Source organism: Carcharodon carcharias, chromosome 15, assembly GCF_017639515.1.
Source record: "Carcharodon carcharias isolate sCarCar2 chromosome 15, sCarCar2.pri, whole genome shotgun sequence".
Lineage (NCBI taxonomy): Eukaryota > Metazoa > Chordata > Chondrichthyes > Lamniformes > Lamnidae > Carcharodon > Carcharodon carcharias.
The window spans coordinates 132,031,232-132,103,320 of NC_054481.1; the positions used below are offsets into that span (position 1 = coordinate 132,031,232).

Genomic DNA, 72,089 nt, shown 5'->3' on the forward strand with positions numbered 1-72,089 from the left:
GCTGGTCTAAATGTTTCTATCTCATCTGCTCAAAATGTGCCTTATTAAATAAGTCAAAAACAAAAGCAGAATTACCTGGAAAAACTCAGCAGGTCTGGCAGCATCGGTGGAGAAGAAAAGAGTTGACGTTGCGAGTCCTCATGACCCTTCGACAGAACTTGAGTTCGAGTCCAAGAAAGAATTGAAATATAAGCTGGTTTAAGGTGTGTGGGGGGGGGGGCGGAGAGAGAGAGAGACAGAAGTGGAGGGTGGGGTATGGTTGTAGGGACTTAATAAATAAGTCTCCTGATCAGAAACCTAGATTCTGGTATGTGACCAGAGCATCTTTTTCTAATGTCCTCATAAATAGTTTCTGATGGTTGGGCCATTGTCCCCGACAATGGAGTTTGAGAATCACTGATCCACATACCATCCTGGTAAGACAGAGCTTTCTACAACTGCTTTTTGGACTTCAACATTGGGGAGTCAGAGGCCAGAATTTTCCAGCCCCTCGCTCTGACAGGATCTTCCAGTCCCGCCAACGTGGATGGGGATTTCAGTGGCTCACCAGCCCCGCCAAGGGGGAACCCACTGCTGGGAGGCCAGAAAATTCCAGCCAAGGAGTCTGAAAACAGGGAAACCAGCCTTTCCAATTAGTTGGAGAAGTGCAGCCATTAACCACAGGAAGGGTGGTTTGCATTTTAATGACTTCTCAAAAATAGGTCCAGAAAGGTCATATGTTTTTCAATGACTTTGTCAAGACACGGAGGTTAACTCAGGGCCCCTTGCAGTTCCATGTGTATTGGCAGAAAAGAAAAGGCCACCTACCCTCTCAACTCCATTTTATTTCACAGCAAAGTGCCACTTCAGGTTTAAACTTAATAAGTTTATATTTTGTGAGCATGCCAATAACTATACAGAAAGGTAACTTTCTGAAATCTTCAGTGAGCCCAAGATAATGAAACAAAACTATAACTCACCCTTAACAACGCCAGTCAATAGTATTCCATAGACGGATCCCAGTAGAGAAAGAACCATTATATTTTGCAAAGGATTTCATCACTTATGCCTGTCTGCATCATTCTAATATTTGGGCCAATAGCTAAACAAATGCCCACTAAAGTCTTAAATAGGAAAGGCAATTCCAACTCTGAAGAAGAGTCACACGGACTCGAAACATTAAAATTCTCTTTCTCTCTCCACAGATGTTGCCAGAGCTGCTGAGTTTCTCTTGCATTTTCTGTTTTTATTTCATGCTTTGGCTAGGCTTATGTATTCACTAATTCACATGGACAAAAGATACATCTCTGCCTTCTGTTTTCTCTTGGGGGGTTCCTCAAATTCATTTTCACATCATCTGGTTCTGCAATCCAACGGTCATTTAAATAGTTTGCATTTAGATAATCCAGGGCTCGAATCAATTTAATGATTAACTCAAGTCCCTTCTTAATCTTCTTTTCTCCAATGAATACAAATTCAGTTCTGTTTACCTTCCTTCCTAACCAAGAGCTAATTTGGTTATTCTTCTTTAAAATCTCTGTCATCTATCGCTGTCCCGTTAAAAATAGGGAAATCTTCAAATCCTACAGACTTCAGAACAGGAGCAGAAATGTGGGCTGTGACTGCTCTTCCCCTGGTATACTGTGAGTTGTTAGGGAATGTTGTACCTGTAGTCACCAGGATTTGGTGCCAGTTTATGTTCGAGTATATTTTTGTATAGAATGAAATTCAGGTTGTGGTAAAGTGAACTATATATAAAAATAAAAGTACTTAAAAGATGTTCATGCCTTTCATCAAACACCACACAATCTGGAAATGGTGAGGCATGAGATAGTCAGGAATATATATGCTTAAACATCCCACCTGAAAACAGGAGCCTTTGCTGCACCACAGGGGGGCCCTATCATTTTTATTTCCCTTCAACCTTTCAAATTTCTATTCCCCTCTCCTCCCATCAAGAGCATTTTCCCCCAAATGACTATTCTCCATCCCTCAGTCAAGATATGAATGTTACCAAGTTTCTTCACCACAAAGAGAATTGTAACCGAAGTTGTTCCCGTCGTTTGTGGAAGCCATTTTTCAGCACAAGACACAGGTAGCAGTCAGGAGCAGGAACCTGGCTAATTTTCCCCTCCCCTGCCCAGAGGCACTACCATGTTGTCGTTCACCTCCCACCATTCCTGAGGTCACCTACTCCACTGGAAATTGAATGTGGTCCTGGGTGGACCATCCCCTTTCTGTAAGCATCCATAATTTATTTTAGATAGTGCCTTTGGCTAAACTTTTGGTCACATGTCTTAATATCTTCTTTTTGTCCGATAATCATTTCTATGAAGTGTTTGAAAATGTTTTACCACATTAAAGCTGCCATATCAATGCTAGTTGTTTTTGTCCATTGCTACATACCAAAAATGTATACACTGGTGAAGGCCTCACTGCTCCATTTTTAATTAAATCGCAGAATCACAGAATTTTAACTGCACAGAAGGAACCTACCTCCACCACACTCCCAGGCAGTGCATTCCAGACCCGAACCACTTGAGTGTGAAAGAGCTTTTTCTCACATCACATTTGCTTCTTTTGCAAATCACTTTAAATCTGTGCCCTCTCATTCTCAATCCTTTTACAAGTGGGAACAACTTCTCCCTATCTACTCTGTCCAGCCCCCTCATGATTTTGAATATCTCTGTCAAATCTCCTCTTGGCCTTCTCCTCTCCAAGGAGAACAGTCCCAACCTCTCCAATCTATCCTCATAACTGAAGTTTCTCATCCCTGGAACCATTCTTGTAAACCTCTTCTGCGCTCTCTCCAATGTGTTCATCCCCTTCCTATAATGTGGTGCCCAGAACTGTACACAATATTCCAGCTGAGGTCTAATGAGGATCTTATATACATTCAGCATAACCTCCCTGCTCTTATACTCTATGCCCCTCTTAATAAAGCCCAGGATACTATATGCTTTATTAAGAGCTTTCTCCACCTGTCCTGCCACCTTCAATGATCTATGCACATATACATCCAGGTCTTTCTGCTCCTGCACCCCCTTCAAAATTTCACTTATTTTATATTGTCTGTCCATGTTCTTCCTACAAAAATGCATCACCTCACACATCTCCACATTGAACTTCATCTGCCACCTATCTGCCCACTCCACCAACTTGTCTATGTCCTGTTGAAGTTCTACACTATCGAATTTACAACACTCCCAAGCTTCGTATCATCCGCAAACTTTGAAATTGTCCACTGCACACCAAGATCTAGATCATTCATATATGTCAGGAAAAGCAAGGGTCACAATACCAACCCCTGGGGAACTCCACTACAAACCTTCCTCCAGCCTGAAAAATACCCATTGAGCAATACTCTCTGCTTCCTATTTTTCAGCCAATTTTGTATCCATGTTTTTACTGTCCCTTTTATTCCACGAGCAATAACTTTTCTCACAAGTCTGTTGTGTGGCACTGTGTCAAATGCCTTTTGAAAGTCCATGTACACCACATCAACAGCATTACCCTCATTGACCTTTTCTGTTACCTCTTCAAAAACTCCAGCAAGTTAGTTAAACACAATTTCATCTTTAGAAACCTATGCTGGCTCTTCCTTACCAATCCATATTTTTCCATGTGTCTACTAATTCTATCCCGAATAATTGTTTCTAGAATCTTGCCCACCACTGAAGTTAAACTGACTGGCCTGATCCTTACAACCTTTTTTGAACAAGGGTGCAATGTTTGCAATTTTCCATTCCATTGACTCCACTTCTGAGTTGCGGGAAGACTGAAAGATTATGGCCAGTGCCCCTGTAACTTCAACTCACTTCCTTCAATAGCCTTGGGTGCATCTTATCCGGTTCCGGTGCCTTGTCAACTTTAAGTACCGACAGTCAATTCAACACTTCCTCCTTGTCAATTCTGAACCCTCCTAGTAACAGAGTTTCGCCCTCTGTCACCATGGCCAGGGTAACATCTCCTCCTTGGTAAAGACGGATGCAAGGTGTTCATTTAGTACCTCAGCCATGGCCTTTTCATCCAGGTATGAATTCCCTTGGTCCCTAATCAGCCCTACTCCTCCTTCTTCCACCCTTCTATTATTTATATGCCGATAGAAGACTTTGGGATTCTCCTTTATGTTGGCTGCCAGTTTTTTCTCATAACCCCTCTTTGCTTCTTTAATATGCTTTTTCACCTCCCCATTCTTGTTTTTTTTAATTCTTTCATGGGGTGTGGGTGAATCCAACCATTTGCTGCCCATCCCTAATTGCCCTTGAACTGAGTGGCATGCTAGGTGATTTCAGAGGGCAGTTAAGAGTCAATCACATTGCTGTGCGTCTGGAATCGTATGTAAGCCAGACCAGGTAAAGACAGCACATTTCTTTCCAGATAGGTTTTTATGTGAATCAATGATAGTTTCATGGCCACCATTAACTGAGACTAGCTTTTAATTCCAGATTTACTAATCAAATTTAAATTCCACCAGCTGCCATAGTGGGATTTGAACCCATGTCCCCCAGGAGATAAGCTTGGGCCTATAGATCACCAGTGCAGTGGCATTACTATAATGCCACCATCTCCCCCAGCTCTCAAGGCAGAATATTGGCAGAATTATGATATTTCACCACGAACACTCCAAATTGAGGCATACAGTTCCTTCAGGGAAGTCTATCAGCTCTGCTCATTTCCAGGCTCTTGTGTAAGGCAGCCAAGTGTTACAAAGGTTCCAGTTTTACTGTTACATAGCAGGATGAGGCATTACTGTTAGCTCACATTTTACTTAGAAAAACTCTTGGCAGAATTCTCATTGTCAATTTGTGTTTTTTTTGGGGGGAAGTTCAGGGGTGAACTATTGCTGCCTGTAAATTTGTTCAGAAACGCTCTGTGTTCTCATTATTTACAAAATACTTTGGAATGAGAATACAAATCATTGAACACACAGCCCAATGCCTGCTGCTACTTCATGACGAAGGGAAAGATTAGGATTGATCCTGAGTTCTCCTGGAGGCTTCTCACGGGGAATTGTGGGCATGTAGCCCATGATTCCCAGAAACACTTCCCAGCAGATGTCACATTCTGAAAACATCACTCCTTTCCCAATCTCCCAGCAAACTTTCCTCCCTTACTCCAGCTTGTCTGACGTCAGTGATTGGGGTTGGGATATCCCGGCAATCCTCTAAAGCCACACCTCTTCCTGTGCACGGACAGATACACCAAGCTGCCTCGAGGAGGTGAAGATATTTAAAATAAAAAATAATGAGAATGTGTCCCTCGTGTGACTCTGTCATGTGAGCAGGGGCATGTTAAATATGAGCGTTAAAAGATTTTGTTTTTTTTAAATCACTGGTTGAAACCTCATCCCGCCCGTGGATGAGGTTTCACCAAAAATGCAAAGGCCGCTTGGCCTTTTCTCCCGCCCGCCAACCGAATAGTTGGATGGGCAGCGAAAAAACCTGTCAACTAATTGATTAAGGACCTTAATCGGCCGCTTCATTGTCAGCGGGCGCGTTGCCGACTCCTGCATGCGCACGCCGACCGGAATATCGCCTGTCATTTTAGGGTTGTTCAGGTCAGGCGCACACCCGCCCGGCAAGAGAAAAATTCTGCCCCATATTTAGTTGGCACCTTTAACATAATGAAATGTCCCAAGGGAGCTTCACGGGAGCGTTAGAGCGTTGTAACACAAAGTATGACAAGGAGCCACAGAAGGAGATAATGGGCAGAATTTCCTGCCTGTCGGGTGGGTCTGACCCAATCTCCGGTGGGCGGAGAGCCGACCACCGCCATTTTATGTGGGCGGGCCGATTAAGGCCCACCCAGCGTGACATCCAGCGGGAAGCGCTATGCGCTCCCTGTGCAGACAGTGGTGGGGGGGGGGGATTCCCCAAAAATGAGAATGCACTCTTTCATGCATGCGCACGATAGAGTGCACATCCCCCTGAGGCTAAGTGCAGCCTCAGGGAGATCGCTTCCACTTTTAAAAAGATTAAAAATAGAAAATAAAATCCCTAACATGACCCCCCATGTGACAATGTCACATGAGATGGGACATGTTCATAAATTACAGTATAACTTTATTAAACTTTTTAGAACCCTACAGGAAATCTCATCCCGCCGCTGGATGAGGTTTCATGTTTTCTCTATTTGCCCCCTGGGGCTCTTGGTCAACCCGCTAACCTTAAGGTTGGACGGGCGGGTCCTTTAATTGTTTAAATGATCCTGTCAATGGCCTCAATTGGCCATTGACAGGTCGGCGGGCCCACAGCTGATTTGGCTGCGCCCCCGCCTTCCTGAAAATTTAAATGGGGCAGGATGACATCGGGGGTTCCGTCACTTTACGCGTCGGTGAGCTGGCTCCGCCCCCTGCTCACCAACGGCAAATTTCTGCCCATTAGGTCAGAGGATCACAGGCTTGGTCAAAGAGGTGGGTTTTAAGAAGTGTCTTAAAGAAGGAAAGCGAGGTAGAGCGATGGAGAGATGTAGGGAGGGAAATCCAGAAGTGACAGGTATATGGAAGGAATTAATGGAGTGCAAATATCTTGGGGGGTTTTAGGGCTGGAGGAGATAACAGAGATAGGGAGGGGTGAGGCCATGGAGGGATTTGAAAACAAGGGTGAGAGTTTTAAAATCAAGATGCTGCTTGACCAGGATCCAATGTAGGTCAGTGAGAACAGGGGTGATGGGGGAATAGGACTCACTGCAAATTAAGACAAGGACAGCAGGGGTTTGGATGACCTCGAGTTTACTGAGCATAGAATGTGGAAGACCGGCCAGGAGTGCAAATGACAAACTTTCCGTAATACTGGGTTGTGAGGTGGGTGTTGGTGGTGGGAATAGATGGCAGAATATATGAATTCTACTTCTCATTGGCATTGCTTGGGACTTGGTTGAGGATTGCCATGGATTCGCATGACCATAAACAGAAGCAACAATTGGCCACTTTTATTGTCACTGGGAATTGAAGTGGATCAAAACTGAAAATGGTGCTATTTTGAGCATTAAGTTTCAGATAAACCACAAGTTAAACCAACCCTACTGGAATTCTTTAGCTTAAACTAGCCTGTATCTGGAGAGCCTATAACGACAGTCTACCTATTGTTCTGTGAAGTATCCCTTTAACAATGACTTCATCCACTCAGTAATATTTGTGTATGGATTAAATATGCCACACATGTTGTTGTTATATTTGCTCTATAGCATCTAATCTTCAATATTTTGTTGAATATATGTAAATGATGAACACCATGGGAGAAACCTGAATTACCAATGTGCGGGAGTAGGCAGGGCATGGACAAGGATTACACCATCAGTGATGTTAAAGTTTCTCAATGCTGCAGTAAGACCAAGGATTCCCCTCATTGGAAATAAAGCTTTACTGATCAGAATGGAAAGAATAACGTCAATGAAAAGGTGATTTGGAGTTTAAAAAAAAGACTTGCATTTCTACAGCACCTTTCACGACCACATGACATCTCAAGCTACTTTACAGCCTATGAAGTACTTTTGAAGTGTAGTCACCATTGAAATGTAGGATACACAGCAGCTAATTTGCACAGCAAGATCCCACATACAATAATATGACATAGTGAGCAGATAATCTGTTTTTGTGATGTTGGGTGAGGGATAAATACTGACCAGGATACCAGGGAATACTCTCCTGCTCTTCTTTGAAATAGTTCCATGGAATCTTTTATGCCCAACTGAGAGGGCAGATAGGGCCTCAGTTTAATGTCTCATCTGAAAGACAGCTCCTCCAAAAGTGCAGCACCCTCTGCAGTGGAGTGGGTACTTGAACCTAGAACCTTCAGGCTCAGAAATTCAAGTGCTACCAACTGCACCATACTTGACATCTAAGGAAGTGGTAAGTTCATTTTTATACATTATGTAACAGCTATATTGTGGTTAATAATACTTCAGTTTATTGCATGGTTTCCAATATAGAATCATTGAAAGTTTACAGCAACAGAAAGTGGTCACTTGGCACCTCGAGTCTGTGCTAACAATTTGGAGCATTTCCAACCTTGCACTGGTGAAAATGTATGATACACACAAGTGGGAAATTGCTGTACTGCTGGGACTTTATGGGGACACAAGATTACGCTTGTCTCAAACTGCTTTGGGTTTGTACAGCTTTTTAACTCTGAATGTTAGGAGCAAGCTGATTGTTTTACAGAATTGTACATCAACATTAAAATGTAATTGGCACTGGAAGGTGGTGTGTGTTGAGTGGAGAGCTTTGTACAGAGCACCTGCTTTCCCCAACAGGATAGAAATGCAGCACTGCTAGTATAACTTAAACCTGCCACCCTTGCATGGCTGTAAGCTGGTGCCAATTCAAATGGTACAGACTGTTTCCACTGGGCATTTGTGGTGGAGGAAATTAATGTGCAAAGTGGTGGATGGGATGCCAATCAAGAGGGCTGCTTTATCCTAGATGGTGTCAAGCTTCTTGAGTGTTGTTAGAGCTGCACATGTCTAGGCAAGTGGAGAGTATTCAACTGGTGCCTTGTAGATGGTGGACAGGCTTTGGGGAGTCAGAAGGTGAGTTGCTCACTGCAGGATTCCTAGTCTCTGACCTGCTGTTGTAGCCACAGTATTTATATGGCTAGTCCAGTTCAGTTTTTGGTCAATGGTAACCCCCAGGATGGTGATAGTGGGGGATTCAGTGATGGTAATACTATTGAATATCAAGGGGAGATAGTTAGATTCTCTCTTGTTGGAGATGGTCATTGCCTGGCACTTGTGTGGCATGAATGTTACTTGCCACTTGTCAGCCCAAGTCTGGGTATTGTCCAGGCCTTGCTGCGTTTGGACACGGACTGCTTCAGTATCTGAGGAGTTGCGAATAGTGCCGAACATTGTGCAATCATCAGCAAACATCCCCAATTCTGATGTAATAATGGAGGGAAGATCATTGATGGTTGGGCCAAGGACACTACCCTGAGGAACTCCTATAGCAATGTCCTGGAGCTGAGATGACTGACCTCCAACAACCACAACCATCTTCCTTTGTGCTAGGTGTGACTCCAACCAATGGAGAGCTTCCCCCCGATTCCCATTGACTCCAGTTTTGCTAGGGCTTCTTGATACCTCACTCGGTCAAATGCTTCCTTGGTGTCAAGAGAAATCACTCTCACCTCACTCCTTGAGTTCAGGTCTTCTGTCCATGTTTCGACCAAGGCTGTAATCAAGTCAGGAGCTGTGTGGCCCTGGTAGAATGCAAAGTGAGCATCAGTGAGCAGGTTATTCCTAAGCAAGTGCCACTTGATAGCACTGCTGATGACCCCTTCCATCACTTTACTGATGGTCAAGAGTAGACTGATGGAGTGCTAATTGGCCAAGTTGGATCAATGCACTTTTTGTAGACAGGACATACCTGGGCAATTTTTCACATTGTCAGGTAATTGTCAGTGTTGTAGCTGTATTGGAACAGCATGGCAAATAGTGAAGCTAGTTCTGGAGCACAAGTCTTCAGTACTATTGCTGGAATACTGTCAGGGCCCAGAGCCTTTGTGCTATCCACTGCCTTCAGATGTTTTTTTATGTCACGTAGAGTGAGTCAAATTGGCTTAAGACTGGCATCTGTGATACTGGGGACCCCAGGAGGGGATTGAGATGGATCAGCCACTTTGCAATTCTGGCTGAAGATTGTAGCAAATTCTTCAGCCTTGTCTTTTGCACTGATGTGCTGGGCTCCTCCATCATTGAGGATGGGGATATTTGTGGAACCTCCTACTCCATTTAGTTGTTTAATTGTCCACCACCATTCACGATGGGATATGACAGGACTGCAGAGCTTAGATCTGATCTGTTGGGTACGGGATCGCTTAGCCCTGTCTATCACTTGCTGCTTATGTTGTTTGGCATGCAGGTAGTCCTGTGTGATAGCTTCACCAGGTTGACACTCATTTTTAGGTATGCCTGGTGCTGCTCCTGGCATGCCCTCCTGCACTCTTCATTGAACCAGGGTTGATCCCTGGCTTGGTGCTAATTGAAGGATGGTGGATATGCTGGGCCATGAGGTTACAGATTGTGGTTGTATATAATTCTGCTGCTGCTTATGGCCCACAGCACCTCATGGATGCCCAGTCTTGAGTTGCTAGATCTGTTTAAAATCTGTCCCATTTGTCATGGTTGTAGTGCCACACAACATGATGGAGGGTTTCCTCAGCGTAAAGACAGGCTTCGTCCCCACAACAACGGTGGTAACTCCAACTAATTATGCCATGGACAGATTCAAGTAGGTTTTTTTTCCCTCTTGTTGGTTCCCTCACCACCTGCTGCAGACCCAGTCTAGTAGCTATGTCCTTTAGGACTTGGCCAGCTCAGTCAGTAGTGGTGCTACCGAGACACTCTTGGTGATGGACATTGAAGTCCCCAGCGAGACTACATTCTGTGTCCTTGCCACCCTCAATGCTTCTTCCAAGTGGTGTTCAACAGCTGAGGGAGGGGTTGTGGTTAGGGGCACTAGCTAGTAATCAGCCGGTGGTTTCCTTGCCTAGTACTAGACCCTTTTTCTAGTCATGGCATTAATGCTCCACACCCCTCCCCCCCACCCAGCATCAATCTCTTAATAGGATTTACCAAAATATGCTTGGAATGTGTACTTAATAATCTTTAACGAAAACCTTTGTTGCAAAAAATGAAACATTTTGGAGATTACAGCTTCACTAACCCTCAGACAGTAAGGTGAACAGTGCCTTTAAAATTAGTTTTCATTTTTTTCTTCTGATAGTCACTGGGAAGGGTTTGTAATTCTGTGTTTCAGACATTTCTCTTTCTGCCTTTTAAATGCATTAAGTGACCTGTAGAAAAATAATTGTGTAACCCACATAAAGTAATGAGCTGAACTCTGTTTCATCTCTAGCTATTGGGGCCCAGTTAATGTTCAAATTAGTTATGCTTTTTAAACAAATTAATCTTACTTGTCAAATTCTCTGACAGTCATGAAATGAAATGTCGAGATTAAGTCTAAGATGTTCATCAGTGTTTCCATGGCGATGGCTTCACGTGAATAAAAACAATCTTTGAAGCTCGAGCCATAACATGCAAAAGACACTTAACAGCTTGCCAATTGCATGGCTCTATTGCCACCTTGATAGGTTGGTGCTTACATTTCCAGTTTAAATGGATGCAGGTTTGGTCATCGAGTTAGCAAATGCTAGTGCAATTGTACAGAAATGGTGTAAGTGAAACAAGAGGCACATCTTCAACTTGATGCCACAAATAATCATATAACTTTTCAGCAGCAAAAAAGCCAATCCTGATTGGTATGAATGCATTTTTCAAGAGGTTAAGGATTGAAATAATGCTGAAATTTACATCCAACATATTGTTGCTTGTAGCCTCAATGACCCAGTGGCTAATTCGACTCATGTTTAAATTCCATTAAGATCGGGGTGACCCAAGACAATCCCTGGTCCGTGTTGCATCATGGGAGCTTATCTGGGACAATGCGAAGGTACAATTAGCCTTGGGGCTTCTGGGTTCAGGAAAGGGGAAGCAAAGACTCCCTGTTTCTCATTATTATCCTGTTAGAAAATGGTTCAAGAGATGATGTAAGGACAGGAATGGGGTTGTGCTAGGAGGCCTTGCTATAGGTGAAAAGCATATAGCCTTGGCTGATAGGTGAAGACTGGTTTAACAAAATTTGAATTATTTTACTGCTGGATGAGTGAGCCTTGCCTTACCAGTGGCTAGAAAAGCCCTTAAACTCTTTGCCTCAGAGGCCTTCGGGCTGCCAATGGGACATCTCCCGATCTCCCAGTCCGCTTGTGCATCAGGGAGCCAGGTCACCAGTGCACTTCTTGTCAGGTTAAAGCAGTATATCACTTTACCCATGGGTTAGAACAGTCAAAACAAGAGGAATTTGCAGTAATGTCTGACTTTGTCTGGATGGACTATTGGTTGCATTCATGTTGCCATCAGGACACCAAAAGACCACCTGGGAGCTTTATCAAACAGGGAGAGATTTCACACCATTAATATGCATCTTAAATGTGATTACCACAGAAGAATTAAGTGTGTGCTCAGTACTCAGGCAGCCACCCCGATACACTCCATTCTGCAGCAGCCAAATAGTCACCTCCTATTCCATTGTCCTAGAATGGCTGAGGATGGCTGCTTGGGGGCAAGACTTAACCCCACCTTCTAACATGGCTGATGATACCTCATCATAATGTAAATGCCTGCATTGGAGGCAGTCCAGAGAAGGTTCACTAGGTTGATCCCAGGTATGGGGGGATTTTCTTATGAGGAGAGGTTGAGTAGGTTGGGCCTGTGCTCATTGGAGTTTGGAAGATTGAGAGGTGACCTTATTGAAACATGTAAGATTCTTAGAGGGCTTGACAGGGTAGATGCTGAGAGGTTGTTTCCCCTGTGGGAGAGTCTAGGATCAGAGGGCATAATCTCAGAGTAAGGGGTCACCCATTTAAAACAGAGATGAGGAGGAACTTCTTCTCTCAGAGGGTAATGAATCTGTGGAATTCTTTACCACAGAGGGCTGTAGAAGCTGGGTTATTAAGTATATTCAAGGCTGAGATAGACAGATTTTTAATCTGTAAGGGAATCAAGGGTTATGGGGAAAAGGCAGGAAAGTGGACTTGAGAGTTATCAGATCAGCTATGGGCCGAATGGCCTACTTCTGCTCTTACATCTTATGGTCTTATGCCTGAAAAGCTCAGGAGTAACTGGAGCCACAGCACTACAATGAACCTTTGTGAGGTCAAGATGGGACTCTTGAAGCTAAACTTCAATAGATTGGATTGGTCCAGGGACTCCCTGCAACATGCTTCAGAGGCACAATCCTGCAGCATTGTGGCTGCAACATCTGCCACAATATGGAGAGAATTGCTGCTGGAGGAGCAACTCACTGGAGGAGGAGACTCCATAAATATCCTCATCCCAAATGATGGAGGAGGCCAGAACATTGGCGCAACAGATAAGGCTGAAGCATTTGCTACAATCTTCAGCCAGAAGTGCCGAGTGGATGATCCATCTTGGCCTCCTCTGGAGGTCCCCAGCATCATAGATGCCAGTTTTCAGCCAATTTGATTCACTCCACGTGATATCAAGTGACTGATGGCACTGGATACTGCAAAGGCTGTGGGCCCTGACAATATTCCAGCAATAGTACTGAAGATTATGTCCCAGAATATGCCGTGCCCCTAGCCAAACTGTTCCAGTACAGCTACAACATTGACATCTACCCGGCTATGTGGAAAATTGCCCAGGTTTGTCCTGTCCACACAAAGCAGGACAAATCCAATGCAGCCAATTACCTCCCAATCAGTCTACTCTCGATCATCAGTAATGAAAGGGGTCAACAGTGCTATTCAGCACTTACACAGTAATAACCTGCTCACTGACGCTCAGTTTTGGTTCCGCCAGGGCCACTCAGCTCCTGACCTCATTACAGCCTTGGTTCAAATATGGGCAAAAGAGCTGAACAATGCAGACTCGATGGGTCGAAGCACCTCTTCTGCACTGTGTGATTCTGTGAAATCCCAAGGCGAGTTGAGAGTGACTGCCCTTGACATCAAGGCCGCATTTGACCGAGTGTGGTATCAAGGTACCCTAGCAAAACTGGAGTCAATGGGAATCAGGGAAAAGCTCTCCATTGGCTGGAGTCATACCTAGCACAAAGGAAGATGGTTGTGGTTGTTGGAGGTGAATCATCCCAGTCCCTGGACATCACTGCAGGAGTTCCTCAGGGTAGTGTCCTCGGCCCAACCATCTTCAGCTGCTTCATCAATGACCTTCCTTCCATCATAAGGTCAGAAGTGGGGATGGTTGCTGATGATTGCACAATGTTCAGCATCATTCGTGACACCTCAGATACTGAAGCAGTCCATGTCCAAATGCAGCAAGACCTGGACAATATCCAGGCTTGGGCTGACAAGTGGCAAGTAACATTCACACCACACAAGTGTCAGGTAATGACCATCTCCAACAAGAGAGAATCCAACATCACCCCTTGACATTCATTGGCATTACTATCACTGAATCCCCCACTATCAACATCCTGGGGGTTACCATTGACCAGAAACTGAACTGGGCTAGCCATATAAATACTGTGGCTACAAGAGCAGGTCAGAGACTATAAATTGTGCGACGAGTAACTCACCTCCTGACTCCCCAAAGCCTGTCCACCATCTACAAGGCACAAGTCAGGAGTGTGATGGAATACTCCCCACTTGCCTGGATGAGTGCAGCTCCCACAATACAAGAAGCTTGACACCGTCCAGGACAAAGCAGCCCAATTGATTGGCACCACGTCCACAAACATTCACTCCCTCCACCACGGACACACAGTGTGTCCTATCTAGTAGCTTTTACAAACAATAATTTGAGACAAAATTGACAGTCACGAGCAAATGTGGGTTTTTAAGGAAAGAGAGCACAAGTTTGTTCAGGGAATGTCATGTTTCACTAATGTGCTGGAGATTTTTTTGAAGAGGTTACAGGAAGGGTTGTTGAGGGTAATGCTGTTGATGTGGTATACATTCAATTCCAAGAGGTGTTTGACACAGTGCCACACAAAACTGAGATGTTTCAGATAGAAGCAAAATACTGCAGATGCTGGAAATCTGAAATAAAAGCAGAAAATGCTGGAAAAGCTCAGCAGGTCTGACAGCATTTGTGGAGAGAGAAACAGTTAACGTTTCGAGTCTGTATGACTCTTCAGCTCTCTGCACAGACGCTGCCAGGGCCTGATGTGCTTTTCCAGCATTTTCTGTTTTTATATGTGTATATATATATATATATATTATTGAGATGTCTCATCCCAGTCCTGGTGCACGATTCATAAAAAAACCCCCCAGAAAGTTAAAACACATCAATAAACAGGAAAAAAAGTTATAAAAAAAAAGTTCTGGCGCCTGGTTTACACTCGGGAAGTTTCCAGATTGTCCAGTTACAAAAGGACTTTTTCAATCTGAATCCAGCCTGAGGGAATCTGAGAGGCCAAAGCTGGTGGGGGGGGGGTGGGGGGTGGTGGTGTTGGTGGGTCGGGGGTGGGTCTCCCTCTCCCTCCAATAGTCAAAAATCACACATTCCAGTCGATCCGGTTCCTGGTGAGGGTTTTGACTGTCGGGGAAATGGGTTGCGCAGTGACTTTTTAACAACTGAGACTGACTTGAGAAACGTTCCTGGTAACTTTAGAAGTGTAAGCGGACTCCAGTGGAGGCTTGATTTGAATGCAGCGTTAATGCTGCTCTCTCTACACCACCCCACCCCACCTCCCCCCTGCTCGCCAGGTCCCCGGGGGGGGGGGGGGTGGTGGTGTGGGTGGGGTGTGGGGGGAGGGAGAACAGAGCCAGCGAATCGAAATGTGGCAAGCCCATCACACACCTCTCCCAACGTCATTCATTGATATCCAATCCCATTCAAATCACTGACACACAAAGAGCAAGTTCCTTCCCTACCCAGGTTGTATGAGCCATTGCAGAACAGACGGAGCAACACCGGGGAGTGTTTTCTACCTTTAGTGCAAGAGATTGTACGAAGAGCAATTATTATTATTTTTTTTTGTTGTTGTTGTTGCGAGGACTTTTTTTTTTGTTTTTAAATCGCAGAAAGGATTTGAACCACCTTCCAGACACGTTTAGATCATCCAAAGTCGGCGCGTTGAAGATACGCCGCAATCATAGGGAGGGGGTGGGGGGGGGAAGAAGTCGCTAATTGTGTGATAACAGGAACAGGAATGGCCACAGAAAAGGTAAGGTTTATTCTGTGAAACCCCCACTCCCCACCTCCCCCACCCACCCACCCACACCTCCAGCCTGACCCAGTGGAGGCTGGAAAGATCGGGGAGCGTCTTTGCTGTTGAGACCCCCGCCCGGAAACTTAAAAGTGGCCGATTGTGGTAATGCGGAAGAACATGGAACCTATTTTAAAAAAGGCGGCGATCAGTGGGTTTCCCTCTTGGAAGTTTCTTTGTGCGTTGGAGTAGCTGCTGTTTTGTAGTTAGAGCGAAGGGACAAGGGGAAAGGTAGAGGCTTCACTTGTCCCAACCACCCCCTTAAACCAGCTTAAATTTCACCCTCCCTTCTAATTTCCCTTAGTTCTGTTGAGGGGGTCGCACAGACCCGAAACGTTAACTGTGTCCCTCTCCGCAGATGCTGCCAGTCCTGCTGAGTTTTTCCAGCTATTTTTATTTTTGATTCGGATTTCCAGCATCCGCAGTTTTTTTTTATTTTATTTTGCTTTTATGAAGGTAGAGGCTGCCCTGGATTGGAACGGAATAGCGGTGGAGGGCCGCCGGACGATTGTACTTTACATTGAGTGGGAGAGAGCGGGACATGTAAATATTACACAGAGGCTGTGGGAGAGGGAAACGCACAAAGAGCAGTTGTCCCGGCTCAAAGACCATGTTACCAAAACAATGAGTAAAACAGAGCCCGTGTATTGATGCAAAAACCAATGAACATTTTAAGAATGAATTCCCAGCATGAGGAAGACGAATAATATCCAGATCAGTGAAAGTGTTTATTTCTAAGAGAAGTTTTGAACCCTTAATGTCTTCTGGAGTTCCCAAGAATGTCTGGCAGTGCTGGGGGGCAGTGGGGTGGGGGGGGGCAGTGAGGTTCTCTCCCCAGATGTAAAAACTGGTTATAAAAACAGAAAATGCTGCAAAAACTCAGCAGGCCAGGCAGCATCTGTGGAGAGAGAAACAAGAGTTAATGTTTCCAGTCCGTATGACTTCTTCCTTAGAGCAATAACCTGTTCTTTTTATTTTAAATAGGTTATTCTCACACGAATTGAAAAGCAACAGAAAGGTGGTAGATATTTGTGTGTGAAATTCGATCGGGATTTAAATTCTAGCACATCAAAATTTAACAAGAACGGAACTGGTAAACTGTACGCAAATATATGTATATATATAAACCTCTATAAGCAGAGATCAGTCTGATTGGGGAAAATGACTCCAGTTAATCGACAATGCGATCAGATGTCAAGTCAGTTCAAAAGCTAGCTGTATTAATGAAAAAAAAACATTTATATATTTAAAAATAATTTGCTGAATCATGGTAATTATTAAGTCAGTTCCTTATCCACTGTATTTATCACCGCCACTCCCCAGGAAAGATCCACTCCAGGCGGGGTCATCACCAACTAGAAAAGCTGCTCAGTGACTCCCAGCAAACTCCCAAAAGAATATAGTTCCTGGGCAAAAAAAAACTGTTTAACATCGTGGACGACTTATGTCTGGCTTCATTTCAGAGGATGTGTTGTAATGGGTGTTCGCTTTTAACACAAAAGTTTATTGGTTTTGTTACACGAAGAAACTGAGAAGTGAGGGTGAATCTGCACCATTGGGTTGAGGTTAAAGTCCAGGGAGTCACTGCTCCCCTAATAGCGTCTCACACATTTCGATGCTAATCGATAACATTTTAAAACTCCACGCAAAGGTGTGTCGTTTTGAATTTTGGTGGACCATCAGGATGTAGCTGTTTTAATTCATTTTGGTCTGTGAAATGGGATAGTTCTGTAGTTACTAGTTGGTTACCAGGTAAAACTGCGAGAAGAGTGCAGACTGTGTACGTGAGCGTGTGAGCGTAGAGTTCCCAACTCTGCTGTCAGCTCTCAAATAGCTTGCCGCTAAAATCTGCAGTTTTATGTTAGATTTCATGAATCTGTAACTTTTCGGTTCCCTCTGTAATAGTTAACACTTTATAACCTCACCACTCTAAAATCTGTTTGCCATTTATACCTCAAACTCCAGTGTGTGTACATGCCCAGTTGTACATTAAGCAAATATGCCGAACTATTCAAAAATTATTCCGGTTATTGATTTTCAAGACATCCATTTTGTTTATCACAAGAAATATTGACAGATTAAGCTTTAATTTAAAATGATTTTAATCATTCCCAATATTTATTTTTCTTATCTTGAGTAAGCAGAGCTGAGACAGCAATTACTGGGTTAGATGAACGAGAAGTGTGGTCGTTAAATCATGTGAAAGGAATAAAACAGCTTTAAGTGCTTTCAGGGATCTGTTGCTGTAGCAACAATGAATATCATAAATTCTTAATCAGCAAAATCTACATCCAGTGAATCAACTAGAGCAGCAAAAACTTGCTTTCCTTCACTCAACCGAAATAACACAGCTAGACCTTGTTATAAAGGCATTAAACCAATAAAAATTATGAGATCTATTTCCTGATGAGTATCAGCATTTGAATGTAATACCAATTACGTATATTTGGATTCAACGTTTCATGTACAAGGTCTGGGCTCAGCCCTACCCTTTTGTATGACCAGTCAGTGCTGCGTGTAATGTTAACAGTCAGATTCAGATCCAGGCTACTCAGCTAATATTCACAATGAATTTTTAAAATATATCCTTTGGCATTTCTTAAATATTGCAATAAAATGGCTACATTTTTAAACAGATCTATTTTGAAGACTTTTCTAGATGCACCAAGGCCGAACAATTCATAGAACTATAATCAAAATAGCACAGCGCGAAAAATCAATAATTATGTACCCCAAATTTAGCCTGTCCAGCTTTAAAGGATTTGTACTGCTTAAGGTAAAGACACACAGCGGACCTGTGCACACACTGGGATTTTAAATCATGAGTTGCAAAAGGATTTGAAAATAGGAAAGTGCCAACAAAGACAGAGAGGACTGAAAAGTTACATGTTCCTGAAAGGTAACATGAAAATGCGTGTTAGTTTGCCAGAATGGTACTTGGGCTGACAACAGAAGATATAGAAAAATCTATACTGACTCGCTCATGTACACCGGGCTGTTGCTGATACTTGCTGCGTCACGAGATGCAGCCATCATCCAGTCACATGGAACTAAAAGTTGGAGGTTCTTTTGCTAGGGCTGCATTTGCCATTAGAGGTAATAGAGTTGGTGCTTGAGTGGATAGAATATAGTATACAAAAACAAAAATTGCTGGACAAACTCAGCAGGTCTGGCAGCATCTGTGGAAAGAAAGAGTTAACTTTTTGAGTCCAGATGACTCTTCAATTCGAAGAAGAGTCATACGGACTCGAAACGTTAACTCTGTTTCTCTCTCCACAGATGCTGTCAGACCTGCTGAGTTTTTCCAGCATTTTTTGTTTTTGTTTCAGATTTCCAGCATCCGCAATATTTTGCTTTTAGAATATAATATAGTTCTGATTCTCCAGCCCACGTTTGTGTGGTTCAGTGGGTCGTACTTTCGTCCCCTGGGGTAAAAAGTTGTGAGTTCCTGACCCACTCTAAAGATGTGAGCCCATATTTCAGACCAACATTCCAGTGCACTACCAAAGGAATGCCATCTTTCAGACGAGTTGTTAAACTAGGCTCTTGCTGAGCTCTGTGGTGGATATAAAAGATCCCATGGCACTATTCTGAAGAAAAGCAGGGGACTTATCCCCAGTGTCCTGGCCAATATTTATAAGACCATAAAAATAGGAGCTGAAATTAGGCCATTCAGCCCATCAAGTCTGCTCCACCATTCAGTCATGGCTGATAAGTTTCTCAACCCCATTCTCTCGCCTTCTCCCTGTAACCTTTGGTAAGGGGATCAGCCAAGAACCTATCTACCTGGCCTCCACAGCCTTCTGTGGCAATTATCCCTCAATTAACATCAAAGAAACAGATCGCCTGATCATTATCACGTAGCTGTTTTTGGGATCTTGCTGTGTGCAAATTGGCTGCTGTGTTTCCTACATGACAGCAGTGAGCACACTTCAAGCACTACATTGTTGGCTGTAAAGTGCTTTGGGATGTCCCAAGTTAGGAAAATTTGTTAAACAAATCCAAGTTTTCTTTTACTGAGTCACAAAGTAATCCGTCTGGATCATCAGAAAAGTGGTCACATAGGAGAAGAGACAAACTTAAGCATTTGTCACAGGACACCCCCTGCAAAGATCTCACAGCTTTCTACAATTACAGCTGTGAAGCAGTTTGCTGCCTGTATAACGCAATTTGTCATAAAAGGTGTTGGAGGTCTAGTGACTCCGAGCAATATCAGATTACTTGCTGCAAGGCAGTCACTTGACTTACTCACATGCAGGACACTGTCAAGGTTAAAAGGACAAGATAAATCAGCAGGCAGTGATTATGATACATTTGGGGACTGTGGTGGTGATCTTTATTTGGAATGGTGACTTAATGCGGTATTAAATGATTCTGGAGAGGGAAATTATATACTCACTGCTCCTAGTCAATGATGCAGCAATAAACAACCTGCACTGGGCGAGGGTGGATCTTAATTGCCAGAGGGTTTCCAATAGGAAATTGCTGGTTTCGGTTATGCCATGGAGATTTTAACTGCTGGGTCTATTAACATGGGGTGAGGTGGAAACAACAGTTGGCCTCTGCAATAACTGGTGGACAGTGGCAGTTTGCTGGTGCTAGGGGAAGAGGGTTCCAGTGAGGGTCCTTCAGTAGGAGGTGGGGGGTGGGGAAGCTGTGTGTCTGTAATAGGGGAAACATAAACCTTCCTTGTGGGGCCCACCTGAATACACCCGCTCCTCTTGGCCCCTTAAAAAGTGGGAGAAACTTACCTGGATAAGGCCAGTCCAGCTCTCCCATTCCCACTCCGCTGGTCTTCACCTGGAGGGAGAGTCAGGCCAAATTCCTTACTTGGGCTGAAGTTAAAATTACTTTTGGGGTACAATGATGTCATCAGATCCTGATTAGCATTAAGTGAATTAGTGAACCCATCAGTTTTGATTGGCTGGCTTAGTTTAAAAAGGTCAGTTAAAGCTGTAAATGTCACAGTCCAGACAGCTTCTCAGTGAGCGAGTGAACCTGGTTATTTTAGGTGCCCATGGGCATAGTTGCTGTCAGGCAGGTGGGGTCAAAATCCAACCTCTTCAACCCCACCCCTTCAAATTCTTCAAAATATATATTTTAAAAAATTGGAATCCAGAAGCCCTCATCATTTCTACCAACATCCATAGTTTGTACTGTTTGATACATTAGGCAACAGACCCAATTAAAACTTAAGTCTGCAAGTTTGTTACTCAGGATTGTACATGTGTTTAACACAAGCAGAAGGGCAGTGTCAGTACCCCAGTGCTGGGCTCCAGAACTCGAATTCAAGGAATAGAAGTGGAGTTTAAGCTTAGCTATTTGTATGTGGAACTCTGACTGCGTTTAAGACAGTAATACTGTACAGTGGGATTGACAAATGGAACATTATTTACATTGTGAACATAGTTCAGCAAAAGCTGAATGCAAGTGGAGACTGCTGACCTTTTGTGTTTATTTTTCTTCCTGCTCCTGACCATAATTAAGACTATAATCACGCAATTCCATTGGCTAAACCGAGGGAATCTGGCTCCACGACTTAAGGTTTAACTGAAAACATGACAGCAGCTAAGGGACGGAGATTCTTTTTCATTTGTTCATGGGATGTGGACTCCGTAGGCTGGGCCAGCATTTATATTGCCCATCCCTAGTTGCCCTTGAGAAGGTGGTGGTGAGCTGCCTTCTTGAACCGCTGCAGTCCATGTGGTGTAGGTACACCCACAGTGCTGTTAGGGAGGGAGTTCCAGGATTTTGACCCAGTGACAGTGAAGGAACGGTGATATATTTCCAAGTCAGGATGGTGAGTGGCTTGGAGGGGAACTTCCCAGGCGGTGGTGTTCCCATCTATCTGCTGCCCTTGTCCTTCTAGATGGTAGTGGTCATGGGTTTAGAAGGTGCTGTTGAAGGAAAGTTTCTTCAGATGGTACACACTGCTGCCACTGTGTGACAATGGTGGAGGATATGAATGTTTAAGGTGGTGGATGGGGTGCTGATCAAGCGGCTGCTTTGTTCTGGATAATGTTGAGCTTCTTGAGTGTTGTGAGTTTCCAGTGTAGGCCTTGTGAGGTCAGGCCAAACATCAGCCATAGCGCAAACAATGTTAAATCACTTTTGGAATGTCCAATAGAGAGGACAGTACGACAATTCAGGTCGATTATTGATGTTCCGCTGGGATTCCATTCACAACCATGGCTGGGTATCCACCTGGAGATAATTAACACCTCCTGCCAGTTCCCATGGGTGCACATATACAACAACAACTTATATTCATATAGCACCTTTAACATAATAAAATGTGCCAAGGCACTTCACAGGAGCGTTAAAAGGCCACATTAAAAGGAGGCACCAGACCTCCTAAGGACATATTAGTCCAAGTGACCAAAGCGTAGTCAAGGAGGAAAGTTTCAAGGAACATCTTAATGGAGGAGAGTGAGGTAGAGATGGGAAGGTTTAGGGAGGGAATTCCAGAGCTTATGACCTGGGAAACTGAAGGCACTGCCACCAATGTTGGTCCAATCAAAATATATAATACATAAATATATATAAGATGAAATGGAGACCGTACAGTAATGTGACCAATCCTGGGGGATGTATTTAAGAACAGCTTTTAGGCTGCAGGATGTAGTATTTATATTTACTTTTAAAGATCTTTTTCAGCTCCAGCTCTGTTTATGCACGTGGAAATACATTCAGAAAAAGTGTAATGATTTTTAAAAAGCACAGTCATTGAGATGTTGGGTGGGGGGTGGGATGAGACTGCACATCTACATGTCATTTTTATCATATTGCCATCATAAACAAGCTATAATGATGTAAAATATTTAAAAGCAAATAATGTCATTGGATTGGATATTGTGACTAAATGAAAGGTATTCCCCTATAATGTCAGTGCTTGTTTCATGGTCAGCTATAGTTGGAGGTCTTCTGAATCATTTGGAATTATAACTTCATACTGATACAGAGGGAACAAATATCCCTTTGAACAGAATGTCTTTGTCTAAGCTTTAGAATTCCCTCCCTAAATCTCTCTGTTTCTCTCTCCATCTTTATATACACTCCTTAAAACCTACCTCCTTCATCAAGCTTTTGGTTGCCTGTCATAATATCACCTTATGTGGATCGCTGTTAATTTACTGAGGCCGCCAATGTAAAATTGCAGTCGGATCCCAAAGCTGTTATCAGGACCGGTCATGTGTATCTGTAAAAATCTTCGCTGGATCTGTAACTAAATCCTAACACTAACCCCTGTATCTGCTCCCAGCACAGTTAAATGTAGTACCCCACAACAACAATCATTTGCATTTATATAGTGCCTTTAACATGGTTAAGATTTTCCAATGTGCTTCATAGGAAGGGTAGACAAAATTTGACACCAAGCCACATAAAGAGTTGTCAGGACCAGTGGCCAAAAGCTTGGTCAAAGAGATAAGTTTTGAGGAACCTTTTAAAAAGAGAGGGATGCACAGATTTTTGGGAGGAAATTCCAGAGCTTATGACTCAGACATCATGCAATAAAATTCTTACTTTCTCTTCCCCTTGAATAGAGTTCTCTATTTTGTGCCTTCCTCAATTTTGTCTCTGAATGGGTTTTCTCTTGCACCCTTGAACAAATCATCTGTCCACCACAACCCCCCCCAAACCCTGGCTCCTTCAGAATCTCTGCCTCTTTCTCTCCTTCAAGAAGATTTATTCGCTATCCCCTCACCCACGTCAAAGGGACTAACCCCACTCCTGCTGCTTCAGCTGGGACCTCTCCTTGTCCCTCCTAACTAAGCCTGAGTGTTTACCTGTTGACCTGCCCCCAGACAAACAAAATCAGGAGTTCACTCATGAGAGATGGACTCAGGGCCACTGTTAGTTATGTAAATAAAGAACCATGTTACTTTTTAATGAAACAAAAACAGAAATACCTGGAAAGACTCAGCAGGTCTGGCAGCATCGGCGGAGAAGAGCAAAGTTGACGTTTTGAGTCTTCATGACCCTTCAACAGAACTGTTGAAGGGTCATGAGGAGTCGAAATGTCAACTCTTTTCTTCTCCGCCGATGCTGCCAGACCTGCTGAGTTTTTCCAGGTAATTCTGTTTTTGTTTTGGATTTCCAGCATCCGCAGTTTTTTTGTTTTTATCTCAATGTTACTTTTTAACCCTGTGTTAGGGCCACAGCTGCATGATGGTTACTGGAAACTGTAATCCAGATTAGAGATGGACGGCTTTGTACTTGTTTATTTACATGGGGGCTGGTTTATTGGCCTCCCTCTCATAGTGGGTATTAAACTGGTTGTGGGAGAGGAAGGGTTGTGAAAACTGGGGGAAAGGGTATACACAATCGTCTGTGGCCAGTAGTTGGGGGTGGGGGGAGGTGGGATTTGATTGTGAGATTGCTGAGCCAACTTTACAGATAAGTTTGTTTGATAGTTGTGGAATTTTTGAAGTGAGAGGTACGTTGTGACGTGGGTGAGGATTGTTTGTATTCTCAAATGGTTTTTTTTGTGGAATGTTGCTTTGGTGAATTGTGACTGAGAAGAAGATTGAAACTAGGGATAATTGGTGGGTAACAGGAGAAAGTAATCAATCAGAAAAAAAAAAGTACAGAGCCGGTGAAAATTATTAGAAACCTCTCTTGTGCCCCCAATTCCTCTTCCATGAGGAGAGGGCAGGAAATTGGAGTTGAGGCTGAAATGAGATCAGCCATGATCGTAATGAATGGTGGGGCAGGCTCAAGGGGCTGAATAGCCTACTCCTGCTCCTAGTTCTTATGTTCTTATGTTCCAAGTGAAACAATATCTGTACCCTTTCCAATTTAGTATACTGCACTCTGAAAATCTCTGTTCAGTCTGCAGTAGTGACCCTGAGCTACTGGCCACTTGCCACTTTAATTCTCCACCCCACTCTTACTCTGACCTTTCTGTCCTTGGCCTGCTACATTGTTCTTTGAGCTTGTGTTGAGTTTCCTTGGTACAGCATCTCGTCTTTTACTCAGCACTTTACAGACTTCAGGTCTTAATATTGAGCTTAACAACTTTAAACCTCAAGCACTATTCTATTTTCCTTCAAAAGGCCGGTGCTAGTGATGGACGACAGCTGTACAAGCACAATTGCAGTTCAGAGAGTGTGAGCTGGTGTTTGGGGTGGGGATATAGTCACTAGGATGGTACACACACCAGGGGAGGGGGCCTAATTGCCTTGCCTCTCACACAGTCCCAAGCCTTCTCTTTGCCAGGTTTTCCATACTTCCTGTCCTTTGTTGTAGCCATTTTCACCTCTTTTGTTTTTCTACTCACCACATTATCACCCTATTTTGTCTAGCATCATCACTTCTTTGGTTATTCCTTCCCTCCTCCCATTACAGATCTCTCTCACCCCAGCGACTCCCTATTTGCTTAAAAACTGTTCAGTTCTAGTTCTGATGAAAGGTCATTGACCTGAAATGTTAACTCAGGTTTCCCTCTTCTCTCCGCATCGTCTGGTGAATGCTTTCCTGCATTTTCAACTTTTTTTTCAGCTTTTGTTTTGAAACTATTAGAGTGTTTTCTTTTGTACAAAATAGGGAGCTCCTTAATTTGATTTAAAGTTTCTGATCCCAGTTAAGCTTAAAAAAGGTTGGAATAAAATAAAGCCTTTATTAAAGTAAGGAAAGGCTTTAGTTAAAAGGAAGGGGTTTTACTTTTTGACTTTGCTTATTTGACGTTTTTGGGATGGGGGAGGGTGCACTTTAATTAGTTGCGCAACTGTGCAAGTTTGTTGAGTAGGGTTTACTCTTAATGTGTTTTTCAGTCAATTCAGTGCTTTGTGTTCTTCCGGAAGTAAATAAAGCTGCTTAATGTACACGCTAAAACAAGGATCTTCAATTTTGAGAAATGCAGTGTTTACTGTACCCATTCTGAGATTTTTGCTGAGCTATTGTAAAGGGATTAAACATTGTGACCTGAGTCTGCAAAGCTAACATTTAATGGTAACAAAATGAATAATTGTTCTGCTAATGAACCAGAATAAAGATAAAAACAGACTTTGGCCAATAAAGCAGGAATGTGGGCAGTCGATTCAAAGTTGGTGTTTTACTCAGAATTAGTCGGCTCTGGACTTTCTCCTTTAAGAATAACCACACTTTTAGAGGTATACTGAAAATGGGAGACATTTTTGTAAAATATAAAATGATTAATTGCTATAATGGCAATACATTTTCACTGAAACACATGGAAGACCATACCAGAAAAAAAGAAAATAAAGATTGGAGGAATAGAACTCACAAATCAAACATCTGCATTTAATGAACAAATTAAAATTTGGCTGCTGAGACTCAGCATGTTCCCAACTTTTTCCAAGTGGAGTATCTCTTTCGTTCCAGGTCAGTGTTACATTGGTACACAAAGTACAGAATGTGATCTTCTCTTTTTATTTTCTTTCAGAAAATTACTGCAAGGCTAATAATTGCAGTAAGTACAGCAGTGCTTGGGTCAGTACAGTTCGGGTACAACACAGGTGTCATCAATGCTCCCCAGAAGGTAAGATGCTCAGAACTGCTTCAAGTAAAGAAAAAATAATGTTAAGATCCAATTCGTTTTATAACAGAATTATGCGCTTTGTGGGAAAGATTGATTCACTTGGCATATATTATGATAATAAATGTTAACCACATTATATTAATAGCATTTGAATGGGAATTCTTCAGTCTTAGTGTAGAGTAAAACAAAATTTTGGAGAATGCAGCTTCTATTTATCCTTATAAAAAGGTTTTATCCTGTAAATAATGTTGTATTAAATGTACCTGAACTTAATTATAGCATTTTATATTCCTTCCCCAAACTAAAAGCTGACAACTCTTGCAAGGTTACAGTTCACAGCCCTCAATGACTGCTCAAGTTGCCATTCTTAAAGTGCGAGTCCAGGCAGTGACTGCCTTGGATTGACATTGTCCTGCCCCTTACTCAACATCCATTCACTTCTGTGCAGGGGTCAGTGAATAGTTATCTAGAACAGGAACATTGTCCCTTTTCTCCACCCCCCCCCCCAACTTAAAACTGCACAAGCCATTCTCGGAGCTCTGATAAATATGTTCTCTGGGGTTAGGCTTTTCATTGCAGCTGAGATTGATATCTGCAGTGATGAGCAGTGTATTAGTGGTAATGAAAGACCTGGAAGGTAATGAATGGAAAGTACATTCTTCTTAGTAGAATTTCTCGCCTTGGAGCTTCCAAGAAATTCCTCATGAAACCAGTTGTAACATTTTTAAAAATGTACTCAGAGTAGTCTGTGTTTAATTGTTTCTGTTAAGACCTAGCTTCAGCTTGAAGCCATTGGAAATATAATATTTGGGAACTCAATAACTATTGGTTATATATAAATTCACCTGGTTTGTAAATGTAACACTTATTTCTTCCCTAAATAATTTTTCTGCTTAGTTGTTCCTTCCATCAGCAGAGCAGTAGATTGATAATTGAATCAAACAGGTGTCAGGATGCACAGAGAACAGGGCCCCTAGAATGGAATATTGAATAAGTCAATGGGACATCATGTCATTAGCTGTGTATAGAGAAAAGCTGCTAAATCTAATCACTAATTAGTTTTTAACTTGGTTTCCAGCCTGTTTATATGCCACCAATTCTTATTATCTCTCTTATTTAAAGGGAAGGAAAATACTGATGCTTTGAAAGGTAAATTCATATTAGATACATTTCAGACTTTTCATAACCTGCTGAATTTGATCCCAGCATCTTTCATCTAACACAGCTACTGTTCAACTGTGTTTCCATGATTTGAATATATTATTAGAATGCTGTCTCTGAAAATCAAGATTATTGGGTAAAACAGAGCCTTGCACTGAAACTTCCAAGTCTTCTAATTCTGACTGTAAGGCAGGAAAAATAATAGTTGCCAGAAGTCACTGGTCATCATAAAAGCCAAAGTAAAAATCCGCGTTTGTGTAACAAATTCCTTTGCTGCATCTAACTTGGCAGCATCTCAGATTAGTACTGATCATGTTTTGGCCAGAACATCACTGCACATGTCCTAATGTTATAGGCAGTCATAACCCTAGGGTAGAAACTACGTAGGCTGTAACTGCCCACTGGTGCTTTATTGACTCGCACAGTCAAATCTGTAGCAACAGAGAAGTGTATATATCAGTATATATAAGTGTATAGATAAGTGTGTATACCAGTATATATAAGAATATAGATAAGTGTATATATAAGTATAGACAAGTGTATAGATAAGTATAAATATCAGTATATATGTGTATACATAAGTGCAGATAAGTGTATACATCAGTATATATGTGTATATATATGCACATGTATCAGTATATATAAGTGTATGTATATATATAAGTGTATATATCAGTATCTATAAGTGTAGATAAAAGTATAGGTAAGTGTATATATCAGCTCCAAGAGTTATCATATCAAGATGTACAGTGGACTATGGAGCACACATCAGTTACTGCCGGTAGCAGAATGGATCTCCACTATCAGACTATCACCATAGAAATAGCATTCTCCAAAGAAAGTAAAAATGCCTTCAACTGTTGAATAACACTCTGACATCACCAATGCAGGATTATTTCCTGTAATTACACTGATCTTGCCCAATTATGGTCAACTTTGAGCTACAAGCACATTGACCGGGTGAGCCCAAACTTGGATTTATATTAGAAGCTACGCTGTAAATAAGAGAGCCTTTTGTTCCACATACAGGACTGGGATAAGATTCAAATCCCTGCCCCGTTCTTGAGAGCACAGTGTGTCAACACATCCCTCACACTTCCCCGTTAAAATCGGGACTCAGACTTTTGAGAAAACCTTGTTCAAGGAGCTCTTTTTGGAAACAGTCATGTGAATGATTGATGGGGTCATCAGTTGTTATATTCCAGCTTCCAGATGCTTTCACATAAAATACCCTGCACACCATCTTAGAACAGTTGTTAATTTGTTTAAAATGAATGAATAATTACCTCCCCAAATAGTGGCCAGAGAAATGTTAAACAACTGTGATAAGCAGTTAGTGAAGATAATAGGTCCTTTTATTACTCCTGAAGTACTGAAATCTGTAACTTGAGAGTGATATCATTAAGAACAAATTCAATGTTGTATAACTTAACGCAAAAACCCAAAACATTTATTTTTCAATTCTTTGTGTTCTGGGAATGAATTATCTTTAGCTTTTTTTCCTAAAATGGGATGGGGGTGTCACTGGCAAAGCCAGCATTTGTTCCCCATGCCTAATTTCCCTTGAACTGAGTGGCTTGGCCATTTCAGAGTCAACCACCTCGCTGTAGGCCAGACCAGGTAAGGACAGCAGATTTCCTTCCCTAAAGGGCATTAATGAACCAGATGGGTTTTTACAGTAATCAATGACACTTTCATGGTTTCCATCACAGAGACAAGATTCATATTCCGGATTTATTAATTGAATTGAAATTCAGCCAAGGTGGGATTTGAACCCAGGCCCTTAAGAGTGTTAGCGTGGGCCTCAGGATTATTACTTGCCCAGTAACATCACCACTACACCACCGTCCCCCACTGTGATAGCAATTAGGTTTTATAATTCACTTGTATATAAAAGCAGTTATGAGGAAAAGGTGCAAGGGTCGGTGCAGCCTGCTCAATGTTACAGAGTAAACCTTATCTTTGACTGAAGGACTTTTCTAAAGAATGAAAACAGTTCAGTTTGTAGAAAGTTACCTGGAAACTTGAGGGGAAAGATGCTAAAGCTCAAGTCCAGCGACAGTGAATTAGGGCTGCTCCTTTTAGATTCAAGGTCTGGTAACTTATCCACACAATTTCCTCTGTGACTTCAAACGTGAATTAACTGCTGCGGTTAAATGGGTGAGAGGTGACTGATAAGTCACATGATGTTAGTCGGTTTAAGAAATGCACCTAGAAAAGCTAATTACAATAACTGCTATCTAAATGGTGATATCATTGTGATATTGAGTCAGAGTCTGATATGAAACCAGAAACATTAGCCCATGTGTTCTACTTGAAAGGCAGTTTCGTGCCAAGATGGTAACCAGTGTAGAATCAGGAAGATATCCTTTTGCTGTGACCTTTTATTAAACAAAAATTCTGTCAACACTAGCAGATCCAGCGTGAAACTATGATGGTAAAGATACTGCTTGTTCTCAGCAGATGTCGCCCTCGTGCCACATAGTGGGGAGGTTGCTTTACTTGATCAGGAAGGGTGATCCATTTTGTTGTCTTTACTATACGTTACTTCAGAATTCTTTCACTAATACCGCACTCTGACTTTACTTTCCAAAAGGAAGAACTGTAACATTACTCAATCATCGTAATTATCAATGTTTGAATTTTACTATTTATTCAGCATTTGGCAATCCTGATTTACCAGCTTATCTCAGAATTATTCTTAACAAACAGGTAGAAAAAGAGGCTGCATCTACTTGTGGCATGACCTCTGTTAACAGGACAATGGCACAGCTGGTGGCAGAATTACACTATATTCCAAACATAAGTCGGCAACATTTGGAAATCATACTATTGAAATTCTCAGGACAGAAGTCCTTGCCTAAAAGGTTTAGGTGACCACAGTTCATCTCTTACATTCTTCATTGTTCCTGATTTCTTTTTCAGGTTATTGAAAGTTTCATTAATGATACCTGGTTACTGCGATATAATGAACCCGTCAATTCATCAGTTCTCACCACAGTTTGGTCTCTGGCTGTTGCCATTTTCTCTGTGGGTGGTATGGTTGGATCATTTTCAGTAGGATTATTCGTCAACCGGTTTGGAAGGTAATATATGAGATGCAACATATTTATTTCTCATACATACCAGATGCTCATTAACTTACTGATACACTGTAATACCCCAGTGTTTGATATGTGACTTAGCAAATGTCACAAAGTCTAACAGAGTTCTGGGGAAAATATTTGCTGTTAGCAACTGAAGTTTTACATTTTTACAGTAGGCCCATCTATTATCACAGGTGCTGCCACCTCTGGCAATCCCGATATACCAGAATTATTCTTAACAAACAGATAGAAAGTGAGGCTGCTTGTGGCATGACCTCTGTTAATAAGACGATGGCACAACTGGTGGCAGAGTTACACTATATTCCAAGTCTGAGGTGACAACATTTAGAACAAGTAACACTGAAATTTTCAGGACAGAAGTCCTTGTCAACGACCATAAAGATTGGCTGAGAAGTAGAGGGACGGTTTACATGACTGTGTTGTGTTCTTCCCTATGGCTGTGAATTGATTCTTCAGCTGGTTTGCTTCCTAAATTAGAGATTAAACCAGCCGCAATTTAACATTGACCAACTATCCTGAGCATCTTACAGTGCTAAAGGACATGTCTGACCATCAACTATCTCTAACCAAAAGTTTCTACATTAAAAAGAATACTAAGCATTAAGTCGATGTTATGAGCAGGCCAAGAGGGACAGTCTCAAGTAGGAAGTTTACCCTTGTACTGGGTTCTGTCTGCTCCCTAACAGATCCCCGCCAAACACATGGCACTTAGTACTACACTGTGTTTCCAAACCTCTAGGCATTGCACTAACTTTCAGCATTGGTCTGAAGAAAGTTAGACAATAGCATTGGATTTGGTCAATTATAATAATAATAATAATAATAATAATGAAAAGATGAAATTTAAGGCTCTGTATCTGAATGCATGTAGCATTCGAAACAAAACAGATGAACTGATAGTGCAAATAGAGATAAATAAGTAAGGCCTAATAGTCATTACAGAGACATGGCTACAGGATGGTATAGATTGGCATCTGAAGGTTGAAGGGTATGTGACTTTTAGGAAGGATAGGAATTTAGGAAAAGGTGTTGGCTCTGTTAATTAAAGATGATATTAACATAATAGAGAGGGTTGACCAAAGTTCAGGAAACCAGGATACAGGAGCAATGTGGGTAGAGATGAGGAATGATAAAAACAAGGAGTCACTTATGGGAATGATATACAGGCCCCCTAAGTGTAATTAAACGGTAGGATGGGGTATCAAAGAAGAAATTTTGAGAGCTTGTCAGAAAGGTATGGCGATTACCATAGGGAATTTTAATCTACATACAGACAGGAACAATCAAATGGGCAAATGTAGCATAGATGACAAATTCATAGAATGTTTTTGGGATATTTTCTTAGATCAGCACATTCTGGAGCTAACCAGGGAGCAGACTATACTAGACAAAAACAGAATTACCTGGAAAATCTCAACAGGTCTGGCAGCATCGGCGGAGAAGAAAAGAGTTGACATTTCGAGTCCTCATGATCCTTCAACAGAAACTGGTTCTGTTGAAGGGTCATGAGGACTCGAAACGTCAACTCTTTTCTTCTCCGCCGATGCTGCCAGACCTGCTGAGTTTTTCCAGGTAATTCTGTTTTTGTTTTGGATTTCCAGCATCCGCAGTTTTTTTGTTTTTAGCAGACTATACTAGACCTGGTATTGTGCAGTGAGATAGGATTAATTAATGACCTCATAGTGAAGGCATCCATAGGTAGCAGTGATAATAATATGATTGAATTTTACATTCAGTTTGAGGGAGAGAAGACTGGGTCTAAGACTAGTATTTTAAACTTAAATAAGGGCAATTACGAGGGTATGAAAGCAGAGCTAGTGAAAATGAACTGGTAATTTAGGTTAAGGGATATGTCAATAGAGATGCAGTGGGATATTTCAGAATATACAGGATAGATACATTCCAACCAGAAAGAAAAAATCCAAGGGGGAGGGGGGATCCACCATCTGTGGTTGACTAAAAAATTAAAGATAGTATCAAAATTAAAGAAAAAGCATATAGTTGTGCAAAGATGGGTGGCAGGTCGGAAAATTGGACAGAATACAAAAAACGGCACAGGCTGACTACTAAGGAGGGAAAAATTAGAGTACGAGAGAAAACTAGCTAGAAGTATAAAGACAAAACTAAAAGTTTCTTTAGATATTTTAAGAAGAAAAGAGTTAACAAAGTAACCGTTGGTCCTATAGAAAGTAAGTCTGCAGGACTAAAACGGAAAATAAGGAGATGGCAAACGAATTGAATAGTTAATGTGCATCGGTCTTCGCAAGAGAGGACATCAGTAACATCCCAGAAGTAACTAAATCAGGAAATGGAAGGGAGGGAGGAACTCAGGAAAATTACAATCACCAGGGAAGTGGTACTGAGCAAGTTGTTGGAACTGTGAGTTGACAAGTCCCCAGGTCCAGATGGATTTCATCCTAGATTCTTTAAAGAAGTGGCTAGTGAGAGCTGATGTATTGGTTTTAATTTTCAAAAATTCACTGGATTCAGGGAAGGTTCCATTAGATTGGAAAGTGGTGAATGCAACCTCTTTATTCAAAAAGGGAGGAAGACAGAAAGCAGGAGATCTAGACCAATTAATTTAGCATCTGTCATAGGGAAAATATTAGAAGCTATTATTGAAGACGTTGTAACTTAGATAAATTCAAAGTAGTCAGTCAACATGGCTTTGTGAAAAGGAAATCATGTTTAACCAATTAATTGGAGTTCTTTGAAGAAATAACAGGTGCTGTGGATAAAGGGGAACTAGTGGATGTGCTGTACTTAGATTTTCAGAAGGCATTTGATAAGGTGCCACACCGAAGGTTATTGCAGAAAATAAAAGCTCATAGTGTAGGCGGTAACATATTGCCATGGATAGAAGATTGACAGGCTAACAAGAAACATAAGAAACAAGAGACAACACAATTGGCTCATTTTCTGGTTGGCAGGATGTGACGAGTGGTGTGCCACAGGGATCTACGCTGGGGCCTCAACTCTTTGCAATTTATATCAATGATTTGGAGGAAGGGACCGATGGTATGGTTGCTAAATTTGTTAATGACACAAAGAAAGGAAGGAAAGTAAGCTGTGAAGAGGACATAAGAAGGTTACAAAAGGATATAGATAGAGTAGGTGAGTGGGCAAAGATCTGGCAAATGGAGTATGATGTGGGAAAATGTGAGGTTGTCCATTTTGGCAGGATGAATAAAAGAAGAGGCATATTATCTATGGTAAGAGATTGCAGAGCTCTGAGATGCAGAGGGATCTAGGTGTCCTAGTGCATGAATCAGAAAAGGTTAGTATGCAGATGCAGCAAGTGATTAGGAAAGCTAACAGAATGTTGTTGTTTATTGTGAGGGGAACTGATTACAAAAGTAGGGAGGTTATGCTTCCCATATGTACATGGCGTTGGTGAGACCACATCTGGAGTGTTGTATACAGTATTGGTCTCCTTATTTAAAGAAAGATGTAAATGCGTTACAAGCAGTTCAGAGAAGGTTTACTAGACTAATATCAGTAATGGGTGGGTTGTCCTATGAGGAAAGGCTGGACAGGTTAGGCTTGTATCCACTGGAATTTAGAAGAGTAAGAGGCAACTTCATTGAAACATAAGATCCTGAGGGGTCTTGACAGGATGGATGTGGAGACAATGTTTCCTCTTGTGGGAGAATCTAGAACTTGGGGTCACTGATTCAAAATTCATTTAGGACAGAGGTGGGGAAAAAATTTTCTCTCAGGGGACTGTGAGACTTTAGAATTCTCTTCCTCAAAAGGTTGCTGAGGCAGAGTCCTTGAATATCTTTAAGGCAGAGGTAGATAGATTCTTGAAACCTGCCATCCTTACCTGGTCTGCTTATATGTGACTCCAGACCCACAGCAATGTGGTTGACCCTTAAATGCCCTAAACGAGGGCCACTAGGGAAATGCTGGCCGAGCTAGTGAAGCCCTGTGAATGAATAAAAAGCAAAAGATGCTGGAATTCTGAAATAAAAACAGAAAATGCTGGAAATACTCAATGGGTCAATCAGCATCCGTGGAGAGGGAAACAGTATTAACGTTTCAGGGTTTGATGAACTTTCATCAGAACTGGAAAAAGTTAGAGACGTAACAGAGTACAGAGTAGAGATAGGATGGAAGAGAAGGGAAGGCCTGTGATCTTCAACTTTATTGATCTAGCTCACTATTCAACATATATTTACTAATTACACAGAGTACTCATGATTAAGGTAGAATTCTGTTTGTACCTCAGGAACTTCACTCTAGCATCTATTCCTGATGCTGTGGGTTTCCTCCAGATGTCAAGCCATTTGTTGAGCAAATGTTGAGATTTAACTGCACCAAGACAGAAGCTTTGAGCTTCTGCCCCCATAGCCAACATTAAGGGTGGAACTTTATGGCAGCGGGATTTTACGGTCCCACCGAAGTCTTTAGAGTTTAGACTAGCTCACTGCATTTTATGACCCCTTTGCTTGCCATACAGGGACAGGAAAATCCCAGCCTAAGATTCCAATCCCTTTTCAGTGACATGTAGCTGATCATCAGTTATGAAAACTGTTCTGCACGTTTTGTAACACTAATGCACTTTCTTACCTGTTTATATTATAATTAAATATGAAAATAAAATCAAAAACGTAATAATTACTCTATCAATGTTTTTATGTCCACTTATGAGTTTGATTGTTTCAGTTGTGAATTTGTCATTTATAAATTATAAAGTTACTTATGTTTGAACATGGATATCTACTGAACAATTTAACTGGGAATGTTGAAAATAGAGCAAGTGATCTGTGGAATCAGTGTGGAATGCATTTTCCAGTGAATGGCTATTTATTATGCTGAGGCCTGTTTGATTTCATCGGGTAAACTAATCCTTCACACCTCAAAATGAAATGATTTGAAGACCTAAGATCTAATTCTGTTTCACTTAAGAAGCGTTTGCTCTTTAAACCAGGCGGAACTCTATGCTGATGATCAACGTCTTGGCATTCATTGCAGCCATTCTCATGGGATTCTCTAAACTGGCCAACTCATTTGAAATGCTTATACTGGGACGGTTCATTATTGGCATCTACTGCGGTTTGACCACGGGCTTTGTTCCCATGTATGTTGGTGAGATATCTCCCACAGCTTTAAGAGGAGCTCTGGGCACCCTCCATCAGCTGGGAATTGTGATTGGAATTCTCGTTGCACAGGTGAGCAATAGGCAGTCAACCCTTAATCTTTACAACACTGAAGCGTTGCACACAACGCGATCAATTCCATATCTGCTTCACATTTCCTATTATCTGTCATAGTCTAGGAAGCCTTTGCAGAGTATCACTGTACATATCATCTCCCGCAAATAGATTAATATAATAATTTTTCAATGTAGGAATTATATTTAAAAATTGTAGATTAATTGCATTGTTGCTCCAAACATATGAGTGTATACAACACCAGAACAACTTTTTTCAAACCAGTCAGGATGAAGCAGTTTAATTTCTTTGTTTTTATTGGCAATTTGCTGGAGCCCTGAATTGATTGCGCAGAGATTTATGTATGGGACACCGATTGTGCTGATGAAAGCGGTGCACCGGATTTCAATGGCAACCTTTCCTCTCAATTTCAAATTTAAACCAGGAGAGAGAATTCCTATTTAAATAGGGCATCACAGTCTGTCTGCAGCAGTGAACCCAGGAGCTGGGGAGGGTGAGTTATCATTCAGTGTTGGAGATGCGAAATGAACCAACTGATTGTGTTGCACTCTTCTAGTTCAGTGATAATCTCCTACTGTGCCCCCTGCCTTCAGTTCCAACTCCTGCTGTGAATTGTGAAGTTTAAGTATGATTTTTTTTTTAACTTGGTGGGGGTGGGGGGGTCTCTTGCTGTGTCATCAGTCACACACTCAGTGTAACTTGTCCATAGCTAGACTCATTGACCTTGGCTTGTGAATCATTGGTAATTCTAAATTCTGAATGCATTTTATAAATAAATGACACTAAATTCCAAAGGATTCTCCTGATCGGATTCTCCTGATCTGCAGTTATTGGCTGTTTCTCCCCTTTCTCTGGGATTTCCACCAATCATCCATTGACAGGATGCGTTGAGAGGCTAAGGAATTGCCATAGAAATTCCACCATGAAGGTGAACACAGTCAACAAAATAAATGATGCAAGGGGATGATAGAATGCACCCATACCATCAGAGATGCTGTTTTTAAAGCAATTGCCCTATTCAGGTCACCGATGTACTCAGACCAACTGTGTTCAGAACGGCAGTAACCACACTCACGCAGACTGGAAGCCTTTTGTGAAATCCTTTCTACTATTGCCAACCCTTCCAACTTCAGTAATTCTAAGACACTTTGATGTGACCTATTAAGCTAAGATGAACAATTTTTACTACTTTTTTTTTCAGATATAACTCATTAAAAATAATCTTTCCTTGTGTTTGCAGGTTTTTGGGTTGCATTCAATCATGGGAAATGACACCCTCTGGCCGTTATTACTTGGGTTTCTGTTCCTCCCCGCACTGTTGCAGTGTATTGCTTTACCATTCTGTCCAAAAAGCCCTCGCTTCCTCCTTATCAACAAGAATGAGGAAAGCAAGGCAAAGAGCGGTAAGATTTTACATGTTTAAAACACAGCACTGTTTAATCTCTCATTAACCGAGGGACTGTTATTTTAAGCTATTGTGAGAATAACACAGAGTCCAACTATTTCACAAGCTATAGTGTGAGGAAAGTTGTATGGACTTCTATTTGCTTATTGCTCACTGAGTACTATTACAAAACACAACTGACTTATTACAGATTGTGTTAGGAGAATGAGGTTGACTGGTAGCTCTAGGAATGGCTGGTGTCTTCAGGGTGGGGTGAAGGGCGTCTCCTTAAATCAGACAAAAAATAGAATCGAGGGAGGGTGTTTCATGGTAAGACCTTGACCTTGTGATGAGGTTAAAGTCAGATCACCTGGTCATGACCACACTACTGTTTGTGGGAGCTTGCTGTGCACAAATTCGCTGCCTCACTACCTACAACAGTGACCACACTTCAAAAAGCACTTTATTGGCTGTAAAGTGCTTTGGGGTGTCCTGAGGTCATGAAAGGTGTTAGAGAAATGCAACCCTTTCTTTCTCCTTTTTATCTTTCTTTAGATGTCCTCAGTGCTCACTTCCTTGCATTGCATACAGCTCTGTTGTGTTTAGATTGTACCAGATACCTATTAGAAATGTGCTTAAAAGATAAAAGCACTTTGACAGCACTTTACTGCCTCCTCATTGCTGAAAACACTTTGCAACGAATAAATCACTGAAGTGCACTCTGTTCTTATGTAGGCAAACATGGCAACTAATTTTATCTGCACCAACATAAACGGCAAAGGAGATGAGCGTCTAATTAATCTGCTTTTGATCGAGACCATAAATGTTGGCTTGGACAGTAACTCATCCTTGCTCTTGAAAAAGTGCCACAAGATCTTTCACATCCAGCTGAATATGTGGATGGAGCCTTAGATTAAAATCTCATCTGAAAGATAGCTTGATAATGCAGCAACTCCCAGTGTACTGAGCTCCTGCCCAGATTCTTTTAACTTGGCTTGTCCATAAAGCATACAATGGGCTTCCCAATATCTCAGGAAACACATCCATGTAAACGTGGGTACTGATCAATACAGGGCAGTGTAATTTTTTCACCTGCTCTGGTCTCAAGTTTGGGCTTCAGTGTGGCTTTGCAATTAAGTCAAAACTAAAGAGTTAGGGAGAGGAGCTGGAGTTCCTGCTTTTTATTGCTGTCTAACAGTTCCTGCAGAGAAGTGTACTTGTGCAGATGTCAGCTGAGTACATATAAGGTTGTCCTTACCTGTGATGTATTCCACGTCAAAGACTCAGGTGACTCTCATGTTTAGTTTGAGAGTGATAAATGATGATGGGGAAGATATTGAAGAGTTACAGGTGTCCTCAGAGCGGTAGAGGAGATTTCCCACTTTGGCATTCCTGGGAAATTATATGCACCCAACATGGGATTTTCCGTCCATTCGTTTTAATGTCCCTACCCCCGTGCATCAAACCATTGAATTCAATAAGGAGAAAAACATGCTTGCCACAATTTTTATGGGTTGGAAATTAATATTTCTTAAAATAACATTCACAAATATTTTTTAGTTCTGAAGAAGCTTCGTGGAACAACAGATGTCAGCAGTGACTTGCAGGAGATGAAGGAAGAGAGCAGGCAGATGATGCGAGAGAAGAAAGTCACAATTCCTGAACTGTTCCGTTCACCAATGTATCGCCAACCCATTATCATCGCAATGGTGCTGCAACTGTCCCAGCAGCTGTCCGGTATCAATGCTGTAAGTATGGGCAAAAGACCCTTTGTCAATGGGCAAGGGTCATTCAGTCTAGGAAGCCTCTCCTTTCCTGTTACCTTAATCCCAATCACAGCCCTCTCATTGTTCCCCGCAATCTATTCTCTCTTCAGTAGTGTACCTCATTGTCTCTGGAAATCAGTTGTACTGACCCTTTGCATTCTACAAATCCCCTCACCATTGAGTTCCCTTTCTAACTTTAACTTCTGCATTTATAATTTATGCCCCTGCCCTTTGAACCCTTTCCCATAGCAACCCATTTGGTCTAATCACTTCCCTTCATAATGTGGAAAACGCAAATTAGGCAGATCAAAGCCTCCCCTTTCTAAAAAGAAATGAGCTTCTTGTCACCTAGAATGATCTTTCTTGCCCACCTCTCAAGGGAAGTCATAGGATAAGACAACCAGATGTTAAATGTCAATACCTGTACTCCGAATGGTGTCTGACTGCGGCCTTGTACAGCTACACAGCCTGGTTTGTGCGCACAATTTACAATTCTGTGTGGAGTTTCATCTGCTCATGGTACATGTTGGGAATTTGGACAGAGAGGTTGCTACATAATCAATGGGAAACCCTGCAACCACCGTGTTCCACACCCAGGTCCTCAATATTGTTACTGGTAAGGGAACCTCCTGTGGAGCCATTGGCACATAAATAGGAGCAGGAGTGGGCCAGTGACCTTCACTCGCCTGGGGCACAAAGTCTGCAAGATTCGCCTTCTGATTTACTTCCTGCATGAGCTGAAATTCTGTTCCCTGAATGTGTGGTTTCTCATGACTATTTGATCTGTACCAATGTTTAGAATTCTGCACGATTCCTTTCGGAAGGGGTGTGATTTTGAGATTATAAATGCCAATTGCACCACCGTTTAAGCCAGTCTTTTCTCAATATGTATTTCATTTTCTCCACAGATATTCTACTACTCAACAAGCATTTTTGAGAAAGCCGGCGTCGAACAGCCTGTTTATGCCACCATTGGTTCCGGTGTGGTCAACACTGCTTTCACAGTTGTATCAGTACGTATCCCGCCATGAAATTATTGAGTTTCCCAACTGTTCTGTGCGGTAAAATTAGGAATTAAACTTAAAAGTGGAACACAGCCCTCCACAGGCTCAGTGTGAAACTGGGCCACATGGACTACTGACATTCCAGCCTTGGTCCTTTGTCTGTTTTAAACTAGCTGACTTCTGCTGGAGTCGCTGTGCAAGTATTATCATTGACCTCAGATAAGATCAGTCAGGATTGGTGATCCTCATTCCATTAAAAGCAACCTCGGTTGGGCTTTTCACAAACGTAGACACCAGGCGAGGGCACAATTGTGCTCCACAGCGCCATCTAGGCCACACATTAAGAAGGGGCCTCCTGAGAGGCAGTCCAGTGCGTTGGCATCAGTATACCTGCGGGCTTACACAAACCGGAACCACCAAGAGACAGAGAGAGAACATTTCTTTAGGTGAGAGAGGAAAATTAAAGTGCCTCTTAGAAAGTTAAATGCATTGAAGTTGAAAGCATTTGCTCATTTTAGCAGAGTGCGGGAAGTAAAATTCTGTGGGATAGAATTTGGATCTTACTGTGCCTGTTTTTTTGGTTGTAGAATAGGGACCAAAATCAACAAGTTTCGCAGTGCTGTGTCCCTCACCCTTAAATGTACCCAATGGCATATATTGGCTGCAGAGATGTTTAGGCATCTCTGACGGTTGTTGAAGGCAGGGTTTAGGTTCCTTGTGTGTACCATTGGGAGATTTACCACCTGTTTCAGGACCTGCTATGGCACTTTGTTTGGACAGGGCTGCGCATGCATGGGCCAACGCCATGCAGGAGTTTCAGCTTTTCAGCTTCTTGCACAGCAATCCTTAAAGGGTCTACAGGGGGGCAACAAACAGTGGGTACACGACTGCCACATGCTGGCCTTCCCCCCATTCTTCTCCCCCAGCACCTACCTCAGGATTGTTGTGAGCCCACGTTAGACACCTGCTGACCTCTGGGTGCCTGGTTGGCATTGGCAGCTTCTCAAAAAGCATTATGTTGATGAGGTCCAGGGGCTGATTTGGTTCAAGCCTCAGACCAGTTGCACCCAGACCAACTGACCATTCCGTGCCCATAAATGGGCAGGATTGTGTTTCTAGGCCACAGTTCCCAATGTGATGTCTTTGTTTCTGCAGCTGTTTGTGGTGGAGCGGGCTGGACGACGTACTCTTCACCTGATTGGCCTGGCTGGAATGGCTGTCTGTGCAATTCTGATGACCATTGCACTTGCTTTCCTGGTGAGTGATTGCTTGAGTGATTCATTCTCTGTGCATGCATTATTAAAATAACTTCCTTCATTTAAAGAACACCGTAGTCAAAGAAACACAACTTTAAAAATAACTGTCAGCAGTTATCTGATAACACTGAGGTAGCCAAAGTCATTTCATTTGGGTCTCACAGAGCTAGTGGCTAAAGGAAACTTTCATTCCATCACCCTGGACTGGGTTTCAACTTGTGTCCTAATGAGGAAAGGGCAGGTCTGATTCAGCTCAAACAATTTCCCATTATCAATTAACAAGAGGCAATTAACAGAAATTAATTCAACAAATATACATGGGCTACCAGGTGCATCTTTTAAAAAATATATTGAGATCACTATAAATTAGCTGAAATATTTTTGAATAATTAGCTCAAATGTCAGATTATGTTACAAGAATTTTCTTCAGGGAACAGAAAGTATGGAGCTGTTATGGACAGGGTCAGGAGTGAATGAAACTCTAGTCCCCTTTTCCTTACTGTCAGTAATCAGTATTTTTGGAAAGGAAGGTATGTTTCTCAACCTCTGAGTGTCTGGTCATTTTTTTAATAACCAGCAGCAAGCTTTCATGGGTTAAATAAAGAGGATTATTTATTCACACATTCACACAGTGTCTTAACACCACCACATACACACACACAATATGCTCTCACTCTCACTTGCACTCACTGTCTCACACACACACGCGTACACACACACACTCGCACACGTGTACACACACACGTGCGCGCGCGCACACACACACACACACACACACACATGCACACTCACTCATACACAAACTCACTCAAACACACATATACATAAACTTGAGAAAAAATACAGTTAGAGAGGATGTGTACTTTTACAAATTGTACACAAAAGAGTAGGTCATAGTTCACTTGTTTGGTTTGTGTAATGGAAAAGCAGTCTTTCTGGACCCGTTGAGGAAGGTGTTTTCACTCCTGAAGGGTTAGTTAGGATCCAGATTCAAATGGCTGGAGTCGTACGTCAGACTTGTTGCAGGATTGTTCAAGTAGGTCTCAAAGTTGGTTCCTTGTGGTTTTCTTACCAGGAAGTCAAGTTTGGGTACTGATTGACTTGGAACAGGAACCAGGCTGGGACACTTTTAAGATGCATTCATCTCCAGGTTTAAAAAAGCATGGGTTTATAGCCTTGTTCTGTTGCTGTAGTCCTGCAGCTGGTGTTCTGTACAGTTTGTCCAGTTTCTCTCTGATTATTGAGATAAGAGAATTTATAGTCTGAAGTCAGTTTCAGTCACATGAAGATCTGTTATTTTCCACCCGGACTGGTTTGAAATTCCAAAGCCATTCTACACAATGAGAGATAAATGATGGTCATTCACACCTACTTGTGATTAACTGATTTCTGTAGCTCTCTCCTGTTAAATATCGAGCTCAGAGACAGTGGGTCCTGAAGTCTATAGATTTTGAGTTTCACATAAACTACAAACAATAGTGGGTGTAAATCCCACTGATCAGTTTTGTTTTGGTATGTTCATTTAAAGGGGAGGTCCCCACCCAGGGTTACTCAATCAGGATCTTTCCGGAAACTTGAGACAGAAATTGCAAAAGTCACCTGTCCTTCGGCAAACAGCTTAGCTGCCTGTTCATGTCATTTTTTTAAAAAGCTCCGGAAGATTCTAAACCAATGGACAGTCTGTGGTTTAAAGTTGTGGATAGGACAAGCCTGCACTGGGCAGGAGAAGAACAAAATAAGGTCCCATTAAACTCATGAATGCTCCTCCTTCAAAAGGCCCTGTAGATCTTGTGCAATCATGGAGTTTATCCAATTTACTTAACTTCCTGGTGTGTGACCTTGAATTTCCATAAATAGAGCTCTGCAAAATCTTTCTGTGCCCTATTAACTCACACCAAATGATTGATTACAGGGTACAACTTCCCAGTGGCCTGAGTTACACAGTGGCCAGTGCAGAATGGAAGGTACTCCCAACATTTTAATACCAAAAGGGAATTGAATATATAAAGGAAAATAAATGACAGAGCTACAGGGAGAAAGCCGCAGGTGGCGGGTGGGGAAGGGTGGGGGGGGTGTGTGTGTGGAGATAATTGAATAGCTTTCTCAAAGAGCTGGCATGGACATGATGGGCAGAATAGCCTCATGTGCTGTTTGATACTAAGAAAATGCTTTGTTCCGTGAGAAAAGTCAGTCAGTAGATGTAAAATGTTCTAATTGAATGTGTGACATTTTCTTGGTGGACATTTTGAGGCTCTTTGGCTGCTACATTACTTAACTCTTCCATTTTAACTTCAATTTGGGATGTTTGTGGTTCATGACAGCTGTGCTTAAACATTTGGACATTCACTGGGCACAATTCCTGGGTGAAGGTATTCACCGGAATGATCCCAGGGCTTAAAGAGCTGGATAATGAAGACAGTTTGCATAGACTAGGCCAGCATTTCCTTGAGTATCGAAGGTTAAGGGATGATCTTGTTGAGGTGTTTAAGATGATTAGGGGATTTGATAGGGTCGATAGAGAGAAACTAATTCCTCTGGTGGAGGGAATCCAGAACAAAGGGGCAGCACTTTCAAATTAGAACCAGCCTGTGCAGGGCTGATGTCAGGAAGCACTTCCTCACGCAAAAGGGAGTGAAAATCTGGAACTGTCTCCTCCTCCAAAAAAATTCGCAGGCTAGGGATCAATAGAAAATTTCAAAAGTGAGGTTGATAGGTCAATGTTTGGTCAGTGGATTAAGGTAAACGGAACTAACGTGGTCAATGGAATTGAGAGACAGATCTTATGAATCTTAGCATAATCTTAACGATCATAATCTTATTGAATGGTGGAACAGATTCGAAGGGCAGAATGGCCTCCTTCTGTTCCCATGCTCCTAAACGTGGCAAATTGTTAATTATACACTGATGGGTTTCCAGATATTGATTAATTTTACACGAAAGGGGAAGGATACCATCGCCAGAGATACAATCAAACTGCTGCAGGGCAACTAAAAATGAAAGAGGTCTCAGTGGAGATTCTTTTCTCTGTGTTGAAATGAAACTTTGAATTGGCTGTGATATAAGAAAGATTTTAGATTTGACCAGCGTGGTAGTAGAATGGTGTCCACGAGGTGGACCTGTTCTGTTAGATTTTCATTTGGCAAGTTCCCAGTTTGGTGGGGAGGAGCAGAGCAGGGGGTTGAACATTGATGGAAACATAATTCCCACAGCTGGAGCCTGAGAACAGCTCACTGGCTTCGCTTGGCAAGACTCACAACATGAAGAGACCATAGAAGCACCACAAGACAAAAGAGAAATCAGTACTGATATTAAAAAAAATCGTCACCGAGGAGATTTTGTTCCATTTTATGCTTTACGAATGAGTTTATTTTTGAAAGTATAAAACATTAAAATATGTTGTGTTTTTTTGTTGTGCAGGACCAGCTGACTTGGATGAGCTACATAAGCATTATTGCTATTTTTGGTTTTGTGGCCTTCTTTGAGATTGGACCTGGCCCGATCCCATGGTTTATTGTTGCTGAGCTGTTCAGTCAAGGCCCCAGACCAGCTGCCATCGCTGTATCTGGTTTGTGTAACTGGACTGCAAATTTCATCGTTGGCATGGCCTTCCAATATATCGAGGTGGGTGCACTGTTAGTTTAATCCTAAATTATAGGTAGGAAAGTAGTGAAGAATCATTGTCTGGACGATGTAGAGATAACCCCACCATTATCTTCCGGCTTTCAGTCAAATGGTGAATTTTCATTTTGGAGTCAGCAGGGAACCTCCAGTGCAGGTCCTGCTTGCAAGGGAATTGTGAGTGATCACCATGCGTGGTTGGTGGGCGAAGTTGTTCACCAGTAATGCATTTTGAAACTTTGAGCTTTCTTTATCTCTTGAACTGTGAGACACACTCAGAAGTAGGACAGTGCATTCTGAGTTTTTTCTTTTGTCTGGAGAAAGCGCTCAAGTAGCTACTCTGAGTGATTGGGCCGTGTTTGCCAGAGGCATTGGGAATAAACTGACTCGCAAACATCCCACAGCACAAATCTGGATTGATTGAATACGATATTGTGCATGACAGTCATTTGGAACCTTGTGGATCGGGTTTGCGCACCTAAATGTCCATTTGTGCACTTTGGGCTCTCATTGATCTAGACTTTACACTGGGGAGTGGAACATCATCTAGTGTATTTAGTTAAATTGACATCAATATCACAAATAAGCCGAGTGGCCATGCCAGCCTGGTACACCCACCATAAACAGTGGACGCAGGCACACTGACATGGGGTCACTGACCACCATGCGAGTGAAGCTCTCTGAATGAAGCTGCCCAAAGTCTCCACGTGCTGACTGCTGCAGGTAGTTTGTCAACACTATGAGGAACTGAGAGAGACTTCAGGCAGTTACAGTTGGCTGTTTGCGCTGTTAACCGTTACAGGAGGCAGAAAGTGGAGACTTCAATGAAAGCTGCCATGAGACATGAGTTTGTCTGAAATCAGCAGAATATTTAAATGGGGCAAGTCCAGAATGGCACAAAATAGATCGTTTACTACAGGTTAATTGTTGCTTTGGTGATAGCAAATGGTTAGCTCCATTTATCCGATATGGTAGTTGTTCCTGACAAACAGCACAGGTTTTATTGGCGATGACTGTATCAGAGAATGTCAGAGCTTCTTTTTGTCACTCATAAGATTTCCTTCTGCCCTTTTAACAGCAACTCTGTGGGCCTTACGTCTTCATCATCTTCACTGTGCTTCTGGTCCTGTTTTTTGTATTCACCTATTTCAAAGTCCCTGAGACCAAAGGAAGGACATTTGACGAGATTGCCTCTGGTTTCCGCCAGGGCGTAGGGGCCAACTCTCCAGAGAAGCTCAGCCCAGAGGAGCTCAACAGCCTGGGTGCAGATTCGCAGGTTTAAGCAGGAGCTGCACCACAGCAGCCAAATAGGAGCCAATGGGACTAGCGCGTGTCCACACTACTGACAAAATATGTAACGAGGTGGAGTGACTGGCATGTCAGCAGATTCCTGTGATTGTGTAGGAAGCAAGCTCTGATTGTTTACCAGTTACACATCTCCAATTGTGTAAAATGTTATGGTCAGTACGCAAAACTAACTTTTTGAATATTTTACAGTTTTGACTGACGTAATTATCAATTAGTGTTTCAAAGCTTTCCATGTATAGAATTAAATATTTATATGTTGAATATGTTTATAGTGTTTATAGGACAATAAATTATAGAGCTAAAATTAATGTAAATATAATAAGCTACATAAATGATATGTAATGTATAAACATAGAATGAGCTCTAGTTTCTGTAGAAATGATTAGCTGTAAATGATTAGAATTACTTTTTGTACAGTTCACATTGTAGAGAGCTGCTTCCGGTTCACCAGGTCAGCCCTTAATATTTTTTTAAAAAGTGTTTGTTATTAATGGAGAGCCTTTCAAATTTCCTTGATTTCCTGTGATATTAACAGATGAATGCTTAACACATTTGAATACAGTTCCTCTGTGTGCTATTGTAGCATTACTAATAACCCAGCTAGGATAAACAGTTTATCCTCATTAGTAAAATATCAAACAGAAGAACGTCATCTCAACAAGTTAAGTACTTCCACACTAATATGACCAGCGGCAGGTGCCTGAGCTTGTAATGACCAGCAGGCAATTCCTACACAACACAATCATAGTTGTACATAATTTATTAGTAACTTTTTAAAAACATTTGAAAGTAAATAATGTGTGTGCTGGAAAGGGTTTGGTGTGGGAGGGTTATAGTGTATTTACTGATGTGCCAAACACAGCTGTTGCAGGAAGTTTATGATATGAGCATCCATTGAATCAAGTGACAGGGATCTTTGTGAGTTTGTTGTATAAGTTTCTAAAGAGTGATTAGCGTTTCTGCCAGCAAAACCGGTATAGTATTGGTTCCCACCCCTCCACCCACTTCAAAATGCTTTGGATAAGTAAACTACTTACAGTGTGGCAGTTGAAAAAACAAGTCTGTTTTTCCCTCGGAAGTTGTTCTCCAAGGTCCCAATTTCAAACAAAAGTATTATTTCTTCCTGGAAGACAGAATGTTTGTTTGTAAAATATAATGTTGTGAAATATTCACCCTGTGAAAACTGGGGACTGTGACACCTTCAATCCTGTGCCAATCGTGACCTGTCCAAGTGTTGGTAAGGTAAACTCCATTGCACAAAAAGCTTTCATTGTTAATTTCTGCTACTTTGTGCATTAATTTCAGGATTTAAAAATGATTCCTCCCAAAATTAACCGACTTGCCTGATGCATGCTTTCTGGAAATCTTCGATTTCCCTCAGTCTTGTGAATTGTCTTTTATCAGTGACACACAGAAAGTCTCTTCCATTGCTGAAACAGTGTTCTAGGTTCCTCACCATCCAGCACTTTGTCACGAACAGATGTCAAACCGATGCTGATTGTCTCTTTGCTGCTTTCCTGAACCCTCACTCAAATTTCCAGCTTGTTCATGATCTTCCTCCCCATCCGATGTCAACTGTGACGTCTTCGTCCTAAATCCTATAGTCTTCTCCGCTGTATCGTGGCAGTGTTGAGTATTAGCTCCTCTACCCAGTTCTTCAGTTACTACCTGAGATAGATCTGGAGTTTGTGTGATTGTGTAAAGTAGGTGTTAGAGAGTCAGCTGCCTGTTTTACATCTTTCCCCATTACTGTTTCTTTATTTGTAAATAAAGATTGGGATGCATGTAACACAGATTACCATTTTATACTGTCATACCAGATCTAACCCTGCATTTGAATCCCTGCCCAACAGTTGAAAGCTTTTAAAAAAAAAATAACTTAAAACAATTATTCATCCTAAGTAAAAGAATGATTTGCTTTATTTAGGTAGGGCAGTTTTTATACATATTTTAATCCGGGAAAAAATAGAAGTAGATATTACAGTTAACTGAAAAATTTACATAAACTATATTTCCTTTAGGTAAGGTTTGTTTGAAACATTTTTTTGTATTTTGAATAATTAGAAATAAAGCTAGTGCAAAAAATAGCCTGAGCAGCAGTTAACAGGAGACAAAGGGGGTTAGATGTGACTAAACTGATGAGTAAAAGTGTATTACAGGTTTTATCTTCCTCCTCAGTTTTGAGACCCAACTGCTGACGACAGCCTTTCTGACCCATCCTGAGGCTCCACAGCTGGTCCTGATAGCAGCTCACACGCTCCATTCATAGGGTCATTACAGCACGGAAGGAGGCTATTGAACCCATGCTGGCTCTCTTTAGAGCCATCCAGTCAGTCCCATCCACCCCCACCGCCCCGCTCGAGCCCTATGGTCCTGAAGGTTTATTTCCCTCGAAAGCCCATCCAATTTCCTTTCCCAATCATTCATCATCTCCGTTTCCACCACTCTTTTGGCAGTGATTGCTGGATCACTGGATTTACAGAAAGACCCATCAGCCCACAGCTTGCATTACTTGAATGCCTGGCTACTGTGGGGAAGGCCAGGAAGGGTGATGAGTGAGTCTGGCTGAGCTCAGAGGGCTGGTGTTGGGTGGAAAAGTATTGCAAGCCTATTGGTTTTTTGAACATTATATTTTCCTTGAGGTTTGCAACTGGATTTCATTAAAAATGAAAACATCTTTCGGGAACTTGAGAATCAGAAAGTGAAAACAAACAGACCAACTAAAACAATGAATCTGATAGCACATTTCCACTGACAGCCCTGCTTTGTTTGAATAGAGTTTGTACACTGAGATTTTGTACTTATTTCTTGTGAGGATCACCTTAGTGACAACTAAGCTGAAAATAAAAAAAAACCAGAGCAACAAAATCTGTAGTTTTCTGTTTTAATGAGCAGCTAATAATTCATCTCTAAATGATGTAAGTATACTTGTGGCTTCAAGTATATTTTTGTTCCTTTCCTGGAATTTACCCCTGCCTGTGGCCATTATCTTTCTTGTTCAGTAAGCATGTTCATTGCTTAATGGGTGATTCTTGACCAACTAGTTACACCATATGTTTTGTGTTGATGCATAACCCCTGGGGTGTACAACAACGGCAACCTGCATTTAAAAAGCGCCTTTAAGGTAGTAAAGCATCCAAAGGTGTTTCATAGGAACATTATGAAACAAAATTTGACATTGAACCACACAAAAGAGATTTGGGGGGGGGGTCAAGTGACTTGGTCATAGAGTTAGAATCTAAAAGGTATCTTAAAGAGAGGTACAGAGGTTTAAGGAGGAAATGCCAGACATTGGGTGTCCAGAGATGATAGGTCTGAAAGTGGAGCCAATGGTGAAGTGGACGAAGTTGAGGATATGCAAGAAGTCAGAAATAGAGACCAGGAACGGGGCAGTAAAATACAGCAAGCCATTTGGCAGGAACATAAAATCCCACTATCGTAAAATTCCATCCAAAGTTTGAAACTGCTTCATTTTTCAACTGGTGAAAAGGGATACTTGCAAACATTCCAGAGAGTTCTTAGGATTGGCACAGATCTTTTAAATGTCATTTTTATGTAACAGAGAAGTGACCTTCCCATCACTAACCAGCACCTGGAGGATGGTGTCATCTAATGAGCTCTCTAAACAAACCCTATATTCATTTGTGAAGAAATATCTGAAAATAAACCTGTGTGTGAATATCAGCTTTGCACGCCTATTACTAGATAGTCACTCACAACTATAGACTTAAAAAAAACTAACTGGAAATCTAAATTGAAATGGAAAATGCTGGAAATTCGCTGCAGATCTGCTATCATCTGAGAAGGAAAGGACATTTCTGGAGTAACCCTTTCATCAGAGCTCGATGGTGAGTGATGCTTAATACGACTAAGGGCTCTCGAACCCTGGCCTGAAGATTCTCTGCCTCTACTTCCTTCTTCTTTAAGATGACGCTTAACACAAAACAAAACAAGGGAGTTGTTGAAAAGAATAGGTAAAGATGAAGGGTCAGTAACATTGGCCAGAGTCTTACAGTGCCCGACCCGAACAGACATGAAATAGTGCGAGATGATGTCAGGTGAGCAGCCCGAGGTCACCGCGCACTCAAGCAATGTTTCGCTCGACGGGCATGTGCGGTAATTAAACCCACTAACGATGTAACCAAGAGGGGTTTTACACGGCATGTCCACATTTACAATTGGCGGACGGGCCAATCTCCCAGGTGGCTTTCACACTTCTGTTCAAACCTCAATCCAGGGAGGGATGAAATCTCCGTGGGGAAATAAAATATAAAGAGATATCTGGGGACTGGTTTTTTTATGAGGTTTGCTGACAGCTGCTTGATTGTTGCTGCATGGACGTGTTTTGCAGCATTTTTTTTGTTGTGTCCTTTAGGCTGTGGATGTCTGCAGCTGCCTTCAGGGAACGCACTTGAAACGCTCACCCCCACCCTCGGTCAGGCCGGTGTCCGTTCTCTTCCCCCCCCCCAACACCCCACTCCGGCAGCGCTGAGCATTTCAGCACACGTTTCACGCTCGGAGGGCCGTTCATTTTCCAGCCAATGTGAAATTGGGGCCGGAGGCCCTTTTCCCATCTGCTCCCGCCCGATTGGGCGCGCTGGACAACCGAAAAATTCAGGCCATTGAATCTTGTCCCTGAGGAGAGTTCATTGGGAAAATGGTCAAAACAAGTTTTTTGAAAAAAACTGGGAAGAGGTGAAAACAGACAGATGATAAAGAGAGATCTCAGGAGGTCATTCAAAGGGTAAAGGCATGAACGTATCAAAGACTGAAAAGGCATGAGGGAGGTACAGACAAAATCTTTCGGAAATGGGGAGAAAAGACAAAAAGAAAAGGCCAAATGAGAGCAGAAAGTAGCAAGACACAAACTTCAACTGGAAGAAGGAAGTAAACAGCATCCCTTTGACAAAGCAGTTTCCAAAGGCCAGAATATCCCTTCCCTCCAGCACCAATAACGACAGGATGTCCAGGACTCAGAGCATTCCTAGTGCAGCTCTCAGGAATGATAGTCACTGACGCAAATATCCATCAAACCCAGAGCTTTAACAAGGCTGCTTTTGAAAATACACGGCTCCCATGTCTTCAGCTTAGCAAATCGCAAGTCGTATGGTCTGGGTGACTACATTCACCTGATGAAATCCTGGAACACTGACGCATCCAGTCAAGGAACACATCCTGAATTTGGGTTTGAGTAATACATAACTTGATGCAGGAAATCTAACCCGTTGGTGCCTTCTTTTGTCACAGTTTCCTCTTTACCAACAGGGAAAAACAGGAAATTTAAGAAATAGGGGCCATGAACAGACCATCCGGCCCATCAAGCTTGCTCAGCCATTCAATAAGATCACGGCTGATCTGATCTTGGCCTTAACTCCACTTTCGTGCCCATCCCCCATAACTCTTGACTCCCCTTTAGTTCAAAAATTCTGTCTAACTCAGCCTTGGATATATTCAATGACCCAGCTTCACTGCTCACTGGAGAAGAAAATCCAAAAGACTAACAACCGTCTGAGAGAAGAAATTCCTTCTCATCTCCATCTTAAATGGGAGACCCCTTAGTTTGAAACTGTCCCCCGTCTAGGTACCCCACAAGGGAAAACATCCTTTCAGCATCTACACTGTCAAAACCCCTCAGAATCTTTTATGTTTCAATAAGATCACCTCTCATTCTTGTTTCAGCTAACAATCTATTGGGTAGTTTAACTTGGCATGAAAAGTGAGTTAACTAGCAGAGCCCTGACTTACGAGCTGAGCAGATCAGTGTTTATCTACTTGGCCAAGCTTTTTGGAAAGGGATCCAGTCATACATAGATTTCCTTATTTGAAGAAGTTTTGGATCAGCTCTGATTAAACTATGAAAATACCTTTTTGAGTAAGTAACACTGGGATTTTGTAATTGCTGTGTTTCTGTTATACATAAAGCAAGTCCACACTTCCTGTAGGCCCAGGGCCGGGTGGTTATTAAACACAGTCAGAAAACTACTGGACAGCACACAGGGCAGAATCTTCCGGTCCTGCCAGCAGCGGGAGGCTTGGCGGGTGGGTGGAGGGAATTTGGCCCGAGGCTAAAAATCACTTTCCTGTCGGCGGGATGAACTTCAGGAATAAAGTTCTCGGGACTTTAAAGACGAGTTAAAGGCAGGTCGAGCTTCCTGACGATCAATGTTGGGAATCCCTTTCGCATGCATTAGCATGTCATGCATATTCATTAAAAGGCCACCTCGGCGGAATTAAGCTCCTCCTCCAAATTAAATTCCCCGCCAGTCAGAACCGAGAATGTTCACATTTACAACTGTATGTAAGTGGCGTGCACAGGGTGAGCTTGGCCACTTCCATGAGTTTGAGGTGAGTAGACGCTGCTTTGGCCTTTCTGGGAACCACTCACAAATCTCAGCTTTTTGACCCAGTTCAGGTGTAGATAGGGGAAAAACGTACCCAACATGTCCCTCATCCTGATGGCCACCTTTGTGTGCAGCTGCGTCAAGCTGTGCGTAGACCCTCAGTATGCAAACACCAAGTGTCACTACATGCTGAGGTTCTATCTGTCCTCAGTGTTACGAAGGATGGGTCTGGCCACGATGCCGCGGAACGCTCCAAGTAGTTGGACCGTGCCGTACCACCTGTCCCTCGTGGGAAAATTTATGCAGAGAAACACCTTTGACCACAAGTCCATCAGGCAATGGTCCAAACCTATCGTCCTAGAGGCCCTGCAGGAGAAGGAGATGGTGGATCCTGTGGGATGGTTCCCCGAGCAGACTGACAAAGTCATTTGGCAGAATGCCTCATTGCCAGGTGGTGAGAAAGGCCCTCCCTGTAAGATCCTTCCTACACACCAGGAGTCTCACCCCCTTCTGCAAGTTGCCCTCGAAGTGGCTGTGGTGGGGACAAGACTGTTGTTCACCTCCTTGTGGATTGTGCCTTTGCAAAGAAGGTCTGGAGAGAGATGCAGTGGTTTCTGTCGAGGTTCATCCTGAGCAGTTCTGTGACACAGGACTCTGTGCTCTACAGGCTGTTCCCAGGGTCACACACCGAGACAAACATCAACTGCAGCTGGAGGATCATCAACTCGGTGAAAGACGCTGTTTGGTCTGCCTGAAACTTGTTGGTCTTCCAGCGCAAAGAGTTGTCCCCGACCGAGTGTTGCAGACTGGCACATTCCAAGGTCTAGGACTGAGGGACGCACTAAAGCTTGGGACAGCCGCCACAAAGGCCCAATGAGGAAGGGTCGCTGTCTAAGACCTTTCTGCCAAAGGGCACCGAGGGGCTGGGAATTGTATAGACCCTCGGGCTGTACGGCTCACAATGAATGTATGCAGTGAATATTAAACATATTATAATTGTATTGAAGCATCTCAGAGTGCAACATGATGTATGTTGATAACTCCATTGCACTGTCTGACTGTCTGTAATGACCATATTGAAATGACTGTAATGTTCATTGATTGTATTGAAGCACCTCGTGATCCATGTGGAAAAGTTGAAGCTGATTGTACTTTTTGTGATGGCCATTTAGAAATGTTTTGTAATGTTCTTCCAGATATTTTATGAATAAAGTATATTTTTCCAAACAAAAACTACACACAGGCTGGAGATGGGGGTAGGGGGAGGGTGGGGTAGTCAGGTGGAGCAGAGACAGGATGTGGGAGGCAAGTGAACGGTATAAGGGTCGGGTGAAGGTTGGACACAGGAGGCAGGCAAAGGGAGGGAGCATGTCTGGGAAAGGTGCACAGACTGTCTGGGTGGGGAGAGAAGCAGCAAAGGAATGCGAGGGTGCAGGGAGTGGGATGGAGGGAAGGGCCTTGCTTGTAAGGTCTCAGGGTTCTGTGGTTGGGTAGGAGGAGGTTTCTGGGCAGGGATGGTGGTAGAAGGATGGGCCTAGATGGTGGGGTCCTGGGGGTTGAAGTGAGGGTACTGGGCAGCGAAGGGAACAGTCACAGTGAGAGGGGAGTTGGATGGGATAGGGTGGCAGGTCCAGGGTGACAGTCTGTGAGCTGAAGGTTTCAGGGGAGGGTCACAGAAATGGATGAAGCAGGTGGTTCATATAACAGGGGGTGAGGGGCATGGGGGTGGTAATGGGTATTGGCTCAGAGGGGAGAGAAGGCATGTGGAGGGTGATGGTTATCGGTGGGGGAAGGGGGGTGGTGTGGGGGGGGAGGTTCAAGAGTGACAGAGAGGAGAGGAATGATTATATTGGGTGGGTCAAAAGTGATGGGGACAAGTTGGTGGGTAACAGGGGGAGGGTAGAAGGTGGCGGAGTGAGTCTTGAATGTCATGTACACCATTTTGGGATCCTCACCTATGTAACACTGTCACTGTAAAACTGTGATGCCTCAGAGTGGGAGCAGGGTCTTTTCAGGCGAGTGGAGTTCATGATTAGCACAATAGGTCAACTAAAGGGACACCCTAATAATCATGGAACAACAGGATGAGAACCATGTTCAGTTGTGTTCTCCTCCCTATGGTGAAACCCACATTGTAGCAGGTTTGTTCCTGACTCATGGATCTCATGACATTGAGATCCCAGCAAGATGTGGATCTGCCGTTCATTCTGTGCGATTGGTCACCTCCTGCAGTCAGAGGCGGGGACGAAGGGAGGGAGGGGCACAGCCCACTCTCGATTCCAAATCTCCATCCTCCTGGGTGAATGGTCATGGCTGACAAGGGATCATGTGCTTCCTCTCTCTATGTTGCCAAGGCAATGGTCTTGAGAGTAATGGAGGCAAGTGGAATAGTGTCTGAGGGAGGCTTCTCACACCCGACTCTCATCACCCCGGTCAAAGAGCAATGTCTCCATGTGCAGTCAGGTATGAACAGCAGGAACACCCATCTCTGGTCCTCCAGAATGTCCTTCACCTGGAAGGGGTGGGGTGGGGATACCATGTCTAGACGGAGGCCAGACACAGGGCTTAGCGCTGGCTGGCTTGGTGGCTCTGCGATGGAGGGAAACCTGAATGAAATATGCTCAGTGGATTGATTACTGCAATTTGTTCACCGATCCACTGAGGCCTAGATAATGCAGGCTCAGGTAACCCCACCTTTCTACTGGCTCTCATTCAGATGAGGAGGATGAGGGCCCAGTGCAGTTTGGCACAGGGCCAGGAGGAGCAACAGTCTGAACAGCAGGATGCAGCGAGGCCTTGAGGTCAGGATGCTGGTAACCAGGGTCCACTGCAATGGGGAGCATTGGCCTGACCATGGGTGTATCACAGGTGGTGCAGCTATCTACAGAGAAGAGAAAGATAATGCCAGAGGCGCCTTCATACGAGCACAGAAGGTAAATCCTGCATGTTTGTGCTCGGTTCCCAGGGAGCTCTCATGAATCCTACATTCTGACCCACTCCCAGGTGCCCCAGGTTTTTGAAGGACCTCGGTGATTGTAGCGTTGGCTCCTTGGGAGTAAGGGATACCCCCAGAAGACGTGGCCAGTTCACTGCCTGCAGACTGCTGCTGAAGAGAGCTATAATGCTGCACAAGCCTCCACCAGGTCTACAACTGAGCAGATTATAGGCCTATCAAAGATGAGTTTCAGAGGTTTGGAGTACTGAGGCAGGACACTCCGTTACCCCCCACAGAGAGTGTCCTGGATCATCGTTGTCTGCTGCATCCTGAAAAACCTAGTACTACAAAGGGGGTGGTGTCTTGGCTGAGGGAGACATGGAGGAGAGAGATGTCTCCTCCGATGATTAGGGTGGTGAAGGGGTTAGTGCTGATGATGGTCAGGATGTCACTGAGCCGCACACAGAGGCGATTGCAAGGGTATGAAACTGCAGACAGGACCATGGCTATCTGGTAGCTAACAGATTCCAGGCAGATTAAGCTGCCCAGACATTCTCTTTGTTATTTGGTTTTCTACTCTCTGTTGGCTGGAAGTCTCCAGCTACCTTTTGTTTACAGACATTATACTTTGTTCAAATGTACCTTGTTACATTGGAGTGAATTAAATTGCGCTAGTTACCATCTGCCCTGCTGGTGGTTTGATCCTTTGCATGAGCCAAACTGTGTGAATATACAGAGCCCTTGCACTGAATGTGCATCAGAACCTGCACAGCACGCCATTCTCCCACCACCTCGGGCACCCGTAAGCAGAATTGTCTGTGTCATGGCAGCTTGGAAACTATTTCAAATCTAAAGTTGCCAAGGTGCACTCATGTCACCCTCACACCTGCTCCCAGTGGGGACTGACCGGGCAGGGAGCTCTTTCAGGTAGAACCAGATAGATGGGTCCACAGGGAGGAGCAGCATGAGAACATCGTTGGGCCCCTCGAGATCGCTCCTCCATGCAGATTGTTCAGGGACGCTCGTGTTCCTGCTCCCTGATCACCACTCACTCGTCGTACCAAAAGCTTTGAAGTTACCTTGGAGTCCACTCACTGTGAGAGCCTCAGCTGCACCCTGGGTTGCTGAGTAACAACCACTCCGGACCCTCCAATCACAGAGACTCCCAGAATTCTCAGTGCTCCATGGCATTAACATTAGTGTGAGACTGTGATCTGTCATTGTGGACACCCCGGCCAAGGTAAACATCTTTCCTGCATGGACCCTGTGGAACCCTGTTAGAGCAGCTGATTCTCCACATGGATAGTCCTCAGTACAGTCCAGCACACAGGCCTATTCTACTCTCTCTCCTCATGGACAAAGACTCCGGTGCTTCGATGATTTCCAAAGTGCTTTGGTTGCAGCTCCTTTATGTGGGGTCTCCTGCCACCTGATAAGGGGACGAGCAGGACAAACAAATCCCCATGTGACGTCTGACAAAGGCTTCAGCCCATTGCACACACACCTCTTTAATCCTACACTCAATCTCTCTTGGAGTCAAAGTTAACTTGCCCGTTGCCTCCTTATTTGTTGCCTTCACCTGAATGTTAGCTCAAAATGAGAAATCACCAAGGAAGGCCATTCACGATTGGATGTGCCCACCACAGCTTCCTCCACACATGTAGCGCAGCCTCTGGCTTTCTACTGTTAAGAAGACAGTGTAGAGCTTGACTCTCTCAGCCCTGAAACTGCATCTACAGTGCTCCTTGTCACTCACATAGTGGATTTAACTCCTCTCGAGTATCCTGGCATCCACCCACATCTCACATCAGGGTAACAGCAGGAGCTGTAATGACGTTGCTGATCACATTTTCAGAGGTCAGAACATGGTGAGCTGCAGCTAATGGCTGGCACGATGTGTGCCCAGGCCGCATACTCACAAATGGTGCCAGTGCTTAATCATGTACATGTGGGATTATTGAGTAATCACGATGCTGATAATGTGAGAGAAGTGAATCCATAGGAGTACATTCTTGGACTCTGGTTGTTCTCTGATGGTCCTTCTATCTTGGACTCTAGACTTGGGACTTGGTTCTTAGACATGTTGTGGGCACACTCAGGTATCTGCTTAACGCTTGTTTATTAATACTACATCTAAACTGGTTACAGAGTAGGCACATTACTCAAAGAACAAAGAAAAGTACAGCACAGGAACAGGCCCTTCGGCCCTCCAAGCCTGCGCTGATCATATTGCCCGTCAACTAAAACATTTTGCACTTCCGGGGTCCGTACCCCTCTATTCCCATCCTATTCATGTATTTGTCAAGCTGTCTCTTAAACACCACTATCGTACCTGCTTCCACCACTTCCTCTGGCAGTGAATTCCAGACACTCACTACCCTCTGCGTAAAAAACTTGCCCCGCACATCTCCTCTATAGTTTTCTCCTCTCACCTTAAATCTATGTCCCCCAGTAATTGACTCTTCCACCCTGGGAAAAAGCTTCTGACTATCTACTCTGTCCATGCCACTCATAATTTTGTAAACTTCTATCAAGTCGCCCCTCAATCTCCGTCGCTCCAGTGAGAACAATCCAAGTTTCTCCAACATCTCCTCATAGCTAATAACTTCCAGACCAGGCAGCATCCTGGTAAACATCCTCTGCACCCTCTCCAATGCCTCCATATCCTTCTGGTAATGTGGCGACCAGAATTGCACACAATATTCCAAGTGTGTCCTAACCAAGGTTCTATACAGCTGCAGCATGACTTCCCAGCTTTTATACTCAATACCCCTGCCAATGAAGGCAAGCATGCCATATGCCATCCTGACTACCTTATCCACCTGCATTGCCACTTTCAGTGACCTGTGGACCTGTACACCCAGATCCCTCTGCCTGTCAATGCATTTAAAGGTTCTGCCATTTACTGTATAATTCCTGCCTGTATTAGACCTTCCAAAATGCATTACCTCACATTTGTCCAGATTAAACTCCATCTGCTATTTCTCCGCCCAAGTCTCCAACTCATCTATATCCCGTTGTATCCTTTGACAATCCTCTTCACCATCTGCAACTCTTCCAACATTAGTGTCGTCTGCAGACTTACTAATTAGCCCAGTTACATTTTCCTCCAAATCATTTATGTATACTACAAACAGCAAAGACCCCAGCACTGATCCCTACGGAACTCCACTAGGCAGAGCGCTCCATTCAGAAAAGCACCCTTCCACTGCTACCCTCTGTCTTCTATGACCAAGCCAATTCTGTATCCATCTTGCCAGTTCTCCTCTGATCCCATGCGACTTTACCTTCTGTACTCCTAGGCATGATTCCAATCTCTTTTTTTTGAGAGACTCTAACACATGACTGACTCGTGTCAGTAGTACATCATCATCTATGTCATACGTTAGCATATGCTAACCCTTTATAGCACACTAATTGGGTTTCGGATTTCACACACTTAAATGCCGGTGACCGTTGAATCAACTCACAGCAAGATGGGATCCAGGAGACTTCCAAACTGTGCAAGTGAACATTTATTTACAAGGATCTAAATTAAATACAATGGGTGTACACCTGTACCACCTGTGTGCCTTCAAAACTTCTTTATCTTCCTTTCTCTGTTACTACATCAAGGTTCAGCCCCAACACCCACAGCTGAGGTGGAGGCAGTTGCCGACGGCTATGTTCTGTTGACTGTGATGACTTTGGTGGGCAGCCTCTGGTGACCCAAGGCCTAGAGGACCCCGGCCTGCTAAGGGTCTCCTGCTCAGGTGCAGGTCCTCCGTCCTCAGCCTGACCTGCTGGAGGCGATGGAGTCACTGGCGGAGGGGAGGTGGGGCACCCTTGGTGTGTCCTAGGATGATGTCCCCAGGGTGCTTGGCTGATGCTTCACCTCAATGTGGGCGCTGATGGCACCTCCCTGACTCCTTGAGGAGATGGGGCACCTGGAGGGAGGTGGAGGTGCCCCATCCCCCTCACGCTGAGACACCGCTGCACTGCGCTCATGGCTAGAGGACGGAGTGCAGCTCCGAGCACATATCCGGCAGACACCGTGCGTTCTGCTGGCCCTGGGTCTCCAAGGTGACTGCCGCCCTTTCCATGGAGGCAGCCAAGTGCTCGCACACCAGAGTCACGACATCAGACAGAACATGGAGAAACTCCTCCAGCCTTCGGTCCAGCCTGCACACGGCCTTTGGCATCTCTGCCAGATGTTCCTCTGCCTGTTCCTGTATCTCTAACAGGTTTCTTATGGCCGGGTCCAGCGTCTTGTCATCTGCGTGGGGCTGAGCAGGGGCCTGGTCTCCAGGAGTCCTCCGAGTGTCAGTGACCTCGGCTGTCACTGCCTCCTCCAGCTGTGAGCCCGTGTCAGTGATGTGTTCACCAGACTGAGACCCTGAGCCTCGTCTAGAACGTGCACCCACTGAGGTGTGTGTATTGATGCTGGTGGAGGGGGAAGGTGAACGCCACGATGGTGCGTCCCCTGAGGATTCGGAGGCTCCTCAGAGAGGGGGTGGGAGATGAAGCTGTGGCTGGGCCAGTGCTCTGGGCCTCCCCCCTTTTCTTGCTGGTCTCTGGAATAGAGAAAAGAAATATTGGTGAATACCCGGCAGGTTCCTTAATAAAAGCGATGTGTTACTCTGTGGGTACAGCTAACAGCTGCAGACTGTAGGAAGCCTCCCTGCCTTCCTGGGGGGTCCAATCTCACCGTCAGCACAGACACGGCCCTGCTCCTACCCGGATATCTCGGTGGGCTGATCCTCAAAAAGGGGCTGAGGCGTCGAAAATCCAGAATGTCACCTCCGGTCTCGGCCTGCTCCCCCTTACTGTGGGGTTCCTGTCCTGCAGACAGACAGGAGGATTGAGCACCATCCCAATGGGTGGAGGAGCAGTTTGGGAGTGTGCCTGCCTATGGCAGCTGCTGAAGGTCCCCAGTCAGTGATTAACAGGCAGGATGTCCTGCAACTGATAGAAGATTGAGAGCAGGAAGCGGCCGGCACACATTCAGTGCACACGTCCCATCTGCTGCTGAGTCCCACAGCCCAAGCTCCTGTCTGACATCCCCGAGCACTCGCACGCTTACACTGCCTGGTGCCCTTATGAGTGTCACCTTGCAGTGAGTAGATGATGCCACTTACCCTGGCGCGGGGAGCAGCAGATCATTCACCCCCTTCCTGCACTGCTGGGGTGGGGTGGGGGTTGGGGGGGGGGCTTTGGTGGGTCCCACGAGTGCCAACCTCCAGTGTGACCTCCGTCCGGGTCAGACAGGAGGACCTCCTGCTGCCATCCCTGGATACAACATCTCCCACCTTTCCTGGAGGAGCATCCCCAGCGAGGCTTCGCTGAACCGAGGGGGCCATACGCAGTCTGCTCTGGGGACATCCTCATTGATAGGGTCTTGAAGGCCAGTCAGACTGAAGCACTTGGCCTGTAGTGAACGAACGGCGTCCTTTCAGTATGGCGCCTGGACCTTTGACCCCGTGAGCTAATGCCAGGGACGGTGACTTCCTACCCACCACCCCGAGATTCGACAAGCTCCTCGTCAGCGCATATGTATCGAGCTGAACAGTGCAAGACCGAGTGTGGTCAGGAATCCCATCCTCCCCACCAGGACCACTCCCACCTCCACGCCTACCACTGAAACCTCAACTCCAGCAGGGAACAATTACCAATTATGCTCCTCACATTGAGCCCGGCTCCCTGCACTGAGAGGGAAAAATCTGTGAATTTACTCTCCAGACCTTCACCTCTGCTCTTTATCATATTTGAATCTGTTTGTATTTTCTCCTCCTCCAACTCTGCAGATTTTCATCATTAATTCAAAAGCTCAAACCAATACAGAAGGACCTCCCATTGCGATATCTCCAATTATGTTGCAAAATGTTTAGGTTGCAGCGCCACTTGAAAGTTTTTAAACACATTTATCAATGTACAAGCAAAGATTTCCTTTTGTAGTATTACAAGTTGCGTAACTAAAGTTTTAAAAGTTGTTAAAACTGTTATTACACCCCCCGGCTGCACTGAACTGGATACACCAGCCGTTGGTGCCACCTGCTGGACTTGTGCCCAAATTACACAATTAGAGTGGTCGAAAGCAGCTTTGAACTCATTTTATAATAAAAACCAGGAAGTTCTGGAAATATTCAGCAGGTCAGGCTCCGGAGTCAGAAACCAAGTTAGCGTTTCAGGCCGATGGCCTTTTATCAGAATGAAAGATTGTCAAGGTGAATAATTTTTCAGTAAATACAGAGTCAGGGAATAATTGAACATAAGTGAGGGATATCTATAAAAAAACAGTTACCGCTTTGAGTTGGAAATGACGCCCCTTCAGAACTGAAGGAAGGTAGAAATATGATGGGTTATATAATGAAATATGGTGGGTTATATGATGAAATATGATGGGTTATATGCCATTGAGAGGAGGGTGGGAGGGGGAGGGAGAAGAATATGAAAGGTCTGGAATAGGGTAGAGGGCAGGAGAGATTTAATGACAAAGATGCCAAGGAATAAAAGGCAAAGGAAGTGGTAATGATTGCAGTAAAGAAACAAAGCGTTGGTCCAGAGTGAGTGTCAATGGCAGAATAATGAACAGCTCTGTCCAAAAGCAAAAACATGAAAAGTAAGATTCAGGCTGGCAGATGACAAAAAAAAATCCCAAAATCAAAATGGAGGAGAGAGCTCACGGTCTGAAGTTGTTGAACTCAATGTTGAGTCCGGAAGGCTGTAAAGTGCTGAATTGGAAGATGAGCTGCTTTGAGCTTCACTTTAACGTTACAGGAGGTCAAAGACAAGGATATGAAAGTGAGCGAGGGGCTGAATTCAAACAGCAAACAACCAGAAGGTCAGGGGTCAGGCTTGCGGACTGAGCGAAGGTGTTCCAGTCAGTGGTCACCCAGTCTCTAGTTTGACCTCCCCTTTGTAAAGGAGGCTGCATTGTGAGCAGCAAATACATAGACAAAACTGAAAGAAGTACTAGCAAATCACAACTTTACGTGGAAGGAGTGTTTGGGGCCTTGTACAGAGAGGAGAGAAGAGGTAAAGGCGCAGGTGATATGCCTCCTAAAATTGCATGGGAAGGTGATGTGGGAAGGGGGTGATGTGTGGGGGGTGTTAGAGGAGTGGACCAGGGTGTCGCGGAGGGAATGATCCCTTGGAATGCTGACCCGGAAGGGGAGGGAAGGAGTGTTTGGTGGTGGCATCATGCTGGAGGTGGTGGAAATGGCAGAGAATGATCCTTTGAATGTGGAGGCTGGTGGGATGGAAAGTGAGGACAAAGGGGAACCGTATTGTGGTTTCAGTGAGGGGAGGGGAAGGGATGAAGGCACAAGTTTGGGAAATGGATCGGACATGGTCAAGGACCCTGTCACCCACAGTGGGAGGCTGGGTGGGGGGTCGGGGGTGGTGGGGGGGAGGGGGGTGGTGCTGTGTGGCTGGGGGCGGGGGCGGTGGAGTCCTTGGTTGAGGAAAAAGGACAACATATCAGAATTGCTGTTCTGATAGGACAGGAATGATCAAAAAAACCAAAGTGATGATGGGATAAGACAAAAAGAGGATAAGCAGGGGAAAAATAGTGCCATGTTATTTTAATGGTATAATATCTTTGGCTTATTTACTCTACAAGACACCAATCAATCATAAGGGATTGGATAAACACATTGTGGGTTCATTTATTGAGACTAGGCACATGAGAACAGTTAGACATGGGTACAACGCTTGAAGACATCAGAGCTGTGCGTGTGTGCTCTGCTCAGAGCAAAAGTGAAACTAAGACACATGACACATTTCCCTCCGAGTGATGTAATGTGGATATTGCAACATACCCCTTTCTTTTTAAAGATACTTTTTCTCCTTCCAAAGAATATAACCATTTATAATACATGTTCATGTTAAGTGCTGTAAGCTGCAGGGCTAGGGCCGGGTGCAGGAAGGTGGGATTAGAAAGGGCACCTGGGTGTCCTTGGGCTGGCATGGACAAGATGGGCTGAATGGCCTCCTTCTGTGCTGTAGCTTTTCTATGGTTCCATGCTTCTATGGCTCATGTTTAGTTCCCATTACTTAAGTGAATTGAACTGAAGAATCTATGAGCTTCTAAAGTGTAAAGATAATCTGCTGGTATGCCCAGATCTTGCAATGGTAACCTTGTCTGGAGACATCTTTAATTGCTCACTGTGATCTGTGGGATTGTCATTCTTGGATGTTGCTCCAGTTTGCATTTGGGATCTTGTCCCAATAGGACTGTCTGGTGGTTAAGTAGCTGAAATGTCCATGATTTGTCCATGAGTATGCCTCACTGGAAAGACTTCAAAGGAGCTTGGTTCTGAACAAATCCTTGTCACTGCAACTGTTTGTCACGTACCTTCTGTGGGATCTTGAATGTGAACTTGTTGTCACAACTGTAAACTTGGTAATTCTGTAGCTGCATTTTTATTGTGCATGTTGGTCGTCTTCTCTTGTGGTTTTAAAAGTTGGCCTCTTGTTTCTGAGAGAGTAGAGAGGGTGCGAGTTGGTAAATTGACACGTACTGGTCTGCCAAACATAAGCTCTGTCGGTGGTGGAATAGATGTAACATTATAACATGTAGATCTCACTTGGACTGTCTACATTAGAGAATTAGGGATTTCATTGTGTAAATCATTTGTTCAGCTAGGCTGTTAGATCTAGGGTAATGAGGAGAAGAAGTAGTGTGATCGATATCCCACTTCTCACACATATCCTGAAATGGTTTACCAATAAATTGCAGATGTTACCTGTAATGATCTCTCTAGGCACACCAAATAGATTAAAAATAGCACTTAGAATGTACGTGGCAGTTGTGCTTGACATATTGTGTAATTGTTGAACAATGGGGTACTTGGTAAAGTAGTCAAAGATGACGATAAAGTCAGTGCCATGGACATGAAAGGGTTTGGATGCAACTTTGGATTAAGGATAGGTAAGAACTTCATGTCAAATCAATGGTTCTTTGTACTGGATTGGCTGATGCTCTTGACACGCTTCACACTTCTTGACAATGACTTCAATGTCATTGTTCATATTCGGCCAATAGACTCTCTCCCTCTCTCGGAAATCTTCTCATCCAACCTATGTCCACGTGAGAGGGATGAAGTTGTTGAAGAATATCAGGTTGCAAAGATTCCGCTTTGATAACCTCCCTGACTTTAAAAATGACTCCCCTGGAGATGCCTAGCTCATTCCAATAAGGCCAAGATGGTCTCATCGTCTCATGCTGAATTGAATCAGGCCATCCTTTGATGATGGTTTTCCAGTTTCTGTTGTGTGGAATCTCACTGTTTCTTCTTGTATCCGCTGGAATTTGTGTTGTACAAAACGTACCAGATCAATGTGGAAAACATCTTCAAGTTTAATGTCAATAAGTCAACTTGTAGATCCAAGGATATATCTGCTGTTTTCACTGGGTTGGGCGATCTGCGGAGTGTATCTGATGTGACCATCGAGTTACCCGGCTGTACCTAATCTCACAGCCGTGACCTTGAACATTTATCAAGAGACGTTGCAATCTTGGCGGTGCACTGGTTAGTGGTTTTCACCAAATCATCTCCAGTGGTTTGTGGTCGGGTCTCTAACACGAATCTTTTGCCAAATAGATAGGTATGAAAATTCATGATTCCAAACACTAAAGCTAATGTTTCCTGCTCGATGTTAGAGTTGTTGGATTGTGTTACAGACAGAGATTTTGAAGCAAATGCAATTGGTTTTCCCTTTTGTAGTCTGCATGTTCCCAGACCTTCCAGCGATGCATCGATCTCCAGGGTAGCTGTCTCCCTAGGATTGTAAAATTGCAATGTTGATGCTTCAGATAGTGACAGTTTCAGAGCTTCAAAGAGGTATTAGTGTCTCCGTGCGTCAGGAAAGGCACATACTCTCTCAACTATTCCCTCAGCGAAGACGATTTTTGAGTGAAATTGGAAATGTACAGAGACAGGGAATTAAAGAGACCTACAGATCTTCAAAGATCATCCTTACCTTGAGGGGTTGGCATTGCTTTAATATCTTCCATTTGGATTGGGACATATGTCAGCACTGGAATTAGTAGGGCTGAATAAATTGGATCTGCTGCACGCTGATGTCACATTTCAGACTGTTGAACACCAATCCTTCATTATGTGCCACTTTGCATCAATAAGTGCAGATTATGGTCAGGTTCTTTCTTTGTTCCTCCCACAACAGCAATGTCACCAGTGATACAGACACATCCTGGTACAGAGCACGGAATGCAGTCCAAGTGAGCTTGAAAGTGATCCCGGCTTAGCGATATCCCAAAAGGGAGTCATTGAAAACAGTATCGTCCGAATGGGGTACAGAATGAAGTGAGCTCTAAGGATTCCTCCGCGAGATGTACTGACCAGTAACCATGCTTGGCGTCAAGCTTCGAGAAGAATTTTGCACCTGCAAATCTCAGATTTAACTCTTCTAACGTGAGTATTTAGCAAGGACGACATTTCAAAACTGCGTTTAAATGTTGTGAATCGAGGCATACTCTCAATGATCCATCCTTCTTTATGACATGTGATTGAGCTGCACCAATCTGTGAGCTCTTGCCTTTTTTTAAAATTCTTTAATGGGATGTGGTCATCGCTGGCTGGGCCAGCATTTACTTCCCAACCCTAATTACCCTTCAGCAGGTGGTAGTGAGCTGCCTTCTTAAACAGTCCATGTGGTGTACGTACACCCACAGTGGTGTTAGGGGAAGGAGTTCAATGCCTTTGACCCAGCGACAGTGAATCAACAGCAATTTAGTTCCAAGTCAGGATGTTGTGTGTCTTGAAGAGAAACTTGGAGGTGGTGGTGTTCCCATGTAACTGCTGCCCTTGTCCTTCTAGGTGTCAGAGGTCGCGGGTTTGGAAGGTGATGTCGAAGGAAACTAATTAGAAATTCTTCAGTCTTTTTCCATTTTGCCTAGTTTGACCTTCAATTTGCCTTTCATGTGGATGCTGCACTTACATAATGGATCAATTGATGGACTTGCATCCTCTTGCAAGAGTAATGTTGCAGCTCCCTTGAAACTGCTAATTTTTTCTAAACATTCTGAATATTTCAATGTTAGGTCATGAACTAACATAATGGGAGAAGTTTTTGAGGCTGATCTGACTTGTGATGTCTTACTGATTCTATGGATTGTTACTAGTGCAAGGTCATGATCCGCTGGTAGATTTGCAATTGCTGGGCCTTTAGTTTCCATGATGTAGAATGTCTGTGACCCCCAAGATGATTGATTGTATTTGCACTCCAGGATTATGGAACCTGCGCATGGAATTAGTGAACTGTTGTACACTGAAAGTTTCACTGTAGTAGGTTTCACCATGGCCTTCCACATCTGTCGACACATGTCTTTTAGAATTTGCAGAGGTGTATGATGACAATTGCCTCCATTTCAATCTTGGTCAATAATAACAGTTACCGACTTTCTTAGTGCAGGTAACTCTAAACTTGGCAATCACTTCGGATGGTGAGATGGCATCTACACTTTCCACGAGACTGATGGTGTGAAATGTGGTCAATGCTCTTTGTCTTATCATGCACATCACCAGCACTGTCTCGTTTGTCAATCACCTCATGTGTCTGTTTCTGACGGGGTATTGGAATTTCATTCTTATTGTGTGAAGGTCCCCGTTGTGTGCAGTCTGTTTGGATCAGTGCTCAGCTCTTTGTAGCTGCATCAGCCTTTGCTCTATTACACTGCCACTGCCAATGGCCCTTTCTGTCACATGCCTTACAGAATTGATGGAAATCTGGGTGTTTCCTTCGTCCATGCGGAAGGCCATACATTCCACACGTCTCACTAGGTTTGGGTGCTCTAGTGAGTGAGTCAACTATTGGGGTTGTACTTAGGATCTGTAAGCCTTGTGGACCTGCCAGGATTGCTTCATACTCACATTCATCATTGAGTGTCTCTTTGTTGCTATATATTTTGGGCTTGTCCAGCAGACCTCTCTGGAATGCTTCCATGGGAGTGGATACGATCACCAACTCAACAATTCTGTCTAAAAGCAAAATACTGCGGATGCTGGAAATTAAAAAAAACAGAAAATGCTGGAAAACTTCAGCAGGTCTGGCAGAAGTAGAAATATTTCTGCTTCTCTTTAGCTCTGAAGAAGAGTCATACAGACTCGAAACGTTAACTCTGTTTCTCTCTCCACAGATACTGCCAGACCCGCTGAGTTTTTCCAGCATTTTCTGTTTTTATAACAATTCTGTCTGCTGGCTCTGTGTTTGAAAAATCACAGTATGCATCTGCTGAAGAAGTGGTTTGTGGATTCTGTTGTCAAAATGATATGAACTTTGTCGATGAGTGTGGATGTTTAACCTGATTCTGAACTGGTCTTTCAATGCAGCCTATATCTTTTGGGGGTCCTTTATCTCTTCTGTTAATCCTGACGTGTTCAGCCTGTGTAGACCTTCATTCCCAATTGTTTTTATAGCTTGTTTGTCTGGTTCAGACACACCTGAATCAAGAAACCACAGCTCCGTAAGCTGTTTAAACACTTTGAATTCGGATAGCTGGGCTGTTGCAACCGAATTCAAACTGGAGAATTCTGTGGACATTCTGACAATGTTCCTTTGACCTTCTTTCTCCTCTAGTACCTGGGATGAGTGTCGCTGTAGCCACTTTTATGCTTTTTCGAAGCTCGGCCCATCAAGACCAGTTGTGGTGGGAACGCACCACAGAGTATTGGAGCCTTTGCTTTATATTAAATTTATTGTTGAGCAACTCCCAAAGCCGCTCGTTATAATCACAATCTTCTCTGGCCTGATTTTTATAAATGTTCCTTTGCCTGTTGCTGTTTGACTCTCTCTCACTCGCTATCGATCTGACCCACTCCCTGGTCACTCGCCTTTCCTGACTGAGCTAACCCAGTGCTGGTCCACTCCACTCACTGTCACACTCACAGAACTGGCAGGCTATGTGCTGCCATCTCACCACGAGGGATCTGTCTGCTCACCGGCTCCTTACTCGAACACTAGCTCAGCGCTGTCTCTCCAAAGCTTCTCTTCACAGTTACCACGCTATCATTTCCAACACTCTCTGATGCTGCAATTGCATTGTAGTCTGACCAAAATGTCAAGCGTTTTTCCAGGCCGTGTAGCTGGACCTGAGTCTGTTCACCATGGCGTATCTGTACTTAATCTCACTGCCCCCTGTCTGACCACCACTGATCACCATCTCCTGTTATTATAATGATATAATACCCTGGGCTTATTTACTGTACAAGACACAAGGCACCAATCACTCATAAGGGATTGGAGAAACACACTGTGGGTTCATTTGTTAAGACGAGGCACATGAGAAGTTAGACAGAGGAATAAATCTTGAAGACATCAGGGCTGTGTGTGTATGCTCTGCTCAGAGCAAAAGTGAAATGAAGACTGGGTCACATGACACATTTCCCTCCTAGTGATGTCATGCTGATATCCCTTAAAGATATATCCCACTGTGGTTCTGGGAGAGAGGGCAAGGGGTGAGGGCAGAAGTGCGAGAAATGGATCGGACATGATCAAGGACCCCCACATCCATACTGGGGGGGAATTCTGAGCTAAGGATAAAGGAAGACATGTGAGAAGCACTGTTCTGACAGGGCAGGAGTGATTAAAACACCAAAGTGATGATCACGTAAGACGAAAGAAGGATAATGAGTCAAGCAGGGAAACAAAAGATGGTTGCAGAGGAGGTGTGAGTGGTTATATCAGACTAGCAGAGGGAGAAAGAACTCTGACCTGGGGGCGGTATTCGAGCCCAGGAGTATAGACTTCCCGGCTGGCTATATATGGACAGTGGGTTCCACACTGTGCAGCTGCACAGGCCCCATTCCCTCTCATAAGGGGATAGGGATCCTGGTGGCCGCATGCACATCAGACCGACAGACGCTGGCTTATTCCTCAGTCAAGTACCAGCTGTACCCTGGATAGCTCCTGGTTTTCCAACCCAAACTGTTCCTCTCTCTTCCCCATCACTCCTGGCCCCAGGAATCGACAGGGTCTCAGCTGTACCCTGGATAGCTCCTGGTTTTCCAACCCAAACTGTTCCTCTCTCTTCCCCATCACTCCTGGCCCCAGGAATCGACAGGGTCTCTGCAGATTTCCCTCCAACCTTCTGCCAAAGTTACTGTGAGAGACCAGTGGCGTGGGAGAAGCCACGACCTCGATTCTGCCAATCAGATGTAATCTTTCTACAGAACTGGTTAACTTGAAGAATAGGTGCTGGGATTGCTGAAAGACTGATTATTTCCAAGTTTAAGTAATTAGAAATTTAATAAAGGTTTGAAACGTGAGCTTTACTTTTCGGAAAACTAGACAGTTTCGAGGTTGTGTACAAGCAGAGTACCTTATCATGGGAATTTGCTCTAATATACACAGACACAAAGTGATTATGACATTCGCTTTACTCTTTAACTCCTGTCATGCAGAGCAGGATATTTCTCTCTTTAGATTTCATTTTCTACTTAACGGTTAAAATGACACTTGCCCCTCCTTCAAGTGGTGACTTCAGTGACCCAGGGCTGGAGATTCCAATGGCTCATCAGGTCTGTCGTGGGGCAGGTTCTGGCCCAGGGCTCTGCCCATCGCCTGTCAGGTGGATGGGGAAGATCCCATGGTGCCAGTTAAAGACCAGCATTGGGATCCTGGAGTCCTGGAAAATTCTTAGCCCTCAGCCTTAAATCCCTTAAATGATCTGGTCATTATCTCATTGCTGTTTAGTGGGATCTTGCTGTGCTCAAGTTGGCTGCCACCGTTGCCTAGATTACAAAAGTCAGGACCTGACATCAGGGTCCCAGCCCCAGGACAAATATTCGGCCCACACAGAGGATTTCTACTTGTGGGGAAGAGCAAATCTAGAGACTACCAATATAACAAATCTAATTGGGAATTCAGGAAAAACTCCTTTAACCGGAGAGTGGCGAGGATGTGGAACTTGCTCCCACAGGGAGTGGTTGAGGTGAATAGCATTTAAGGGGAAGCTGGATAAACACATGAGGGAGAATAGAGGGTTCCATTGATAGCTTGAAGAATGGAAGAAGCCTCCAACAGAGCATAAAGGGATGGACAGGTTGTGCTGATTCTCCTGTTTCTGTGCTATATGTTCTATATAATGTCTGGGAAAACACTCTCTTCAAAGTAAGGGTGGTTTTATATACCAAAACTTATCGAAAACCAATTCATTCGCTGGTAACAAGTTTTTTGTAATGAAAAAGATAGCAGCTGGGCTAAATGTAGAGACGGAGTTTCCAGATACAGCACTCTGCTGATTATTCGTGCTGTTTATCTCACCGACTGGCTGTAAACGATTCTAGTGAAAACCATTGCTAGATTAAATCACCACCAGAGGGCACTGCCTCACAAGGGCTTGGTCAACACCTCAAGATCAAATGAAGGGGTGAGGAGGAGAGAGGACAGCTTTGTTTCAATGTTAAAATGCCAATATATCTGTTACTGTAATTTCCTTTTCTGCTTTTTACAAGTTTTTTTTTTTATTCACTCATGGGATACGTCCTTCACTGGCTGGGTCAGTATTTATTGCCCATCCCTAATTGCCCCTTGAGAAGGTGGTGGTGAGCTGCCTTCTTGAACCGCTGCAGTCCCTGTGGTGTAGGTACACCCACAGTGCTGTTAGGGAGGGAGTTCCAGGATTTTGACCCAGCGACAGTGAAGGAACGGTGATATATTTCCAAGTCAGGATGGTGAATGGCTTGGAGGGGAACTTCCAGGTGGTGGTGTTCCCATCTATCTGCTGCCCTTGTCCTTCTAGATGGTGGTGCTCGTGGGGTTGGAAGGTGCTGTCTAAGGAGCCTTGGTGAGTTGCTGTAGTGCATCTTGTAGATGGTACACACTGTGTCTACTGTGCGCTGGTGGTGGAGGGAGTGAATGTTTGTGGATGTGGTGCCAATCAAGTGGGCTGCTTTGTCCTGGATGGTGTCAAACTTCTTGAGTGTTGTGGGAGTTCCACTCATCCACGCAAGTGGAGAGTATTCCATCACATTCCTGACTTGTGCCTTGTAGTTGGTGGACAGGCTTTAGGGAGTCAGGAGGTGAGCCATTCACCGCAGGATTCCTAGCCTCTGTCCTGCTTTTGTAACCACAGTATTTATATGGCTAATCCAGTTCAGTTTCTGGTCAATGGTAACCCCCAGGATGTTGATACTGGGGGATTCAGTGATGGTAATGCCATTGAACATCGAGGGGCAATGGTTGGATTCTCTCTTGTTGGGGGTGGTCATTGCCTGACACTTGTGTGGCATGAATGTTACTTGTCACTTGTCAGCCCAAGCCTGGATATTGTCCAGGTCTTGCTGCATTTGAACATGGACTGCTTCAGTATCTGAGGAGTCGGGAATGGTAAGATTGTGCAATCATCAGCGAACATCCCCATTTCTGACCTTATGATGGAAGGAAGGTCATTGATGAAGCAGCTGAAGATGGTTGGGCCGAGGACACTACCCTGAGGAACTCCTGCAGTGATGTCCTGGAGCTGAGATGATTGACCTCTAACAACCACAACCATCTACCTTTGTGCTAGGTATGGCTCCAACCAGCGGAGAGTTTTCCCCCTGCTTCCCATTGACTCCAGTTTTGCTGGGGCTCCTTGATGCCACACTTGGTCAAACACTGCCTTGATATCAAGGGCAGTTACTCTCACCTCACCTCGGGAGTTCAACTCTTTTGTCCACGTTTGAACCAAGGCTGTAATGCGGTCAGGAGCTGAGTGGCCCTGGCGGAATCCATACTGAGCATCAGTGAGCAGGTTATTGTGAAGCAAGTGCCACTTGATAGCCCCGTTGAAGACCCCTTCCATTACTTTATTAATGAG

At 43.7% G+C, this 72,089-nt stretch overlaps 1 protein-coding gene across 1 annotated transcript; it reads left to right on the forward strand.

The window, feature by feature from the left end:
* Nucleotides 1-15,372: 15,372 nt before the first annotated feature.
* LOC121287949 (solute carrier family 2, facilitated glucose transporter member 1) lies at nucleotides 15,373-48,880 on the forward strand. Its single transcript, XM_041206104.1, has 10 exons — nucleotides 15,373-15,688; nucleotides 26,136-26,231; nucleotides 30,318-30,478; nucleotides 35,433-35,673; nucleotides 36,917-37,079; nucleotides 38,621-38,808; nucleotides 39,735-39,839; nucleotides 40,986-41,087; nucleotides 44,504-44,707; nucleotides 45,783-48,880. Exons 1-10 carry the CDS (start codon nucleotides 15,674-15,676, stop codon nucleotides 45,984-45,986), a joined length of 1,479 nt encoding a protein of 492 aa, XP_041062038.1. The 5' UTR covers nucleotides 15,373-15,673; the 3' UTR covers nucleotides 45,987-48,880.
* The last annotated feature ends 23,209 nt before the right edge of the window (nucleotides 48,881-72,089 follow it).

Bases quoted from the DNA above. Each gene is read 5' to 3' on its own strand.
- LOC121287949 (XM_041206104.1), top strand. The intron at 35,674-36,916 runs GTGAGCAATAGG...TTGTGTTTGCAG, and splicing joins TTGGAATTCTCGTTGCACAG to GTTTTTGGGTTGCATTCAAT. The intron at 41,088-44,503 runs GTGAGTGATTGC...TTTGTTGTGCAG, and splicing joins CCATTGCACTTGCTTTCCTG to GACCAGCTGACTTGGATGAG.